The sequence below is a fragment of the Eutrigla gurnardus genome (assembly GCF_963514095.1).
Source record: "Eutrigla gurnardus genome assembly, chromosome: 14".
Taxonomy (NCBI): domain Eukaryota; kingdom Metazoa; phylum Chordata; class Actinopteri; order Perciformes; family Triglidae; genus Eutrigla; species Eutrigla gurnardus.
The window spans coordinates 25,268,356-25,339,250 of NC_139937.1; the positions used below are offsets into that span (position 1 = coordinate 25,268,356).

Below are 70,895 nucleotides of genomic sequence, written 5' to 3' on the forward strand. Positions count from 1 at the left end.
AAGAACAGTAAACAGAAATCATTAGAGTGATTGCATCAGTAAATGGGGGGGGGGGGGGGGGTAATTACAGTATAACAGACTCTGTGGTGACAACGACCGACTACAGAAGAATATAAACCTGCTGATGAGAGTTTATCTGTGAGAAGATAGTATTCTCTTTTCCTTCACTGAACTCCTTTGAGGATCCGAGGAAGAACAGAAGTTTAAGAGCGTTAACGATCCTAACTAATCGTTTTATTGTAAAGTTCTAACGATTCATCAGGAGGATGAATGTGACAAATGTTTTCCACAGATATTTTAGGCAAGGTACGGAAGTGGATTCACAGGGGAAAAAAAATCTGTAATTCCTTTGCATTATATTAGACTTCCTCCCTTTCTATAGAAAAAATGTGGCTGAACAATACTTTCTTGGCTCTGCTTATCGGAGCAGTAAAGAGCCGTCACGGCACATATCCATCGCCATAGTTCTGATAAAGGATTCGACTAAATTGCACTCAAAGAGTAATACCTGTTGTAGCACCTACCAACCATCACTCCTGCAGAAGCTGGAGCTCCTCTCGTTCTGGGTCTCAAGGTCGGCCACAGTGAAAGGAAGGCTCACCCTCAGCCTGGTAATGAAACAACAATAGCAGGAATGTTCAGAATGTCCCCAGAGAACACCGACCCGGCCTACGTTATACTCAGTACCCCATCCCTGCCTTGGGTGGGGTGGCGTTAGGGGAAGGGTGGATACTGATGATTTACTGCTGAAATGTGTGTGTTAAAAAGATAGCCTCACTTTTAATCCTTATTATGGTCAATTCCCCAAAAAACCCAGGATCCTATGTTTTCCATAATGCAGCTGTAATGATGTCATCAGGAGGGGGGAGGGGAAAAGGAGTCATGAAGTGTTTTCATTGGCTATAAAGTACTCAGAGTGATGAGTTCCCCTCATCCAGTCTCCTCAGCGTTACATATGTGTGATTTTTACTGTGTTGTTTTATTTTATTTATTTGTATGTAGTGTCTTTGACTACCTTTAAAAGCGCTGAAATGTATTGTGATTATTATTATGATTAAAAAGATTCATAAGAGAAAAAGGGACGCATTCTAAATCCCCAGGAAGTAAATCAGGCATCAGGTCGGCCTCCTGGATCTACGCTTCACCATCAAAGGGACGGGACAAATCCAAAATGGCCGAGTGAACAGCAGCAACGGTTGCTTTGTCCGAGGTCAACCAGTAAACACCAACTCATGTCTTTGTGGTTGGAGTTGTCAAGTCTATTTTTAAAAGTCTTTAAACTGTTCTCCATCTGGCGGGCGATGCAGACGGCCATTAACACATCCTAAACGCCGATTCTCCTCTAACAGCATCTCCGACAACAGGTGGCGTTGCCATGGGGATGACTCCGCCGTCGTCCACGAGGAATGTGACTCGGCAGCGTCTCAAACATGGCAGACCATGACGTAACGGCCTAAAAACGTGCCATCCGGTTAGAAGCAGGGCCAAAACACGTGGAGTTGCCCCCCCCCCCCCCCTCTCACCCCCAGGGCCCCTCTCTATTCTCCTTCTCCTCCCTCCCCCTCCCTCACCCCTCCACCTCCCTTATGCTCCACCGCACTCTCTGTTTATGAGTGCATGAATCGCTCCATTTCACCATTCCCAACTCCCAGCCCACGACCAACCCACAACTGCTTCAATAATAGAAGCACCCCCCCCCTGTGCTTTCATTTCCATGACAACCCACAAAGAGGAGAGGGGGGGTGGGGGGCAGTGGGAGGGGCTTGCCTTGACCTCTGCTCCCGTTTGTATGGAGGGAAACCTTAAATCCAACAGCCGGAGTTTCAGTGGGGTTAAACTGGACACCGGTCATCGTGCATCTGGAGCAGACGAGTCATTCAATGTTGGAGTGCTTTAAAAAACAAATGATCCTAATGTGTTTTAAGAGCAAGAAAGGAAATCGGAAACAGAAAAAACAAACAAACAGAAGTGTAAAAAACTGCAGCTTCTCCAAAAGTGAGTCAATCCCAATAATTCAACCTCAGGGGGACATGAATGATTGTATGTCTCAAAGCCATACATGGTGGCACTTAGGAAAAAAATCAAGGAATCACTGAAGTAATAACGGTACATCATCTGAGAACCATGCATGTCTGCATCATTCCTTTAGTGGATGTTGATGATCTCATGAAAAGTTAAATGTAGATTAAACAAGAACAAAAGTTAGGGGATCAAAGTCATCAAAGTGTAGTCATTTCTACTATGAGCTCAAAAGTATTTCCTGCTGCGTTACATTTGTGAAAAGTCTTAAAACTAAAAGGTCCCAAAGGTTGATCCTCTGCATGGATCGCCTTCAGAGTGACACAAACACAACAGAGATGAATAAAGGGTGAAAGGTCTAGAGGTCAAGCACACACACACACACACACACACACACACACACACACACACACACACACACACACACACACACACACACACACACACACAGAAATAGATTATACATACGATTAGTAGTTTTAATTCAACTCCCTGGATTACAGCAGGATTATTCTACACTTCTCAGCACTGATAAGGGAATATTCAACAAACAAGCATCGTAACTTACTTATTATCTTTCTAAAAAAACAATGAAACGTAAGTGAGAGTGCATTTTTCGTTGTGCATGCCGTGTGTCAATGCTGTGTCTGGCCTACTTTCTAAAATGAGCCCGAGCGGAGCGTTACAGATAACCTGACACATTGACTTCCAGCTGATGAGAGTATTCCTTCCTCCTCCTGAGGGTCATTAAGATACCGAAACCATGTCAAAGGCTCCTGAGGGACACACATACCACAGCAGCGTGTTAGAAACATTTCCTAAAAACAAATCTGTGAACCACAATTACTGCATGGAAACAAATCCTGAGACTAAATAATACTATTTATATCCGAGTCCAAACTCCAAAGCAGTGAAGCGTCACCGACGCTCAGGGCAGCAATGCAGAGGATGTGCTCGTTATTCTGAGAGAACCTGACCGGATCTGTGTGTGCATTAACGTATGTGATCACCTGCAGGCATGTGTGCACACTTCACACACACCTCAGTGATGGAATCACAGCAGGCAGCTCGTCGTTAATGATGCGTTAAAACAAAGAAGGTGCACTCGAGAGCAAAGACACGATGTGCTCTTCGGAGCAGAAGTAAGAAGTCTGCTCCTCTGCTGCATTTTTAATCGAGTCGTGCAAGAAACGGTCAAATTTAGCTTCCTTCCCCCCTGTGTGTGTGTATGTGTGTGTGTGTGTGTGTGTGTGTGTGTGTGTGTGTGTGTGTGTGTGTGTGTGTGTGTTGGCACAAGTTGAGTCCAGGACAGTGGGGCGACCTGTCCTCTGGGAGCAGGAAGAGGGTGAGCTCAGTAATCCCTTTGGGTTCTGGGCCTCCCAGTGTGGCGTCCTCAATCCCCCCAAGGTCCTCCCCCCCAAACCCCCCCAAACAGAACAGGGACGGATTTACTGTCGAACAGAGAGGCTCTAAAAGAAAACACAAACACGATGTCCTGACATCATCAGCCCATTTCCTCTCTCTGGCACGTAGAAATCTACAGAATGTGGCTGCAAATGAAGAATCTATCATGATCCCAAGAGGATGAACGCAAGCTTCAGGGCAAAGCTCACATCGTCGGCTGTGAACCCAACACATCCATGTTAGTACATGAGCCCAGTAGACACCAGGGTGTCTGATCAAAGCCAACAGTTTGCATCCTATTAGCCAGACAATCCTAATGCTATTGTGTTAGAAAGCTTATTAGAACGGAGACTCGGGGGGGCATTCAATTATCTGTGATAGGAAATGAGTTTTAAGTTGACAGCTGCTGGAAGTATGCAAGTTCATAGAGAATAAATATGCTTCATCGAGGAAAGATTCTCTTTATTAAGTGGTGAAGACATTTTTCCAGATTATAATATAGATATATTCGGTGGGAATTCATTTGAGTAGCACGATATTAATTTATAACACAAATAGGAGGCGGGAGAGTGGAAACAGGGGGAGGGGAGAGGAGACGGATGCCTGGCTTGATTCACCTTTGACCCCATCCCTTCTGATTGGTTCAGGTAAATCAGAAGTTTGTCATTGGTTGTTGAGGTTTTCTTTTGACCTCATGATGCTGAATTAATAAATAATAGGTGCATAAGGTGACATCAGGCCATGTAAAGGGAAACCAACACGCCCTTTAAATAACTGTTCCAGCCCGTTGTTCACAAGAACATTCTGAATACGACATTGGTAATATCTTTAGTGAGTGGCGTGGTTATTAAGAGCCGAGCCCAGCCTCTCAATGAACTCACATCCCGAAATGACAGAGCAGTAGATCTGACATGTCTTTAACAAGAGTAATGAACGTCCTCCTCATCCTGATCTCACACAGAACCCGAGACAACGATGACACACAGGGGGGGGGGGGGGGGGAATGGGCACATATGTATTTTCATACATGTGAAATGTGTTTGCCTCATCCTCTATCTTTTTATTTCCATTACTAAGAGTCTAGCTGAAATTAAAATGTCTTTTTAACCCTTTGAGGTCACATCCTCGGTCATATGGTGCACTTACTCAACAATATATACAATGGGGAAAGAATTACAAAAATATATAAATATCCAAATTCAATATCTTTTACTTCCTGTTCTTACCATTTCAAACTAATAAATCAGAATCAAATTAAATTCCTCCCACCAGCCTGTTTCCCTCGGAAATACATCAAGCTGGATGTTCTTCCTTTAACTCGGACCTTCAGGAAAGAAGAACAGCAGACAATAAACACTAAAACACACACACACACACACACACACACACCCAAACACACACACTGTTTCTAAGGAGATGTCAACACTGTGGAAACAGATGAGGGAACACGTGTGGAATTTAAAGCCTGCTCACCACTTCATCACTCCTCCCGCCGACGGCCCTCGCTCTGTTATGAACAAACGTCTGCAGATCACAAGTCAGTCTGAGAGTCTTTATTATCTGGATGATTTTAACAGTATATACACAAGAAAATATAGGCCTGAGAAGAGATATTAATCTTCAACACAGCATGCAACTTAGGTCCTGCTAAGTTCCCTGGAAAACACAGTCAAAGTGTCATCAGAAGGCACCATTATATATTTATGTCTCCCATATATATATGGTTTTTATGAAGGCATAGTTGCAGTCCCACTTGCCAAAAGCCCTGAGAAAATGTAAAAAAACATCCAACTTTTCTGTAAAAATCCTTACATTCTATGTTACACTCAAACTGGAAGACGAAGTCAGTATCTTTGAAGAAAAATACATTCACAGTTCAACAAATCTATCATGCTTCTGTGCTCCGCCGTGACGACGCGGGACCAGCCCGTCCATAAATCTGTCCTCTGACGACGTCAGCAGCCATCAAAGCAGCGTGTCCTCGCTGTCCTCGCTGTGGACGCTGAGCTGGGTCTTCCTGCGAGCTGTGATGGCGGCCCAGATCCGACACAGCATGCCTCCTCTGAAAGATAAAACCAGCCGCGTCAGACACCTCTGGGTGTGTCTTTCCTGCCCCGCCATCCCACTCTAACGTTTCTGCACGGACGGACGGCGTGACGGTGATGCGCGGCGGCGGCTCACCTTATCCCACAGTACATCAAGTCATCCCTGGAAGCCATGTGCACGAGACAGTCCAAGGTGAACTCATGAGAGAGCAGCTAGGAAAACAGGATCACGCAGGTTTGGATGAGCAGTGGACAGATGAGGCATAACGAGCAGCAACAGAATGAGCTGAGTTTACCTTATTAGTGGTATCTTGATCTACGGGGACAGACTTGAGCCAGCGCACCAAAGCCTTCACTTCTGGATTCGAGCGTTTCCGTGTCAACAATCCACCATCTAGAACGCACAAGAGATGAACAACCATTAAAACGAGCAGCAGACATACTTTATCTCATGGTAATAAAGAGACACACTTGTCACGTTCCTGCAGGGCAGACTCGATAATCGTTACACAAACTGAAAAGTCAAGTTTGAGCATTTTATCTGAAGCTCGGGAACCAGTCGGGCAGAAATCCCAGGCCTGGAGCTGAAGGCGTGGGACGGGTGTGTTGGGAAACCGAGTGTGTTGATAATCCAAAAGAGGGTTTGGTGGCTCGATGCAACAGCAGTCGTGCTGCAGCGTGTCTGTTAATCATCGTCTGGAGACTCTCACGAGGGACGATACAGGACTTCAACACTGATCGCCATAAAAAAATCACTAAAAAGGATGTTGGACGTGTCTTTTGTTTCTCACACAAAATGGAAAGTAAGTCCAGGATGTTTTATTCTCATTTTAAAAGAAAGTTCTCTTAAACCACATCTCACTGAAATAATATTATCCTTCAACTTGGACTGGATGAACTTCATTTTAATTTGGTGTATTTTCTTAACCAAATATTCTAACGGAGCAATCGTGGCAAACAGCCTTTAAATGGATTTAAATATCAATTATAACATGCAAATGTTTGTGTGTTAAGCTGCGTGGCGTCCTGGACCGGCAGGTTTCCACACACCGATGTGTTTGTGCAGAATGACAACCATTCAAAGGCATATATCAACTCCTACAAATGATAAATGTTACAGTTTAACAAGCATGCTGTATATACTAAGTAGAAACATCTATACATACTGTCTGTCATTGCATTTTCAATATAATTATATACACATAACCTTTTTCATTTACTTGTATATTCAGAATAGTTTCAAGCTGGATGTCTATATTCTGTTTATCATCAGAAAGAGTAACTTAATGCCATTTAATCCTCATGTGTGTACATATACTTTGCCAATAAAACAGATTTTGATATGAGATATTGAGTGCGTATATCCCAAAAAAATGCAGTCTTTTTCGTATTTAGTCATTCAAACTGCTATTATTAAAATGAATAATGAATATTTTTTGCACATGAGACTGTGTTGGTTTCCTACAGTGTAGTTTCTCTACCTCCTCACCTTCAGTGGCTGCAGATGTCCTCAGAGCATCTATTTGTTCCTGTTTCTTCTGGACTGAGTTCCTCAGCAGCTCCTGGTACTCCCTCTCCTTGTCGTTCAGCTGAGTCAGCAGTCTGGAGTGCAAACATCCATCATGACTCAGCAGAAAGCAGCGCAACTCTCAAATCTCATAAAACACGGTTTACTGATGGATAACATCATTGTTTGCACTTTTCCAAGAAATGCTGCTGTTCATCACGAAAACCTCTCGACTCCTTCGAGAGCATGAACACGATAAAAGGATTGAACGCTACCTGCTGGTCTCCCGTCGCAGGTCTCTCAGCCTCTCACTGAGGGGACAGTCCCGGTTCAGGACCGGGTCTGGAGGGGAGTCGGGGTCTGCTGTAGTTAGGCTCTCATATATGTACGCCGTCTGCTGCATGTCGACCGGCACCAGCAGCTGGTCGGGGACGACGGCCACAGGAGTGTCCGGGTCGGCAGGCTGCTCCTCGGGGACGCCGTCCTCGGTCTCGAATGAAGACTGCAGCTGGAGCTTCAGCTCTGAGGGGGGGGGGACATATAGATGATATATATACACTTCAATAACAGGAATCCTAAAGTATACACAGTATGAGATGGAGCTCCACCTGGCAGGAGCACGGTGATGGCGTCCTGGACGGCCTGACGCAGCAGATTGTCCAGAGCAAACATCCAGTGAGGTTTCACCTGCTGCTGCCTCAACACCCTCTTCACCTGCACACAGAACAGAGACCGCCTTAAGACCACAGGAAGACGACACCTGGGCTGCCTGTTTCTCTTAGGAAGGTTCCTAACGGAAGAAGTGACCCGGAAGTAAACAGGCAACCGCCATGATGAGAACCGTTCAGATTCTCTACATGCAAAGGAAAGGAGCTCCAATACTGCCTTTCAGAACTCCTTTAGCATAGGATGCGAGGAACCTTCCTATAGGAAAGGAAAGGAGATCACGCCGCCGACCCACAATTCTTTAATTTAAAGAGTCTCCTCTCGCCTTTCCTTAACCCCGTGACGTTTTCTCCAAAGGTCAAGGAATACGACCTTATTTTTTGACTATTCGACTGCAACCCTGGCCAGGAAAAAACATCTGACCCTGAAGTAACTTACTGCATCTTGGAAGCTAAACAGCACCGCCTGCAGGGTGTTGGGTGAAACTGCGGCAGCGAGCAGCGCGGCTCGGAGTTCCAGCAGGCCGCTGGTCAGCTGCTTCCTGTCCGGGGAGCGGATGTTGTCTCGCAGGCAGCTGATGAGCTCAGTGATGTGGTCTGCAGACAGCGATGAGCCCCTGTCATGCTTTAGAGAGGGAAGGGAAAAAGAGATGAGGAAACAGGACTTCTACATTCCCTTAATAACTTTGTCCTGCTGGGTTTCTGTAAAACTACTGGATATGCAGAACAGTTGTTATTCTGGAAGAACTTACACATCTCACATCGTAGAAAAGTCCAAAATGAGCACAATATTATCAGAGAATATTCATTTGTTGCTCTATATTAAGCCTCTAAAGTCACAGCTGTGGTTCTGTATAGAAAACAGCTTCATTTCAGGATTCATAGATTATTAAGTAATACGTGCAAATAACTATTTAAGATTCTAAACCTTTAAATCATTATATTTAAATACCCAGAAATACAGAATATTATATTCCTGCAACACACAAAGAATGTGAATTTTAGGTTACGGTTTGACAAAAAAATGAATTCAAATGTTTCATGCATTTTGGGGGAAATATGCTTCCACACATAACAAAACAGCTTTTAAGTGGAAAAGAAAAGTGTATAATGACATGGCAAAATATGTCCTCATGCTCAAAGTAATGAACTTCAATGTTCTCTTTTTATGTGCTGCCAGAGTCGTGCCACGTGGCTGCTGGGTCATGCAGAGGTTCATAATTTGGGGTTTTGGAAATGCCAAAAAACTAAGAGGGGGTTCAGACATTCAGTCTATATATTTATTTGCCCGTCAGCTAGGATTTACTGATCATCTGTGGAACATAACTTCTGTTATTTGAATTCTGCAAATTGCTTATTTAATTGTTTAAACCAACATTTGAACTTTCCCCACACTTGACAGAAGAGTCAGTGCTGCCGGTGTGTGTGTTATGTAGGACGGCGTGCGGTTAGCAGCTTTCACATCGTTTGACCTTCACCCACCGGAGGCACAGAGTCCTGGATGTTGGCGACGACGTGGCCGATGTCGTCAGAGAGGACGCGGTGCAGCGTGGCTCGCCGCTCGCTGTCCTTTCTCAGCATGAAGAGTCCGATGTTCTCCTCCGACAAGGCTGGACTGCTCATCTCTGAAGGAGAGTCCTCAGGGATTCTGGACATCAATGAGGACATCAAGAAACACCAGGTTTAAAAATGCATCTCCTGGAACAGGAACATGAATATGATGTATTAATAATTGAGTTTGAGACAGTGGCATTGTAGCCTTTCAGGTCTACACAGGATGTAGCCTCAGAAAGACGATCTGAACCCACAGTGCGGTTTGCCACTGATGCAAGATCCTGTAGAACCGCGATTATAAAGCTTTTTTTTATCTTCTGTTGAGCAACAATTTAACTCACGACAGGAAGCTGCTGGCGCTGGGCGGACTCTCGGAGATCTCATCTATGGTGGGGGGGTACTGGTGCCTCCTGAGGTCCAGGGAACAGGACAGGTCGATGATGTCGGAGTAGGAGTCCGTGTCCTCCACAAAGATGGACATGGGCACGGAGAGGCTGCGTTGGTAGTCGGCTGCATGAAAACACTTCATGAGCCGGGTTTCATCACAGCACTCACCACACCGGTGTCATCACACAAAAACAGTTTGCAACAAAGGTGATGAGAAATAGAAATGAGAGAGAAACTACAGAAGGTTTTAGTAAAACAGGAACATGTATGTGTGCTGACGGAGTCTCACCGGCAGAGAGGGAGTCTCTGGGTGCGGGTCCCTGAGGGCCTCTGGGCTTCTTCCTGGAGGACGACCTGAGGAAGGCGTCCTTCAGCAGCTCGGTGGCGGTGGCTCTGTCGTCGGGGTCCGGCACGAAGCAGTTCATGATGAAGCCCTTGGCCTCGTCCGACATGCACTCTGGAACCTTGGGGTGGATCTTAAACATGCCCACCTGGATGGACATTGGTTCATTTCAACTCTTTGACTTTGGGGATTACGTCATTACGATTACGTTCATGTTATGGTAACTTACGACATGTAAATTAGGGCTCACGTCAAAATCCAAGTTCTAATTCTGACGAAAAAGTGCAGAAAAATCCGATCAGACCCCCATTGCTGCATTAGAAGTCAAAGGTCAAATTCTGTCATCCTCTGTGTCATACAAACATGACCGGTAGAAGGATTTTAGTCTCCGTTCTGTAAGTTATCCTCTTTTATTACTGGCTTTATGTGTAAAAAAACACTGTAATGATGGAAGGATGATAAAAGAAGTGATAGCACATAGAAAGCTACTGTTGCTGCAACGCCATCATGGTGGGGGTCTGACTGATGGACTAATAAAGTGGCGCATGTCATTAACATGTCTTTAAAAGCTGACATCACCATGGTAACATGCTCATATCACATCGGTCATCATAATGTTATGAGATTCACCTTGAACATGGCCGCCTGAGGACTTCCCAGCTCGTGGAAGGGTGTTTTGCCCGTTGCCATTTCTATAATGGTGCACCCGAGGGACCAGATATCAGCCGGCTTCCCATAACCCCGAGGCCCTTGGTCTATAATCTCTGGGGCCATGTACTGGAGAGTTCCTATCAAAAAAAATCATAAAAAATCATAAAAAAGGGATTCAAATGCAACTAGGGTTGATGAAAAGGAATGTTATAAATCTCACCGGCGAAGGTCTCGGTGCAGGGGTTGATCCCAGCTAACCGCTTCGAGGTCCCAAAGTCAGAGATCTTCAACACGCCACTGTAGGTGTTGATCAGCACGTTGTCGCCCTGCAGCAGAGACACAACGCCCAGATGTTCAACACAAAGACAGGATTTCATAGAGGGCCAAGCCCCGCCTTTCTATTCCCGGTACATGGATCATGAATTTCTGATGCATGTATTCCTACGACGAGATCGGAATTATCTTCTGGTCCCGTTTGAATTGTGCCATGAATTTCACATATGTTGTTTGTGGTTTTTAAAGATCATATTTCATGCAAAAAAACTGAAGAAGTTAGATAAGGTAGGGAAGCAGTTTGATAATGGTAGGTTTTGTGTGAACTATAGCTCTTCGCTGCTCTTGGCGTAAATCACATCCGTCAGTTTGAGCCAGCGATTCCTCGCCTTCTCATCGGACGGGAACCGAGAGCATGACCAGCCGTACCTGCTGGAACATTCAGGAACATCTTGGTTTGATCGGCACTGAATGGCTGTGAGAAAGGGTGATGACGTGATGTCACATACGCGACATGTAGTCTCTCTCATTGTGTTTCCTCTACAGCCTCAAACTCAACAATTACACAATAAACGGTCAAACTCTTGACGTGAAAACTATCATTTAAAACCACAAACAACATATTACTAATATATAACGACATATAACGACTGCATATTATCTGCATTGAGACCCAAACATTTGTTACGATCTCAGAGGTCCCATGGGAGTCCAGCAGAGGGAAGGGGCGGGACTTCCCCACTCTATTACCCCCCCCCCCCCCCCCAGGCCGTCTCGCTCACCTTGATGTCCCGGTGGACGATCTGATTGTCGTGCAGGTATTTGAGCCCCTCGAGGATCTGCTTGGTGTAGAAGATGACGGTGGCCTCGTTGTCTTTCAGAGGACCCCATTTGGAGCGCAGGAGAGACGACAAACTGCCTAAAACACAGACGTGGATTCACTTTTTAGGAACAGAGTCCCAGCTGTGAGATGAGAGATAAGAACTAATAAAAAACAACACCACTTCTGCTGAAATATAAGTTATTTCTAGTATTCTATGTGTGGCAATCTAAACCCTGTTCTGGCCTGGATGTGTTCCCGTGTCACCAGATGTTTTTCAGACTATCACACCAGGGCATGGAGAGATTTTTCTTTAATGAGCAGGATGTTGAAACCGGCCAGTTTCTTGAAACTGACTTCTCAGTATGTGTTACACAATCACACATCCAGGACAGACGCTCACTTCCTCCACGCTTCACGAAGACGTCGTCCTGGAAGAAACTCACACGCACATTCAACAGAACTGGCTATATTTTCCTTTTCAGGAGACATGGGTCTAGTTCTTATGGGTTAACAATAAATTAGAACACAGTAAAACGTGTTTTTGACACCCTCAGGCAATATGAGTTCCTGTTTTATAATGTCATACCATGAGGTGTGTTGTTTTCCGTTAAAGATTTTCGGGAAGTTAAACATTTTACTTTTGATTGCCTTCATTTACATATTTTATATCTATATACAGTCTGTCTGTGTGGCTGAGGATGACCCGTAGTCCGTACCTCCTGGTACCTCCTCCATGAAGATCTTGATGAAGCCGTCCTGACTGACGGAGCCCAGGTACTGGACGATGTTCCTGTGTTTCAGCCTCTTGTGCAGAGCGATCTCCTCGTGGAGAGGCTGGGAGTACCTGGGACAGACAGACAGGGTAGATATATATATATATATATACATACATATACATACATATACACACAAACAACATCTATGGTGAGTCCAACAATGACACGGTTTGCATTTTAAGTAAATAAATGAAACGGTAAAGGGAAAGTTAATTGCACATATTATTATAATATTGTGTATTTATAATCGTGTATTGTGTCTTTTTCTCATTAGGGCCACACAGAGTGTTTCTTTTTCTCCCTCCGTCTCCCTTCAGCCGACATTCTGGTTGTTTTCAGTGGATCATCACTGCTACACCTTCTAATGTGCCACATTACTTCTTCAGCTACAGCTGTTGCTGTTTCTCTGATGCTTATCAAAGTGATTTAAATATCACATTTCCTTTGATGGAGCTGTTTTACTTCTCTAGTACCAGCTCGGCGAGGTCCGACGCTCATTATAGAGGAACAGAGACAGAAGGACAAGTCTAAACACTCATCGGACTCATCCGAGATTCCACAGAAAGCCAGTGAGTCTCTGCCAAATCATTTCCCATTTAGGGTTTTAAAAAAAGCATTCTCGTGAGAAACATTGAGCTTCGTGTCTGCCAGTAAACTAAAAATAAAGTGTGTGTGTCGGGTTCTCATACGTGCTGTCCTTCTCTGGGATTTCCTTGATGGCGATGCGTACTTGGTTGCTCAGGTCCCTCCCGGCGTACACCACGCCGTACGTCCCTTTACCCAGAACCACCTTGTCATTGTTCTCGTTGGTCTCGTAGATGTACTGTGGATGAGAGAGGATGACATGAACACAATGTTGGAAAGCGTGACACTGTGTTACAGGAATGTTTTTGGATTTCCACCCAACAAGTACGGCTGTTTTTCTAGTCGATGAAGCAAGTGAGATCTAAAATAAGAGCCGCTCTGTGTCAGAGGTCAGCCAGACTGACCTCCAGTATTCCCTCGGTGACGTGGTTCAGGTCCTGGTTGGGCTGCTCGGCCTGCTGCAGCAGAGAGTTGACCAGCTCACAGAAACTACAGAGAGGAGACGTGAGTGGAAGGCAATTTTATCTCTATAGCACCTTTCAACAACAACTCAGAGAGCTTTACATAAAAAACATTAAAACAAGCCAATTATAAAATAAAGTTTAAAATTAAAATATATATAAATATAATAATAAATAAATAATGCATCAAAAATAATTAAAATAATAAAATAAATAAAACATAAAATAAATAAAATAAAATAAAATAAAATAAAATAAAAAATAAATAATTTAAATATAATTTAGATATGTAGATGACAAGATGCCTAAAAGGAAACACACAATGCATCGTGGTAAACAAGCAACACCATAAAAACCTAGTAAATCAGCTAAAATGTCAAATTTAATCTTCTAAATAAACATTGTATAAAGGTAAACACATATATAATGCCAACTATTTGTGGTCAAAGACTGATCGTTAAAAGTAATTTTTCACACAATAATGGCAGAAAATGCTTTTTCTTCAGCCTCTCAAACACAGAAATCTCCATCTTTCACTGTTTTATATCAAATTAAACTGAATACACTTACAACTGACAACGCTCCATATTTAAAGACTTGGACTTTCAGAAACTGGGACAGGCTTTTTTTAAATTGTTAGTTGCAGCCCCATTGTACAAAGATACTCAGGTTTCAGTACAGACCATTAAATAATAATCATAATAATTCTAATAACAAATAAATACAAATAAAGATCAGACAAGGGGCGGGCCTCCAGCCCCTCATCAAAGCCTTATTGTGCACCTATTTAACAACATTATTTCTCAAAATCCAATACTTTTTTCTTCCTGAAAAACTAAATATGACGCTTGCTTACATCAGCTAGTACCGACCAATTTCAACCAATAACACGATGCCATCCATCCATCCATCAATGAAACCTGACTCTGCACCGAGCTCCAGAAAGGCGTGATCTAATCTTTTATCAAATCAAATTACAAACAACGTTACGATCCCGTTTCCCCCGTTTCATCAGCTCGTGTGCTTTGAGTTCAGTCCATTATATTAAAGGTGGCAGCAGACGTTTTAACAGTGGCACTCTCAAAACTGCAAATCTAGAAACCACAAGAGGTTAAAAGGAAATGTCTGTTTTTTGGGGGCGTGATTTGGGTCGAATGAGTCTTTAAGTCAGAGTGGAGAAAAAAAGCCTGTCCTCGAGGACGAGTAGTTCAATGTGACTCATACAATGTGATTGCAACATGTTTATTTCTTCAGTCCACCTTCGAGACTTCGACTTCATAATCTAGTTCGCCTCATTGCGGGAACTCTTTTATCTATTAATCTTCCTGCAGCCTGTCATGGCGGTCTTTTTATCTCCAAAAGAAAAGGTGGGTCCCCACAATGTCTTATATGTCCCCACATGACTGTTAAAACACGCCCACACACACACACACACGCTGTATCTCTGCCAGTCTATGAGTCACTCACCCTTTACAGTGCAGCTCGGAGGGGAAGCAGAGCTGGAAGTCATCTGAGTTGTAGTGGACGTACAGGAAGCAGCTCCGCTCATCGATCTTTGAAGCACTTTAGAGGAAAACAAAGATTTTAACTAATCAAATAGTCTTAATATTTGTTGAGAAAATGCATGGTTTAAGGTATCAGCTTAGTAAAGTAAGGAAAGTTTCTCATCTTCCCCCCAAACATTCCAATCTGATAAAATCCTGTTTACTGGTGTTCAGTGAGCAGCTGACTGTTCTGGTCTTTGCTGGCTAAAGTACACAGTAACACTGATCAATAGCCGGTGGAGTGAATCAACACGAAGCCTCCAAATAACAAGGAAGCCAAAGCTTGAAGCCGTATCGACAGAACAAAAATCTGCAGAACAGCCGAGGTTTCCAGACAGCCTGGTGTGTTTTTGGGTCCTCTGGCTTTGCTGCAGGCTGGAAACACACCCAGCTGAACTCAGCTATGTGAGCCGTTAGCACACGCTTACTCCACGTTACCTCACTCCCCGGATCGCAGAGGCCGGGAAAGTCCACTGGTGTAAGCCTTTCTGTAGAATCAGGGAGGAATAAAGGAAAAAACCACAGGATTAAGACGATGAGAGGTGCTTTTGATGATGAGACATGCAAGAGAAAGTAAACAGAAACGTTCCTGTTTATTCTGCATGTATGGAAGGTAGTCAGAGATCCAAATTCAGGGTGGGGGAGGGGGCTGAGGGTCTACATACCTTTAACGGGGTGACGTGTTTCAACTGGACGGTGCGACTGTCGTCCTCCTCGCTCACACACACGATGGCCGGCTGGAGGAGTTTACTGGGCTCCAGGATGAGCACCTCGAATAAAGGCAGAAAACGCATTTTAAAACGTTCTCTATCTCCATCACTTCCTGACAACAGAGTGAAGGACATCGGGGTGGTCTTACTGGGCAGCGGCCGGTGGACTCGGTGGGTTTACAGGTCTGCAGGAGCAGCTCCATCCAGAAGTCCATGGTGTCCTGTTTGGGAGACTTCACCTCGGGCAGCTTGGCGAACTGCCGGTACAGGATGTACGTCTCCATGATGGACGCCACATACCTGAGGGACACGCAAAACTCATTAATCCACATTAAACCAGACCAAAACGACTCTAAACCACAAAAGGTTCCTGGTGTTTGAAACCAATGATTGAAAGGGCCTGATGACGGTTTAATAAGTCGGTGTGATTCCTCCTCATGAAGAGCTCACCAGATGGGGGCCTTGAGTCTGTAGAGTTTATCGGACGCCGTGATGACTTTCCGAGGTTCGTTGGCGAGGATGTTTGCCCCGAGGAAGAAGCCGACGTCCCAGTAGTCCTTCATCTTCTCCAAACTCCCCTTTCTACCCAGCAGGGTGCTGAGAGTCACGCCTGAACGCCGGCGTCACACGACACAGAGGGAGACAAATTCATCGACAACATCAGCTACGGATCTAAAATTAGCTGTGAAACGATGGGTTTTCTGCAGAAAGCATCGCATCTGGAAAACATTTAGTCATATATATATATATATATACAGTATATATATATATATATATATATATATATATATATATTAATTTTGTTTCTCATATTCTGACTTGGATAATTGGACTATTTCACACCCATATATGAGCTTTATGTAACTTAAAAGTGATAATGTAAAGAAGGGGGCAGGGGTCCTGTCCCTCCTCAAACTTGAATGATTTTATTTATTTATTTTTATTTGTAGGACATATTTCATGTCATGTAAAGATTGTACTTTGTTTTCAAGGAAAATAAACATCAAATCAACATAAAGTGAAGTAAATAGCAGGAAATAGTCACTGAAGCCTCTGATAGAGGAAGCATTTAAGCACCTATCTTTCGCAGCTCGATGGAAGTGTCAAACTCATGTCCGGCCGCCATCAGGAGGACCACGTTGTTGATGCCCGAGTGAAGCGTCGGCTCCGTCTCGAAGGCCTTCCCATACCTGACAAACGATATGCAAAGAGCACTGATGGATCATACCAAAACACTGACGGATAGGGGACATCAGAAAACAAATACCATACGGCAGGATCTGGAGTGACAAACTGTAGTCGAAACACAAAAGACAGACAATTCCCACTTTCTCCTTAGGTGTGGACCAGTAAGGAAGACCAGACCCCCCCTAATACACACAAAGTGGTTGTACCAGTAGCAGGCCTGGTCTCTGCTGCGCTGGTCGGTGAACCCAGAGCTCATGAACATGTCCTTGTAGATGCGTCCACACAGGCAGTAGACGTCCGACGCCACCTTCACCCCCGACTCCACGATGGGAAGGATGGCCTCCAACGCCTTGGGCCGGTCTCCGGGGTGGTTCCTCCTGGCAATGATGAGCATTAAAAAAAACTTTATACACAATACTTTACATACATACAAGGCAAACAGAGGCTTCAGGCTGAGAATGACCCAAAAACCACTGAGCTGAAACCAGCTTCATTGATTAACTTGTGAAAGAGAATATGGATGCAGGAGGAGCCGCCTGTTTACCTGTTCAGAGCAAATATGTAGTTAAACTTGATATTCTGATGCTTGGCCACCAGACACATGGGCAGCTCGTTCAGAGTCTCCACCAGTTTGATTATGGCATCGTAGTCCTGCAGGGAGCAGACGGTATTATTACCATGCATTATTTACCCGCTGGCATCTGATTACATTTCAGAATTTCCGGTGGTGACGGCGTTGGGGTTGGTATTGTTTTCACAGTGTGTGTGTGTGTGTGTGTGTGTGTGTGTGGGTGTGTCATCGTGGCAAAATGCTTCCTGACAATCCGTCCCTCCTTGTGTATTTTACTTTCATGTTGCAGGGTTACACACACCTTAGGCTTCTGCTATGATGCAACCCATAATTCCACTTTGAAAGGTTGCTTAGATTGGAAATGTTTTTATGATGCAATGCGATATTCCAAGAAATCCAATCGTTGTCCGGCTAATTCCATGGTGTACTTCTACCCTACAGTACTTGAGATGCCTTTATCAAATACACATCATATGTTCTGTGGAGTGATACAAGTACGTAATAGTCTTGAGTGTGTATTTACTGATTAGAATCAAAGTGTTACATCCCTATTGGTTTATTCTCAGTAATGTAGAAGTCTGTATGCACATCATATTGTTGCCTCATATTGCTACATTGTTGCTGCTGTGTCTGGAAGATGAATGAGTTCATAGTTGAGCCACACTTGAGCCTATTAATTTGAAAACATGTAAGTCATTTTATATGAAGTTGAGTTTGAAGATGTTGTAACGCCTTATTTGGGACTGCGACTTGTGTGAGCCCATCGCACGTCTCAGGTTTATCCTGTAACAACGTTTACTACTAATAATCACTTAAACACTGATGGTCTCCACATGTATGGGATCTGATCCGGGGTTTTTGGTTCATCGTGACTCCTGCAGGCTCCCACATCTTAATGACGTCAACAGTAACACTCCCATAACGAAACACCGGCTTTTCATGTTTGATCGCAGGGAAGGGAAGATTTTTTCCCATTAAAATGCCATGTTGATTATTATTAGTTGTATTTATTATATTTTTTTAAATAAAAAGAAAATGATCTATAATTGTTGTGCTGTATCATGTACTCCAATTTGATTTAAAAATCCATGTTGGGCTCTGCAAACAATCACTTCATTCATGTGAAAATCTAACTGGCAGGTTAATGATTCACCACCTGAATGTCCCTGTAGGACAGCAGCAGGTTCATGACTATGTCCGGGGTGAGCAGCTCCACGCTGTCCAGGCGTTTCTGGATGCGGCTCAGCTCCTCGCTCAGGGCTTGGCCGCTGAACCGCTCCCTCGCCATGCGGATCTCGTGCCTGATCGACTCCCGGAAGTACTCGCTGTCGGCACAAAGGGAGCAGAGAGGAGTCAGAACATTCCCCAGTTTCACAATCGTAAACAGAGCAGCCGTGGGAGGAAAGCAGTTAACAGCGTAATGTTGGCGTGTCTGACCTGGACTGAACGTGCACGTTGTTCAGCAGATGCACCAGTCGCTCCACCAGCGGGGTCAGCAGGGGCTCCAGCTGGAAACTGGGCTGCATCAGCTCTTTGATGCCCGTCATAATCGTAGCGTCGCAGGCGAACACTTTGCCCTGAGGCGACACTACGTAAGGGATGAACAGGTAGCTGCCACACTGCTCCTGGAGGAAGATAATTAGCAGGTTATACAGGGACACGTACACGCCGGGGAAACCCGACATGACCGCATGGATCACCTTCCAGTTATCAGAATACGTGTTCCATCCCACAGGAAATATGAATGATCCATACATGTTGAGCAACTGCCAGTGTAAGATAGAAAGAGAAAGTATGTGGTCATCAATAAAGAGCTTATAAACATAGTAAATAAAGAGCTTATAAACATAGTAAATAAAGAGCTTATAAACATAGTAAATAAAGAGCTTATAAAAATAGTAAATAAAGAGCTAATAAACATAGTAAATAAAGAGCTTATAAACATAGTAAATAAAGAGCTTATAAACATAGTAAATAAAGAGCCTATAAACAGTAAATAAAGAGCTTATAAACATAGTAAATAAAGAGCCTATAAAGATAGTAAATGAAGAGCTTATAAACAGTAAATAAAGAGCTAATAAACATAGTAAATAAAGAGCCTATAAAGATAGTAAATGAAGAGCTTATAAACAGTAAATAAAGAGCTAATAAACATAGTAAATAAAGAGCCTATAAACATAGTAAATAAAGAGCTTATAAACAGTAAATAAAGAGCCTATAAACAGTAAATAAAGAGCTTATAAACATAGTAAATAAAGAGCTTATAAACAGTAAATAAAGAGCCTATAAACAGTAAATAAAGAGCTTATAAACATAGTAAATAAAGAGCTTATAAACATAGTAAATAAAGAGCCTATAAACAGTAAATAAAGAGCTTATCAACATAGTAAATAATGAGCTTATAACGGTAAATAAAAAGCCTATAAAGATAGTAAATAAAGAGCTTATAAACAGTAAATGGGTGACAAGGGTGCAAAAGAACTTTTTAATATTCTAGACACATTTGACCTTTCTCAACATGTGAAAGAGGCTACTCATTGTAAGGGACACACCCTGGACCTGATTATCACAAAAGGTCTCCATGTTTCTGATGTTTTTGTGACTGATCCTTCATTGTCTGATCACTTCTGTGTTTTCTTTAATATTTCTTTCATTCCTGACACACAAACAGAATCAAATAAGGTCAAAAAGCGGTACATCAATGAACATGCCAATGTACTCTTTAAAAATGCCATTTCCTCGTTACCACCTCTAAACCCATGTCATGCTGATGATCTTGTAAACATCTTTAATTCCAAAATTCTGAATGTCATAGATGTCATTGCACCTGCTACGGTTAAAACAATTTCTGGTAAGCAAAAGACACCCTGGAGAAAAGCTGCTGTTGTGACAGCCCAGAGAAGAGAGTGCAGGAAGGCTGAACGAATCTGGCGGAGTACTAAACTTCATATTCACCATGACATCTATAAAGAGAGCCTCCGGGCCTACAATTTAGTCTTAAAAAGTGCGAGAGAAACATACTTCTCCAATATCATAAACAACAACACTAATAAGGCGAAAACCCTATTTGCAACTGTTGACAGACTGACCAACCCCCCAACACAAATACCAGCTAAACTCCATTCCACGCAGAAATGTAATGAGTTTGCATTCTTTTATACTAATAAAATTGAAGGCATCAGACGCGCCATCAATATCTCAAACAAAAAAGTTGGATCACCACCCTGTTCAGGCAAAAGTAACACAGCAATGATGGCAAGCTTTAATGCCATAGACTCTAAAACTCTAGTGGAAACGGTGACAAATCTAAAATCATCCACCTGCTGCCTTGATGCTTTACCTACCAACTTTTTAAAGAATGTTTTTGACTGCCTATCAATAGACGTATTGCAAATAGTTAATAACTCCATTAAATCAGGCAATTTCCCAAAGGCCTTCAAAACTGCAGTCATTAAACCTCTTCTAAAAAAGCGGAGCCTAGATGCCTCTATTATCAACAACTACAGACCAATTTCAAATCTACCCTTCATAAGTAAAATAATTGAGAAAGTTGTCCTCCAACAACTAAATCACTTCCTGGCTTCAACTGGCTGCCACAACAACTTCCAGTCAGGATTTCGACCTTTTCATAGCACCGAGACGGCCCTTATTAAAGTTGTAAATGACATCCGTCTTAACACAGACTCTGGCAAAACTTCAATATTAATGCTATTAGACCTCAGTGCTGCATTTGACACTGTCGACCACTCAATACTCCTGGACAGGTTGGAAAACTGGGTGGGGCTCTCAGGCACAGTCTTAAGCTGGTTCAAGTCATATCTACAAGATAGGAACTATTTTGTTTCCATTGGCGACTTTGTATCAGAACCTACCAATGTAACGTGTGGAGTCCCCCAAGGTTCAATCTTGGGGCCAACTTTATTCAACATCTACATGCTCCCACTAGGACAAATCATGCAAAATAATAACATTGACCACCATTGCTATGCCGATGACACCCAAATCTATGTAGCACTATCACCAAACGACTATCGCCCCATAGATCTTCTGTGCCAGTGCATTGAGCAAGTCAAAGACTGGATGTGCCAAAACTTCCTACAACTAAATGAGGACAAAACTGAGATAATTGTTTTTGGTGCTAAAAAAGAAAGGTTTAAAGTAATTCAACACCTTCACTCTCTGTCCCTGAAAACCTCAAACAAAGCCAGAAATCTTGGGGTTATTATGGATTCTGATTTACATTTCGACAGTCACGTTAAATCAGTAACAAAATCAGCCTACTATCACCTAAAAAATGTAGCAAGACTTAGAGGGCTCATGTCAGCTCAAGACTTAGAAAAACTTGTACATGCCTTTATTACTAGTAGGCTAGACTACTGTAATGGTCTCCTTGCAGGTCTTCCGAAAAAAAACTGTCAGGCAGCTACAGCTTGTTCAGAACGCTGCTGCTAGAGTTCTTACAAAGACCAAAAAATGTGAGCACATTACACCAATTCTTAAATCCTTACATTGGCTCCCTGTATGTCAGAGGATTGATTTCAAAATCCTCCTGCTCACATATAAATCACTACATGGTCTAGGACCGAAGTATATCACTGATATGCTCCCACTACATAAGCCTTCTAGACCACTAAGATCTTCTGAGACCAATCTGTTAGTGATTCCCAGAGTAAACAACAATCACAGGAGAGCATCATTTAGTCACTATGCAACAAATGGCTGGAATAAACTTCCTGAAGATGTAAGACTTGCCCCAACTCTGACCACTTTTAAAACTAGACTGAAAACTTTTATGTTCACCATAGCTTTCTGCTAAATCTTTTAATGTCTGCACTGTTTTTAATTATTGCAAATATGTTTTTATTCTATTTTCTTTCTGTAATGCATTTTTAAAATTTTTATTATTTTCTTTTAATTCTTCTATTTTTTTTCTTTTTTCTTCTCACTTTGTTTTATGATGTGAAGCACTTTGAGTCTGCCTTGTGTATGAAATGTGCTATACAAATAAAGTTGCCTTGCCTTGCCTTGCCTAAATAAAGAGCTTATAAACATAGAAAATAAAGAGCTTATCAAAATAGTAAATAAAGAGCCTATAAACAGTAAATAAAGAGCTTATAAACATAGTTAATAAAGAGCTTATAAACATAGTAAATAAAGAGCTTATAAACATAGTAAATAAAGAGCCTATAAACAGTAAATAAAGAGCTTATAAACATAGTTAATAAAGAGCTTATAACCGGTAAATAAAGAGCTTATAAACAAAGTAAATAAAGAGCTTATAAACATAGTAAATAAAGAGCTTAGAAACTAAATAAAGAGCCTATAAACAGTAAATAAAGAGCTTATAAACAGTAAATAAAGAGCTTAGAAACAATAAATAAAGAGCTTATAAACATAGTAAATAAAGTGCTTATAAACAGTAAATAAAGAGCTTATAAACATAGTAAATAAAGAGCTTATAAACGGTAAATAAAGTGCTTATAAACAGTAAATAAACAGCTTATAAACATAGTAAATAAAGAGCTTAGAAACAATAAATAAAGAGCTTATAAACATAGTAAATAAAGTGCTTATAAACAGTAAATAAAGAGCTTATAAACATAGTAATGTGACAAGACCTATACACACGTGTAGTCAAAGTATAAAAGTATAAATATAAATTATGACACCAATGAGTTATGTATAACAAACAACACTATATGGTCTGTTTGTGTGTTTGGTGTCACCTTCATCAAATATCTCTTATCCCTTTCATGGATTATATTATGTATTTGAGAGCTTTTCTCTGTCAGCATTTTTCTCACGTTACAGATCAAACCATTAATGGAATAAATGAATAAAATAACCATCAGATTCATCTATGATGTACATTTTCATTAGTTGCAGTCATGGTCGAAATCATTGTGCCTCTCTTGGCTCCAACATCTCATTACATTACACACAGTCTGTGTTTTGCACGGAGCCCAGAGATCAACCAGCACCCGCCATGCTGGCAAAACCTGGTCTGAGGTCTGCTGTGACATAATGAAGTAAAATGTGACTCCTCTTCAGGATACGGGCCTGGATTACTTAATAGTGCAGGGCCTCAAGGTCATCTTTTAAACCACTTCTTATTGAACATGAATGATGCATACTTTTTGTTCCGTTATCCCAAATATCTCAAACTTTTTCACACAGCGAAGCAGACTCAAGCTTTTGCTTCATCCGAACTCAAAGTATTAGTTTGAAGTGTGTAAATGATATTTTATTGAAGTGAATTGAACTTCTGGGGCCTTGGATGAGTTTGCTGCACTAGTTTATTTATTCATACCAATAGAGTTACCTTGAGAGCCTGGAGATCACTATCCTGCTTGTAACAGTACAGGATGATGTTATTGGTCATGCTGAAACTCTCTCTCACTCCCAGGTGATAGAAGAGTGAAGGCTGGCAGAAAGAGTCGCTCATCTCGACCACTGCTACATCTGTTGGGGGGGGTATAAACAGGGCGGGTTAGTTTTCCGTAGTTGGCACAGTCTACTGCCTGGACGTGCATCTGAATCGCTCCACTCCTGCGTGCCTGAACTTGCCTGCGTTGTAGAAACTATCCAGGATGTCGGTGCTTCCCAGGGAGATCCTCTCGAACGAGATGGTCTTGAAGACGGCGTGCGCGTCCGCGCAGGCTTCCTTCATGCACTTCAGCGTCAAGTTCTCCTCGGTCTGCGGCACCGACGCGTCCTCCTCGTTCACGATGTACGCCACGGACACGGCTCTGGTGCGGCTGCGCGGGGACACGATCTGTTTGCCCGAGCCGCTGGCGCTCGCGCTCAGCTCTATGGCCAGAGAGTCCTGCCACAAACTTCCAGCGGACACGCGCACCGGATCTTTCCGCCTGCTGTCGCGCAGGCTCATCCGCCTGCGCTCCGTCGTGTACATGGTTGTTGTCGCGCCTCGTTCCGCGGGCCGAAGCTCAGTGCATGTCGTCCTCCGCCGGGGGAAGTTTCATTAACAACAAAGGAAAGGAAGACGCGTCACAAGCGGCGGTGCTCGTTGCTGCAGTTCCCCCAGGTGTGTCGCCGGCCGCCGCCCCCGCTTACAGCACATATCCCCGACCATTCCCGGTCCTCCTCTCCACTCGACCCGCCCTCCTCCTCCTCCTCCTCCTGCTGCTCCGCCCGCTGACATTTCGAGACTGAAACTGAACGCCACGCAGCCTCGACTCTCTAATGACCTCTGCTGTGAAGAACTATTATTCAGCTTGATCGCAAGATTACACCTCTGATGACCCAACCTCAATGCCACCTGATGAAAACACTCCGTTTCCAAGTCTGTCTTCTTGCATATAATATAATAAAATAATAAAATAATAAGGCACATAATCGTACACGTTTCACAAAAACAGTTGACGGAAAAACAGGTGGAGCCTCAGAGGGAGAACAGCCTGAGGGATTGTTTTGCTTCACCTGTTGCCATGCCTTTATCATATAATAATAATAATATTATATATATATATATATATATATAAACCCATTTAAAAGTCAGAGCATGCATAGTAGGTTAACTGATTACTCTAAATTGCCCGTAGGCGTTAAAGTCTATCTCAAGTCTACCTCAAGCGACACTTAATAATCTGAAAATTGTAAAAATAACAAATAAAAGTGTCCGGCTTTGATGAGGCGTACCATAAAATATGCCTGAGTCCAATCCAAATGTCCACTGTCTTTATTTACAGTACATGAATGGAAACTGATGCCGATTGCTGTCGGCTTTAGAACAGACAAATTAAAAAAAAAGGGGGGGGGGGGGGGGGTCTGTACGAACACAGCATTGGTGCAAGGAAACACAAAACAGCATCCACTATTTTCCCCTGCACGACAAAGCAAAAGTAAAATAGAATATGATCACGAGTTGTATGTCTAATGTTTGACTGTCAGCGATTCACATTCCACGTATCGTACATTGACATATACAGCCTGGACGTAGACGATGAGGAGTCTTCTGCGGTGATCCAAAAATATATAAGTAAGTATTGTATTTTAGCGAGACATCTTTATCTGGCACTGAGCACTTTGTAATGTGAGCATTGTCAGATCTGAGATCAGTCATGCTTCACACAGACATTACACAATCAACCTGAGAAAAGAGTGTCTTCTTTGAGACGGTGGTGGCAGGTTTAAGCAAGAGTTCGGTAATTACAGAATATACAAACCAGCCTTGTTCCATAAGTGTAATAAAGTCCACATTTACCAGTTCCATGAAGTGTCCCGTTGAACACTGATGGAGACGTTATCTAACCCGAATCGGTTTACTCATCGAGGCCCTCGTCGTCCTCTTCCTCCTCCCCCTTCACGTCCACCTCGCTCGTGTCCGAGAACTCGTGCAGGAGGACGTACTCGCGGCTGCTGAAGCCGAACTTGATGACGTCTTTCTCCTTGAGCTCGTAATAGCGCTGGGCTTCGATGCGCTGGTTGTTCAGGTAGGTGCCGTTGCCGGAAGCCAGGTCGATGATGTACGGCCTCACCCTGCGGCCGCTGGTGCCATCTGAACGCGTGAATGGCATCAGTCTGGAGAAACACAGAAAAGGGGTGAGTGTTACTCACACAGCAAAGGAAACGTCCAACCGTAAAGGAGTTTTGATTGTGTTATTCTTACCTATACTGAAATACTGCATGTTGCTTGGAGCAGGAGGGGTGGTCGATGGGGATATCAGCGATCTTTCTCTGCCGCCCCAACAAATAGGCACTCTGTCTGTGAATGTACATGACTGGGAGGGGTTCATCGTTCTTGAACGGGTACAGTCGCCATCTGCGCTTGGGAATGCGAGCCTCGGGTGGCTCGTTGTACTTGATCACCTCCCCCCGGAATGTGTTGGTATCTTCCGTTAGAGCCCCCGACAGTCCAAAGTTGGGCTTCTCTTTGTCGACAGGTGGCTCGCTGCCTCCTTCAGGCTCTCCGAAATCCTGTTCTTGGTTTTCTTCACGCCGCTGGCGGTTTTCTCTGCGCCGCTCATCGTTCTGCCGTCTCTCGGCTTGTTGAGCGCCGAGAGCGCCGCCGCCACTCCCGCCGCCACGCTCTCTCGGCCTGTCTCTGCCGCTCTCTCTCTCCCGCGGTCTGTCCGATTCCCACCTGCTCCGCCTCTCCTCCGGCTGATCGTTTCGTCTCCTCCGCTCGTCGCCACCAGCCCGATGCTCCTCCCGCTCCTTTGAGATTTTTGGGAAGAAGACAGTTAAATAAAGTACAGGCATTTATACAGACATTACAATATGTTGTATTACATTCAGTTGGACTAACAAGATGGAAAAGAATGTTATGTCACCGCTCTACCCTTCTACCTGGCATATGGCACTGATGACTGTTGTTTAACTGACACATGCCCCTTATAAATGGTAAGTTACTTGTGTTACAATAATAGCGACACCATGCCATGGAAATACACAGTTTACAACTGGAATCAGACTCTTATTCTTCAGCATTTTATATGGTTATCTGTAATTTTAAGACGATTTACGGATGAAATCATTTCATTTTAGGCTATTTTGGCTCCGATGCAGCCGCAATCACGACACGTTGGTCTATATTTAGTAAATCTCCAGAGTCGGTGTGCTGGTGGGAGGAGGTGCTGCTACTGTTTAAGGTGGCACGTTAAAACTGATTGAACATACGCCACTCAAACACAGAAACACACCAACAGACCCTGTCCTATATCTGCCCGTGCTGTGTGGATTCTTCTAATTAAAGTAATCACCCGCTTTATCTTGACATCAGCACCACGGCTGGGCGGACTGCGGCTTCTTCTGTTTCGGGGCGACCCGCTGCCTCGTCTGACGGGAGACGGCTCTCTTCTCCCCGCGGAGCGGTCCCTCGTCCGGGCGGGCGACCTACGGAACACAGAACCAGGCTCTTCATTTACTTCCTGAACAACCTGCCAGCAACATCCCAGCTAGCCTGTTAGCCTATTAGCTAAGTTAGCGGACAGAACAAAAACACAATTATTCATATTTAAAGATAAAACAACGCTTACGAACATAAAAGTGAAGACTATTTAGGTGAAATACCTGCTGGTTCTTCTCCTCGGCGGACTCGCGTTGCCGCTGGATCTCGACGGCGAGCGGCGTGATGTCTGTGGCCTAACAGGGCTGTCTTGCTCCTGCTTTATCGTAACTTTGGGCTCCCGCTCCGGTGATTCCCGTCTCCGGTGTCGCTTTTCTTTGGTCATTTTAATATTTAGATATATTTAAATCGATCCCCGACTAAACACACGACGCCATCCGGCCGAGAGCGCGTTCAGAAAAACAAAAGAAAAGTGAAAAATGTAGCCGTTACAAACTTCGACTGTTGTGCTCGAATTACCCACTTCCGCTTCCGGTGGTGCGCCTCGGGATTTATTCCGATGTGGCGGCTAGAAGCGTTTCACTTTAGTTCCGTAGGGCAGCGTCAGCAACTGTACGTTTCTTTGTTAAAATAAAGCGGTTAAAATAAAACAAAAAATATTTTACATTAAATCGTTTACAATAAAACACCATATTGTAAGTAAGAACGGGGCGTAACAATGAACTCACACCAATCGGAAAACCCAGCAGCGTTTTAGCTTTCTCCATTTGCTGTGTTGATTATTATATATTGATTATAATATATTATAAGAGTCACCCAAGATAATCAGCGCAAAGCGGTAGAATCAATACATTTGTAAGAAACAAACCGCCGATTCCACTCGGACAAACTAAAATGCGACGCCGGGACGCTGTTCCCATGACAACGCAAACAGCGAGCACGGACTTTCAGCAATAACAGATATTTCTGTGACGGACGTTCGTGGTTTTAGAGTTTTGCCTCGTTGTTTTCACCGCGAACACAATGATCACACCGGCCGAATCTCTGCTGAAATACGACACTCCGGTTCTGATCAGCAAGAGCACAGACAGGAAATCCCCGAAGGTCAGGAAAGTAACATTGACTAGTGTCAAAAACATAAAAGGTCAAACGAAATAACGTAGGCTACTGGAACAAGCTTGATGTCATTCATGTCTATTTAATTAGATTACACCTTAAAATGTGTTCAGTACAGGAACGAGCTCAAATGTTTTACTTTATTATTATTTTTATCTAAAGGTGATATAAGTCTGTATTTAATACAATCTAAGCTGTTGCACTCACTGCCTGCAGATGGAGCAAGCAGTGAAATTGCAGTACTTTCTTTGTCAACATCTGCTGTAATTTTTATTTTTTTATACACGGCACAGCTTGGGTGTGGGACAGGTCTGTTAAATGAACGTGTATATGTGAATAACTCCCCATCACTACAGGGACGGCCTTTAAAGGTGAGCCCTCAGCAGCCGGCCATCTCCAGCCCTGTCCCGCCGCCTCCCAAACCCAAACCAGCCACGACCGATGACCCCAGGCAGGACAACGAGGAGACCCTGAACCTCGTCCTCCCACCACGGTATAGTTATTCCCATCAACAAATAAAGCAAGCTCAGCCACTTTAAACCACCATCAACTCCTGCTTTTGCAGGGAATGGATGGATGGAGGCCAACTGTGGGTGCAGCAGGTGTCCAGTGCACCTTGTACAAGAGTGGATGTGATCCGCCTCGAGGAACTGCTGGACATCAAGCTGCAGCAGAGGCAGGCTAGAGAAACGGGAATCTGTCCTGTCCGCAGGGAGCTCTACACCCAGTGCTTTGGTGAGGAGGAGGCTGAGATACAGCCGATCAGTGGCTACAAATTCATCTGTTCTAATTGGCTTTATAATCACTGTTTGGATTTGTATGTTTATTAGGGTTTTTCCTCTCCCAATGGAACCTGTAGGCCAACAAAGGCAGTTTGACCCACATCAACATGTCTGATCCTCCCATATGTTCTATTTCTCTAAAGATGAGCTGATCAGACACGTGACCATCAACTGTGCTGAGAGGGGTCTGCTGCTGTTGAGGGTCAGAGACGAGATTCAGATGACCATCGCCGCCTACCAGACGCTGTATGAAAGCAGCGTGGCGTTTGGAATAAGGAAAGCACTGCAGGCGGAACAGGGCAAGGCCGACATGGAGAAAAGAGTAAGAACATCATGTTGTTTGTTATGACTTTAGAACAACCGTTGGCATCCAGGCCTCGAGGAAATCATCGGAATGGTTTTGCTCTCCATCCAAAGCCACGGGAATCCAGCAGAGAGCACCATTTCGCTTTGAGTTATTGTAAAATTGTTGCTTATCTTGCGGCCGGATCAGACTTACAGGCCTGTCTTCGCTGCATATCTAGATTTCTGATCTGGAGGAGGAGAAACAAGAGCTTAAGCACCAGCTGAACGAACAGCAGGCCAAATGCGATGCGGTTGAAAAGAGAGAAAATGAAAGGCGACAAGTGGAGGAGAAGAAGCACGCTGAAGAGACGGAGTTCCTGAAGAGAACCAACCAGCAACTCAAGGTGACTTCGCTTAAATACCAAAGAAACATACGTTTTTATTCCTCTGTGTTGCCTTTTTCTGAGGATTTTAACATTTGTCTTCCTATTCAGACCCAACTGGAGGGGATCATCACTCCAAAGTCGTAACTTCACCAACGAGAACTCAGTTCCCAGCGCGGGATGTTGCTAAATGTTGTCTTCTGTTTCCAAATGATAGGAATGAATGTAAAATGTAACAGAGTGTAATTATCAAAGATGTTTTATTACAGTAGAGTTCAAACAGTGACTGTACGTTTCTCTTGAACATCAAGAGAGCATTCCATCTGTAAATGAATGAAAATGTCAAAAACAAGAAAGCTGAAGAGGGGAGATACGTGTTTCCCAGAGTCGAGGTGAAGATATCCATCGACCACTCGATGAAGACCATCCAACACTTATAATCGGCGTTCCACCTTCTATAAACTCTACACTTTTAATAAAAGCGTTGCCTTTTTCTGGCTGGTTTAAATAAAGATTTATTGTAAAATGTTGTGTATTTACGACTCCAATCTAGTGCTTTGTTCGTTTGGCCCTTTGACCTTCTGGGGCCGGGGCCTTTCTGTTCTTGTTCTTGTTCTTCACATTGTGCGTTTCATAATAACGCACACCAACTTTCTTCGCCTTCTGAGCGCGGTCGATGGCTCTTCTCTGTACGGAGGGAGAAACAACGGAGGGGAAACAAGTCATTTTATTTTTACATTACAGAAGTTATCCGAGGACACTTAAACTCTTAGAAAGCGAACGCTGCATACCTGTTTAGACGTCAGTCTTTGGGTTTGCTTGGACTCCCCGTCCTCCTCAGCTTTCCTCTTATTGCTCCTCAGGTTTGCATCTAAATTCAAACAAAGAAAAACGACCGTGACTCAGCCTGACCTACCAAATGGACAACAATCTGTATTTACTGCATTTCTGTGTCAAACTTAGGGATAATTCATCATCATCATCATCATAGCAGTAACAAGACATGCGTTTGTGGATTTGATTTTGTTCTGAGGAACGGTGAACGTGTTTTTGGACCTGAATAAAACCTGATACATCTTCCCCTAAAGAGTGTTATGAAAACAGTCATGAATAAGCATGCAGACGGCTACCTTTCTTCTGTGTTGTTGTTGCTGCTGCTGCTGCTGCCTCCGCTTGTTTTGTCTTCAAGTTCGTGAACGCTTTGTCAGAAAGTGCCTTCGGTATCCTGTCCAAAAAAAAAAAACAGAAAAGTAAATCATTTCCCAACAAAGCAAAACAGCTGGGATCTGTTGAAACGCTCACTGATTAAATTAGGCTTAAGAGTATCAATACATCTGTCAGTCGACTTTAGTTCTTCAGAGAGTGGGATGAAATTCACAGAGATTTAAGAAAAACAACGACATGGCATGTAAAAGTGATGACTGCTCGTCCTCAGGGGGCACGAAGGCCGGTTAGCACAGAATGCACGGCATCTCTGGCTGACAACTTCATGTAACCGGATAAAAGAGGAGTAGGGAAACACAAAACAAAGACAACACGAGAGCAGACGGACCGGATTGCCGAGAAGCGCTTGGATTTGGCCCGATCCAGGAAATGCTTGTACTTGGAGATCTTCTCATCCAGCGCACGAATCACCTCGCGTGAACTCCCTTTGCCAGTGGGAGCGCTCGCCGGACCGGCGTCTTCACCCCTCTCCCCGTCGGCTGCTTCCACATTGGTCTGTGCGTCTTCCTCTCCGTGCTCCTCCTCTTTCCCTTCGCTGCCTTCCTCGCCGTCAGAGGCAGAGAAGTCGGACAGCCCCAGGTCAGGCATCTCCACGGCGACCAGGTCCTCCTCGGTGAACTCGGGCGCCACGTTGATCTTGCCAAAGTTCTGTCGCACGTTGGACAGAATCTTCTGGACCTGCTCCTTCTGCTTCTGCTTCTCCGGGGCGTCCGGATTCTCTGGCTGTTCCTCCGGCACATCCTCAGCTACCTCCGAGGGTCCTTCAAACGGCAACCGCCGTTTGTCCTGGAAACATGACCGAGATGAAACACACGTTGACCACATGGGCGCAGGTCGGTGTAGAGAAAAACACATTTAAAGTAAACTCTTACCTCTGGATCGCCCTCGGCCCCGGGGGGTTTCACAAAGAACGGGATACGTCCTCTCTGCCAATCATTCAGCACCATTTTGGAGACTGTGGAGAGATCTGGCTCACCGCCCTGCACGATCCCAACAAAACATGCTGAAGTTTAGAATATAAAACGTGCGGTTCACATGCACGTTAACTGGAGGCCAAAAACACACCATGTGTTTGGCTGTAGCACTTGATTAAAATGGACAATTAAAATACTTCAAATGAGGATGATGAAGTTACATATGTATATAGAAAGCTTATTATATTGTTGCATTTTTATGGAATTAATAAAACTTAAGGCAAAGCAGCCTTAAATAGCCTGTTAATGACCTGCAAAGCAAGTAAAATGTGAATGAGGAACATTCTGACCTTCATAAGTTTCCCCGTGCGAAACGCCAGCTTCTCCAGGAAGTCTTCAGCGGAGCTCCACGTAGGGATGCGGTAGGTCTTCTGGATGTATTCGGGCTTGGCCCGCTCCAGTACTGCCCCGATGTGCTCCTCCGGGTTCTTGATCTTCTCCACTTGAACCTTCGTTGAGGAAGGAGAAGAAGAAGAAGAAGCCAAGCCATTAACGCATGTACATGCAGCCTTTCAGTTACAGGGCTGAGATGTTAGACCTACCATGTGGAGGATCTGAGTGTTTTTAACAGTTTATAGTTACTGGGACATTCGCAAAAGAAGCAAAGAAGAGGAAAAGAAAAGACGTACCACTCCTTTCAGGACAATATCAGACTCGCTGTCTTCAGAAGGGTAGACGACACCGGGACAGTCGATGAGGAAGATGCGCCTCATCAAAGTGATGTACTGCCACACCTAAAGGAGGAAGGAGATTCACGTCATCTGTGTGATCAAATCATTTCAGCTTCACGTGTGTGAGATTAGACCTTGTTGGTACGTCATGGTATAAAATGATCCCAGTGGGAGAGCAACATATCTGTAGAGCAAAAACAAAGATTGATTGAGGCCTAGAACTTTGATAAGAGCTTCTTTTCTCTCCTCATTATGTCACAAAACAATGTCTGCCTTCCTCGACTGCTCCATCAGAGGGATGTAATGCAACTTTATATATAATAAAACCGGAAAGCAAAGAATCTCTCCGTCCGTCTGCGTTCTCCACACACATCTCGAGCAGCGCTCAGCAGATCTACTTCACACTTGGCGGGTGTTTTTGCTGGGGACCCTGTGGAGTGCCGTGTCTAATTAGGACACACGTTCAGTGGCGCTCTGTGCAGCAGCGGGGGGCGGAGCTTCAGGGGTCATCCCGTGCACGGCGGGGTCACAGGCTGCAGCTCATTGACTGTGGTTCAGGCTCACGCTAAATGTAAAGTCCTTCCAGTAAGTTTCAGCACCATTTTAAGAGTTTAAGCACATTTCGAGGATTAATGGGGTCATATCGTGCATCGCAATTATTTTTGGCCTGACGTGATATTTTCATATCGTCCCACAGCAATGCTGCGGATCATGAGCTTGTTATAAAATAGGGTTGAGTAGGTTATGAGGATCAAAGGCAAGGTGAGAAATAAGGGAGCTGGCCACAGGCCCATCAGATTCATTGGCTGGGCTCCTCCTCCCTCGTGACCCTGCTGTGGACATCGGGGGGATTCAGACCCGTGTTCCTTCCAAACAGGATAAGCGGCCCCAGAGAGAGGAAATTAAGGATATAAATGCTTGTTGCTTTTTCTCTTGACCCCGTCTCCCCTCAGACTTTCAGTTATATAGTTAAGAGCTCACAGCCAACGACTTCTGTTGTTGCAGCCATCAACAATTACCAAGTTAAGAAGAAGAAGAACATGCGTACGTTCACCTCACGTCACCTTCCCAGCGAATCAAAGCTCCGCTCTTCTTTTCACTCGACACACAGAAATGCCATTCCCGGTGCAATATTTTCTTTTCATATTCTTTATTCTAGGGCTTAAAAGTATCCTCGGTGTTAACATGAGGCTGAGTGTGGCTTTTTATTCTGGCAGGAAATGTTAGTGTTTGAGTCTGGAGGCGGCGGCGTGCGCTCCACTGCAGCGCTTATAACACAGACATTCCATTGTTGCTCCGCTGCATATAACAGGTTTAAATGAAGGTTGCATGGCTGAGATGACACTTGATCCTTACCTTTGTTTCTCCGGCGAGCGGTGCCACGTTGCAGACCTTCTTGGACCGCAGTGTGTTGATGACAGAGCTCTTTCCCACGTTGGGGTAGCCAATGAAACCCACACTTATCTGTTTCTTGTCTGTGTGGAGCTGTGGGAGGCAAAGTCAAAGTCACAATGTTGTGTTGCTTAAACAACAACCTGAGGCTGTCCTCAGTTCATAGGAGGTGAAGTGAACTTGTTCAAAAACACAGCCCAGAAGAGGAAAATTGATTTCTTATGTCTACGACACAATCGGGAAACTTCAAACAGCAGAAATCGTACTATGGTTTTGGAAAAAGGGTCTTCACCTTGTTGTCTCCCTAATTTTTGGTGAATGTGGTCCAATAGAGAAAAAATCATAGAACTTTTTTCTGTCTTTCTCACCACATCCTAACATCCCCATATTAAATCTAACAAGGACATTCCATTTAAATATCATTTCAGATCTTTTAATTCCCACAAACACGTTCCATCCCAGAGCTGCTTCATCGCTTCGCATGTTCAGACAAAAATATTATAATAATATTATAATATATATATAATTATAAAGTAGTAAAGGTTTGGGACATTTGATTGAAGAACTAGTTTTTAATAAAACGTCTTTTGATTTCTTCTTTGAGTTAAATATGTGACAAATCAAGGCACCACTTTCTAACATTTCTCCTGTCCTTGTTGTTGCTACGGTTATTATTTATTAGTTATTCCCCACTGCACTACTGCTCTCGTGTCTTGTATGTATGTATGTAGGTTTGTCTGTGGTACTCTTTGTTTTGTAAGTGACTTTGGGTTCTTGAAAAGCGCTATATCAAATAAATGAATTATTATTATTATTATTATAATAACACACTGATGCATACAGTGTATTCTAACCATGTTTGGGGATCGAATGGAACCATAAAGCAATCCCGCTAACTGAATCCCAGCATTGCTCACAGCGGTCCTAATACAGCAAGAGATATTAATGACTTATTATGATGCCCATGTCTACATAGAGAAAAAAAGAAGCTAAATAAATATACAAGTCATTTAACGAGGAGCTACAATTGCCTTCATTTTGCAATATGAGGAACTAATGAATAGTGATTATTAAAAATACTGCATGAGTGAACACTGTATATCCCATCGTTATGTATACCATATGGTGTACTTTTGGGCAAAAATACTGAGGATGACGAGGAACTGAACCCCAGCTTATATCCTAAATTATAGCACTTAGCTTTTGTTTTATAAGTAAAGCTATAAATAAATGATACACTCATAAATCAAAGGGAACAGGTTATATTAAAATGGCACATAGTTCTGTAGATTACATAATTCCACTGACTGGACAATAAGCCCAGGGACATAAAAGGCAATGTTACTGGTATCTGAGATTTGGTGCTGAAGCAGTAAATTAATCAATGATCTTTTGAATTTGAATCATGCTTTACCTTCCCAAACTGCCTGAGCAGCTGGATGAGGGAGCCTTTCCCGAAGGAGTTGGTGAGGCTGGCGTGGAAGGCCAGAGTCGGGTACTCCTGAGACAAAAGCGCTACCCATCGTTTCTGGTTCCAAAATAAAATGCAGGAAGACAGACGGACAATTTAATACGATGAAAAAGCAAGACGCCACACATTTCAACGGGAACCAAAGCAAAGTGTTCATCTCTTACCGTGACCCAGGTGGGGATGAGGTCACACTTGTTAAGAACAAAGATCAGATGCTTCCAGGATTTCTCTTTCTTCAGATACGCCTCTATGCTCTTGGATCGCGTCCCCATGGGATCTCGGGCATCGAGCACTTGGATGACGACATCAGAGGAGTCGATCACCTGAGAACAATCAGAGATGAAGAATCAGCCCACAAACATTACAGCGTACCTGAATCAACACAATGCAAGGTGCAGAGGAGAAGATGGAAATACCTTGTAAAGTTCTCCCCAGATCCTCTTGGACTGACCCTTTTTGAAGATTTCCTCACGTACTTCCATCCTGTTGTAAAAAGAAGTAGAATAATTTCATTAAAAGCCTTTTATACCATTAAATATGAAAATGCAGCAACCATGCTTCTGGTCAGTGAAAGCAGCCAGGTAGAATCATGATGATATCTTCTAAGGGTCTTACCGGACCCCCGTGTCCTCAGTCACCAGGTCTTTGTCCTTGTCTGCATTGTAGGTCAGGCCCGAGGCCTCAGCCTGGTCTATGAGGTCCTTCACATCCCCCACCATGAGACTGGGCCTCTTCCTCTGCGCCTTGGGCCCAAACGTGGTCTCAAAACCCTCCGTGTCCAGAATGTGCACCTTGGAGTTCTGCAGGTGTAGAAGCCAAGAGAACGATTACACCTGCAGCTTTATTTGAATCATGAGAGGTTCACGCCAAGTTGGCCTGAATGCTATGTATGCTTGAACAAGTGATTGGCTCTGCCATGACAAATATATAGACGGCATCAAAGGTTTCCTTCTATATTATCGTGTTCTTTATCTGTTATCTGTGGAGAGAAAAGTGTCAGTTTGGATCTTTTCTAACTGGAGTGTTCTTCTCTTCACCTACAGCATGAAGAAAAAGAAATGAGGCAACGCATGCATTCAAAAGTGATAACTGATGATAAACTATACAGTATTGAAATATAAGGGCAACAGGAGGAGAGGCTTTTGTCAGTGTTGCACCCGATTTTTGACCCAGAGGTGTTTCACACAGAATCACAGAAGAAACATACAGAATACAGAAACAACCAAATATGCAACAGCTACGCCAATGAAACAGCCATGCCTGTGCCAGTGATTTTAATCACAAGTCACACCTATGTTGCAACACTGAGAGGTGAAGGAAGTTAACAAGGTCTGTCAGAAACGATGATGTTGAATGCATCGTCTGCCAACATCCTCTACAAGCCTCCACGGTTCTTTGAAAAATCCTTTCCCCCGACCGAACCACAAACTCTGCTTCAACTCATCTGCTTTCTTAGAATAAGATCTTCCAGCTGGTCAATCAACAGTCTGACATCCAAACTGAAGAGCATTGTTTCTCTCTTGTTTTTATCAAAATCATCAAGGTCACGAAGATGTTGTTTTAGTAGAACAGGATGTTTTCACTTAAGAGGGAAAAACAAAGCTTAAACATGAAGCTGACTGACCTGAACTCTGCTGGTCACATATCGTCAGAATGTTAAGGGAATGAACACAACTAGATGTAAATGAAATACATCAGTATCTTTAAGTGCTCAGAGAGAGGTCTTTATTCAATTCAAACTCCATGATTGTTTTCTTTTCAGACAGAAACAATCCCATATGTTGGGGAAAGTACAAGAAGAGCTGGATGTTTTTCAGAATCGCGTTCGTTATGGGATGGAAAACATAAAGTCTGGCTGCGTGCAACATTTCCCAGCCAAGTACAGTGCCAGTCCACGAGGAGTCGCGGTGGGGCAGAGTGGGAACTGAAGCAGGATTCAAGTGAGGCCTCATCATCTCACCTCATAAAAGCCAGAGAAACAAGCCACTGAGGAAAATATGATTCTCCTCTGCACCAAATAACATACGGCAGTTTAAAAACATCAATAGCTTTATATGCCAGTATACGCATAATAAAATATATACAAGGTGTTAATTCACACAAGCAACACACATCCCCTCTGGAGAGCCGTCCCGGGACACAAGGACCATTATTTAGACAGCACAAGATAAAAAATAAAAAAAACACTGAAATAATTCTTCCATTACAGTAAAAGAAAGTGTTTCTGCACTCACATGAGCTTTAACTCTATCGTGTAAGAGAGACATGGGGAGTTTGCTTCGTCTCATCACCACCCGATACGGATCCTTCTGCACCTTGCCCATCTCTTCCTGGAACTTCTGGAGGGACGACTGCTTGATCACACGGGTATTTGCTGAAATGCAGAATATGGAAATGTAAAGATGGGCTTTCCTATTTTTTCAATGTCACATTTTAAGCCAATGTCGTATAAGTTTCCCCTCACATTCACTGATAGTTCAGGGTTTCTCAAACAAATAAAACAACTCAAAGATTCAGGTGGAATGTCCCCAGTGTCCAGTATTCAAGGATAATTTATTAACAATCGTTACCTAGGATTTTATTCTAGATTTGAACCGTCCTTCATACGTGGGCAAAAAATAAATACTTCATTTGTAATGACGTGTTAAAATTCACAGTGTATGTATTTCCATCGCCTGAACACTGAATGGAGAGTCTATGCCGTACACACAGGCTATGGTGGCTGCTAACCCAAAATGGAGAGGACTAGCGATTTATGCTAAATTGATAACCGTGACATCAAGTAACACGAGTACACACTGTTAGATTTCATTCAGTTATGAGTTAATAAACTGACACCACCAATGGCGGAAACAATGTAAATTTGCAACATATTTTATTTTTAATATTTAATTAAAACAAATTAAGTGTTAGTTCTTAGTATTTTTGTGACAGGTCCATCATTAGAGCCCTCTATCGTCATTATTGTTCTACATTAAAATAGTTTTTATTTTTTTGTGGATCCCAGGGAGACAAGCTACTACAATGTGGAAGCTAATGGAGAGCCAAAATAATAAAAATAATAATAAAATCAAAGTTACCAACGTGACCAGCCTTTAAAAAAGGTGGCATGGAACATTAAAAACTCAGAAACTCACATTTAAATGATTTTGTGCATGAAATAAAGTAATTCTGTTGCCTTCTTTAACACCAATCATGTATCACATCAACCATATCATACCAATAGATGGTTTGAAAGGTTTGAAGGAAAATTTCTTATTATAATTAAATCCAAAATAGAGAAGCATCATGAATCGTTCAAAAATGTAATCATGACCCTCTGAATCGTAATAGATCTGATGATTCCCACCATCTCAGAAGGTGTTGCTGTTCCTGTTCTAGTAAGTAAAGCACATGCAGAAAGGTGACGGAGGTAACGCACTGAACCACTTGATGTTGGGCTCCACCCTGGCCACGGTACCCGGAGCCACCGTAGACTGGAACTGCAGAGGTCTGATGACTTTCCCACGGTCATTACTGGGAAACAAGAAGATCGGTGTCAAGTGTCAAAAAAAAAAATCACAAGAACAATGCTAATCTTTATCGTCACTTACCATCTCTGCTTTTGTCTGTACATATTCAGACGCTTGATCGTGGCCCGGTCCCTCATGTTGGTGCCTCCAGCACCCTTCGGTCGATCTGTGACACACAGGCAACAGTTTCATTCATCCGTTTCCTCAAAACACATCAGGGCTGCTTCAGCAGCTACGACATAATTATAATAATAATAATAACAGCAGACATCCTACGACATCATCATCATCATAATAATAATAATAATAGCTGACGTCCTACGACATAATAATAATAACAACAACAACAGACATCCTACGACAAAATAATAATAATAACAACAATAACAACAGCAGACATCCTATGGCATCATAATAATAATAACAGCAGACATCCTACGCCATAATAATAATAACAATAATAATAATAATGATAGCTGACATCCTACCACATAACAATAATAATAATAACAACAGCAGACATCCTACGACATAATAATAATAATAATAATAATAATAATAATAATAATAATAATCACAGCAGACATCCTACGACATAATAATAATAATAATAATAATAATAATAACAATAATAATTATAGTAACAATAATAGCAGACATCCTATGACATAATAATAATAATAATAATAATAATAATAATAATAATAATAATAATAAAAACAGCAGCTGACACTTCCCTCTAAAGTTGGGCACTGAAGTGTCAACATTTAAAGGCCATGGTTTCCGTGTTAAAACAGGAACTGACGTAATTTTTAAAAGTAAAATCAACAAGTTGTGCGTTTCATTATGACATATTGCACACGTTGTGTTAACTTAACCAGGGAGACCCATAAACGTCGTTAGTAGAGCATACGCTAGCAACAGTTAGCATTAGCTGTAAACAAACAGCGCTGCTAACGGGGGGTTAGCGGTTAGCTCACCGGGGTTGCTGCTGGACGAGGACTTGTTTATGGAGCTCTTCCCCTTGAACAGAGGCTTCACCATCTTGTCGGCTTTAGTGGGCGACGCCTTCGAAGAGAAACGAACCAAGAGGACACACGACGGCGCCCGAAAGCAGAGATTTAGCTGCTACTCCCGTCAGCTCGGCGTTGGACACCGTACACGTGTTGAGACGGTGAAGCCGGAAGGACGTCATCAAGGGAGCGACAGCGACACGAACCAATCAGAGAGAGAAGCAAAAGTTTTCAGCCTCCAAGCCAACCTTTCTTCATATTTTGAATGAATTTAACTTACTGTATAAATCCCTAGGCCTGGTTAAAAATAAAAATAATAAACAATTTTTAGACAACTATGAAAATGTATTTGATGTACCCTCTGGTAATTAATTAAATTTAGGATCTCAAAGAGTATTACATATATTTATTATTAGGATTATACTACCTTATCTGAGATCTCAGGAATATCCATCCATCCATCCATTTTCTACCGCTTATCCTGTATTCAGGGTCGCGGGGGGGCTGGAGCCGATCCCAGCTGTCATTGGGCGAAGGCAGGGTACACCCTGGACGGGTAACCAGTCTATCACAGGGAGACATGTAGAGACAAACAACCATTCACGCTCACATTCACACCTACGGGACATTTAGAGTCACCAATGAACCTATCCCCATCCTGCATGTCTTTGGACTGTGGGAGGAAGCCGGAGAACCCGGAGAGAACCCACGCTTACACGGGGAGAACATGCAAACTCCACACAGAAGGAACCCAGCCGACCCGGGAATCAAACCCAGGACCCTCTTGCTGTGAGGCGAGAGTGCTACCCACTACACCACCGTGCAGCCCATCTCAGGAATATATTCAGGAATATATATATAATTGTATTATTCTATTTATTGACGTTTTGTTTTTTGTATCTTATGAATATGTGTTAATGTTTGACATAATTTGTAAACTGAATACTTACACACTGTTTGTTGCTTAACTAAAAGTACAGCAATTTATGTGACATAAACATGAAGCAATATTAGGATTTATTCTGAAATTAACTATCTATAATTCTGTAAATCTATAAAATACTTGTAAATGTAGCTACTTTCAATAACATTGTATTGATTAGACCCGTTAGTCTATGATGGGGGCCAATAAAACCAGAAGTGAGAGCTAAATGACTGCTCTTGTCTAAAAACTACACTGCTATACTCACTTTATTCCAGAAGAGGGCGCAATACAGTTTCCATTATGGTATAGCCTTATGCCAACATGCCCTGCTGCATATTTATGGTCTGCCATGCTGACCTTTGCCCCTTCGTGGCTGCTGGGTCACAAGAGAAACAAAGACTTTTACAGCAAAATGTGTTTTGAACGACAAAAGAAGCAAGTTGCTGTAATAAATGTGTTTTGGCTATAATAGGAGTAGAAAAATAATTCATGGTCAGAGCTGTGGCAGGGATTTTAGAAATACTGAGGTCATGAGTCTGTTTTCCCCAGTTCATCAGAAACGGATTCATCATATTTTATTTGTTCCGTTAGTTAGCATTAGCTCAGAAATACTGGAACCTATTCATTTCAGTTTTAACAGGATGTGACCGCGGTGTCCTCGATGTGGACTATGACATGCTAAAAATAGCCAAATAAAACATGCAAACACATATTTCCAATACGTAATGGGTAGTTTAATTTTGTTGCTCTATATTTCATAGGATTTTGAAAAAGTAACCTTCAAAAGAACAAAAAAAAGACTTCCAGGACAATCTGATTTTCATTAAGCAGCACGGATGCGGGCCTTCAGTCGGCCTGTTTGACACCAGAATGTAGGAAAGGGCCAAACTTGTCTGGTTGTGATGACGATGCCTTCAAAGTGTGTACGATATGTTACACAAGTGTGGCCGAGAGCCAAGGTAGGCAAGTTCCTAGAGACTCCGGTCTGGAGAGGCGCCATCCAGAATTCAGTTTATACAGCAGAGACCAAAGAATGTTCTCTGTTCATTTTCATACAGATGAAATTGGAACTGACTCCGTCAGCAATCCACGGCTTTAATTTTGTTTTTAAATCAGAACATCGTTTTTTCATCTCAAAGCAGGAAATCTAAGCAGGAAAAGCTGTTTGGATTCAATTGAAACATTTCCTCCATTTTAAAATCTACATGTAAAATGGAAACATATCTATACAGATGCAAATTAAAAACTTCATTTTAGCTAAAGGTTCTAGTTAACGATGTGGAAACCATGATATTATTGGTTGGTCGCTTCAAATGTCATATTTTGTTTTCCAGGAAGAAAATATATTAGATTTTGATAGAATAATATGCACAAATTGTTATAAAGGTGCACAATCTGACTAGGAGATGTGATCGAAAGGGTTAAAAAGACATAAAATGCACAAGTTAAACAGAAGTTGTGTTCCTGTGCCTTCTTGTATTTGATTCACTCTTGAATGCCTTTAACACACATATATATGATCGTCCTCCATAACGTGCCTTCGAATCCAACTCGTTGTCACGAGAGCTTGTTTGAAACTCTCTGAACTGTTCCAATCATTTGTTGCAAAGGCCTTTTTTCTGTTGCCTTAAGGAAATTCAGTTCCCCCTCATAAAAAAGTACTAAACACAATTTACAGTAGCCTCAGTCATTCTGTCATCAGAATGACTGAAGGGTATATTTTGTCTGTCCTCGCGTCGTGTCTGCAGTCGGCGGCGGTTGTGCATTTTTACAACCGGTTGGCTGAACTTCACGTGACCTTGATTTGCATGAAAGTGCGTATTAGCCACAAAGAAAACAACGAGCGTCATTTGCATGCAGGAATGCAACAGGACAACGACGGACCGTCAATACCGGCTATGACAGCGTGACCACAGCTCATGATTGATGCCCTCCGCTGTAGGAAAAACAGCAGACTTAAACGAGGCTTTTTAAACCAGTACAACTCATGACAGGGTGACGTGTGCTGCTTGAACAAGAAAGAAAGGCTCTGCAGGAAACCACATCCAACAAAATGATAAAAATACAACTTCTGTTCCACTCAAGCAGCTTTAATCTTTGTGCAAACAGGCTTAAAAATGCATGAAAAGCAGCTCTACATTAAAGCATTACAATAAAGAGCATAATGAGACTCAATTCTTTTAGATTTTATAGACCAATAGAACAAAGCAGCGAGAGCTCCGTGTTCTTTGGCCTCCCATCGAGGTGCTGGAGCGAGAACACTTGACGGATGAAAGCCTCTGATCTCTGTCTTCTCGCCGTGGATCATGGCACGTACAGCTTGTTTGTTTCTGTCAGTGGACGGCCAACTTCTGAAGTCACCGCATTCGTCTTTCAGGCAGCCGATCGCTCTCCTGCGTTTGTGACCGACAGGCCAGGAGTCGAAGGGAGCCGTCAGCAGCTTAGCACCGTGTTTGATAAGGTTACCATACCATGGTGTACGGGTTCATTCCCAGCACCTGCCTTACGGGTTATTCAGCTAAAGCGGCTCATTCCAAAATGAAAAATGTGAAAAATGATGACTCTTTTGGAAAAACACTGACACATTCTTTCAACGTTATTAATGATATAAGAATCATCAAAAGGAAAGGAGATGTTTTAACTTCAAAATAGGGAAGAAATCCACAATAACACCTGTTTGAACAGGGAGTGCATGTATTTATCTCAGCTCAACTTTGAATGGAGGTAAAATAAAAATACCTTCCATTGTCTAAATGATTGTTTAACCTACAGAATACAGAAAAAAACCTATAAACTGTTATTAAAGTGATTTCTCAAATGGAAAACAGTGAGAATCTAACATATTTACTCTGTGCTTTGAAACCCCAGCAGCCAACAAATATCCCGTTTCATCATAATCAATACAATTAGGCTAATTATCCCCTGTTAATATGCTGTCATAGGAATTCTAAACACTTCTGCTCACCGCCACGTCCCCTGTTGGCTCGGTGAGAAACACCAGATGCGGAGGATTCGGGGGGAAAGGTAATGCAGGTTTCTCTTCCTAATCCACGCTACGCAGCGAGATGATTCGTTAAAACGGGGTCAGTGTGACGGATGCTGCTTCGCGAGTCCGTGGCAGCGTGTTGAAGCTCTCCACAACGGCTCATGTGAATGTGTGCGTGATATTCCAGCCTGGCTCGCTCGCCGAGTCTCTGCTTTGAATCAGAGCTGGAACACCAGAAGGATGATGAAACGCAGCCTGCAGCCGCCGGCCTGACGGCACAAACCTGGGAGAAGGATTGCAGAAGGCCTGAAGGTGGACCCTCCTCGTGGCCTCGCCGCTGAGAGGGTTCACTAGAAAGCTTACGTTTCTGCTGGGAGGGCTCCACGGATTAACTGGTGGGCTACTGGAGCACTGAAAGCTGACGGTCACTGATGTGTCATCAGCCATTGAAGCAAGTTCTTCTGCACTTAGACGGGGGTCACCATGGCAACAAGGGCCTGATGATGCAGGAACGTGTTAGAGCTCTGGCCTGGCTGTAGACCCGTTCTCTAATCTGTAGACCCTTTTAGACTCTGTAGACCTGTTTAGCCCCTGTAGACCCTTTTCAAATCTGTAGACCCTTTCAGACCCTTTTTCAAATCTGTAGACCCTCAGACCCTTTTAGACCCTGTAGACCCCTGTAGACCCCTTTAGACCCTTTTAGACCCTGGAGACGCTTTTAGACCCTGTAGACCCTGTAGACCCTTTTAGACCCTGTAGACCTGTTTAGACCCTGTAGGGAGTGTCTGCCCCTCTTTTAGTCACAGGAAAGCCTTGAGCTGAATGCTAACATCAGCGAGCTAACTTGCCCAATAAGACAGTGCTTTCTGCAGGAATTAAGCAAGTAACTGCGTAGCATGTGTCTTGTTAGCATGCTAACATTTGCTAATTAATTCGTTTTGTTAAATGATCATAAACCAAAGCATGAGACAAGCTAAAGATGATGCTAGCTGTAAGGTATGAGGGTCCATGCATCCGTTGATCGTCAAGACACCTGGCTAACACATTTAATACCAACGCTATGGTTGTTTAGATATTTCTATGGACTGACATGAAATAAATGAGTTGACATACAGCCATTAAAAGCTGCTTAAGTCTTTAAATGAGATACTAAAGGTCTTTATTATACACACTGGACCGCTCCATCACAAGGCACTGAGGAGCCAGGAGCTCCTGTCTTCACATAGCACCCACACCTCATTTATTTATATACTATTGGCAGTTTCAAAGAGGAGATTACAAAGATTTTGAAATTACACAGAGGCAAGAAGACGGAATGAGGAGACGTAAAAACCACGACTCATGAAACAAATGAAAACCAGTCGTGGAAAAAGCCAGCCGGTGATTGAATATGCTGTTTTTTAACGGGGAATATGTTTATTCTCACTCATTTTTTTTATATTCCACTTATTTAGTTCACGGCTTGTCGCGGCCACAAGTTTCACACCACATTAATCACAGCATAATCTGTTGGCAAGGTTCAATGTTCCCCAGCAGCTTAATGAATGGTGTTTATGAGTCCTAATCTGTGGCATGTAAACCACCTTTTTGGGGTTTGAGATAAGCCACAATAAGGTGAATATCAATTTCAAAGTGTGTTTCAGTGCAGATAACGCACTCACTGAACTCCACTCACGGATCCGTTTCCTCTGTTTGAGTTGTAAAAATCAATGCGAGGCCAAAATGTTTACGATCATCGCATTAAACTTTCATTTCTCACTTGGTGGAAATGATCCATAATCCTGTCTTTATCGTTGAGCCGTGATGTTAGTGAAAATAAATAATAAATTGCCCTGCCGATCCATCACTGCCATGGCTCCAGGTGCAGGTAATAACTTAATGTGGTTTATGGAAATATGGGGTTTTTACAAGAAGTTGTTTGGTTACCTTTTTCCACTTTTAGTTAGTATTTTGCCTGATAAGATTGATATCTCTTTGAGGAACATGTGGCAACTATTAAAGGGAAATAGGTCTAAATAACCACAATTTGAATGGATTTTAAAGGACCTGAATAACGGTAAACCACAGTGCATGACCTAAGAGAGAGAGAGAGGGGCTTGTGTCTTACCGTTTCCATGGCAGCAGAACATTAACCACGAGTTCTCCCACACACTTGAAGACGGAGTTCTTCTTCTCCGATACCTCAAACAATCTTGAGACTGTCAAAATAAAATGCACAAAGTGACGGAACAATAAAATAAATACCTTCCGATAAGAAAATGACGTTTTCTCAGAAACTGAACACCAACCTTGAAGTGAAATGCAACAATGCTTCACTTCCCCGCAATCTTGATGCATCAAACCTGCTCGTTGGTTGCCGCTCGAGCACTTGCTCAAAAGAAGCTGGCAGCGAGTTTGCCCTCGTTGGTCCAACACAAACACACTCCAGAGGCCAAAGATGAGCTGCCACGGCCTTCAGGGCCCCCGTCTGTGCATCTGGTCCGAGTGTCGGTAACCACGGTTAGGGCCGTGATGTAAACCTGAAGGGTCAGCTAAGAAAAATCAGCGTTGCCTGTCAAGTTCCAGGGTGGGCTGCGTGCCACGCCGCTCCTCGCCAAACAATCTGCCTACCACTTGAATTGGAATAGTGTTTCCCCGGAGGTGTTTTTCTGAGCCTCACTAAGGGACGGCTTGTCTCCAACTGTTTATCTGCTGCCCTTTCAATTAGATAGGGACAACAGAGGAGCCTATTCGGACGGAGGCCTGTGTCACCTCAAGGCTGCGGTTGCCAGTGCTGAGGTCATGCCATGAAAAGGAAACGGAGCGGTACTGTTTCCTCCGAGCACCCCCGAAACACAAGTGATTACACTGACTGATCTGTCCAAGAGACCCTTGGTGGGTGAGGATCAAAGGCGGCCTGGAGAGACCACCTGGAACGTCTCTTGGCAGTGGACTTGGCCTGGAGAGGGGTGAGAGGCTCTGAGCCTCTGGTTCCCATCCTGATCTTCGTGAGAACACAGGCTCTTTGAGTGAGGAACCTCCTGTTGCTTCCAATGTGATTTTTTTCTTCTTCTTCAAGGCATTCAGTGTCACATTCAAATATAATATTGGCTTTACTTTGGTGCAATCTAAGTAGACCAGGGCTGAATGAGGTGGGTCGCCATAGTTAAACGATTGTGGTCTTAACATTGTGGTGGGTCTTGACTCAATGAGTTTGGACCAGGGCACCAGAACCTGCACCCACAGATCCAGCCAATGCCTCAAAGCTCACAGATGTCCAATGTGGTAATTAAAATATTCATATTTAATCGCTTTTATTTTCCCGCATGTTAGGCAACACTTTGGTCCATGCAAACAACATTATTACATTTACATATATATGTTTTTACATATTCGTATTTCAGAATTTCTCTGCACGCAGTAATAAAATCAATTTCATCAAAGTGTGTTAAGCGCTGTGTAAGTGAAGACATATGGAAAAAAAATACTGCAAATCACAGAGGGATGAAACAAGAGTAAGTACAATTTTGGACCATTCAGCTCCTAAATTCCTAGCTAGGGGCCAGTAACGTGGTTTGGCGGACACATCACCCCTCTTTTCTACTCTATGACAAACATGTACTCGATGCAGGAGAAAACGCAGGACACATTCGATGCCGAATCGCAGTTTGAATGACCGAGAACTAGTTGAACATCGGAGGGGAAAAAAGAAATGGGATATAAAACGTGTTCCTTCATGGTCTGAAAATGTCAAAGTGGTGTTAAATGTTAAAAAGTCTGGTACAAAAAAACAGTTTTGGTCTCTATAGCTAATATCACTCATGACAACTGCATGGAGGGTGAATCTTTATGCAAACCAGACAAACCGAGCAGCAGTCTACGAAAAGAAACTGTCCTGTCTACGGTGGATTTCCTGTTTGTCACGCTGGTTGCCTAGCAACCAGCTGTGGTAGACGAGACAGAGCACAGAAGAAGTAATTCACAGGATTAAAACTGAGCCAGAGGTCATATTATATTTCTAACTTATATTGACAGAAGATGCTTCGCCACCATGACGCCATGTTGATTCAAATCCAATCGTCACCGCCACATAATGTCGGGCTGTGAAGGATCCGTCAGCTGGATCCTCTGAACCCGGGAAAAGACGGCCACTGTGATGCATTCAGATGCAGCCTCTGAATGATGCAGCTACATAAATAGGTTTTTTAATCATTTCAAATTCAGCATAATTAAGGGTGTGGCCACTTTGAGTGACAGCTGCCATCTCAGGACCTCAGCTCCGTGAGCTTTTTGCACATTTTTGGAGGTAAAATTTCATATATGTACCTGCATTTGCAATAAAGTTTAAGTCATGATGCTTTCTTGGTCTGTTGCTATGAATGCAAAGACAATAAAAGAGTATCGGCAAGATCAATAATCTATGTTTCACACTTCTATCCCGGAAAAAAGTCAGTCCAAACAAACTTTATGGCACTCAATGGTTCCGTTTGTTTGTGTTTCCATCTGGTCCGCTCATGCCTCCGCGGTAGATAGCGAACTGAGTCTGTGTTACTGAACACCGGTCGGAAGTAGAGGCTTAATATCCTCATCATCACGTTGCCAACGGAAACAGACATGGGATGTTGTGTTTCCACCACCTCGCTATAAATGATCTGTGTCCCATGTTATTACCAGATGTGATTGTTTCCCAACCGTTGTGTTCTTGGCGGACGAATCCGTGTCACCGTGGTTCAACTGTTACCTTTAAAGGAGACGGGAGTCTGCTTAGATTGAGCGTCGGGCTAATCGACCCTGCAGCAACCAGACACAACAGGAAAAAGCAGCAGGGCTTCGTTGGCGCCCTTTTCACATAGCTGTCAGACATGTTTACCAAAGAGCTGTCGTGGTCCCTTTCTAACCACCGCGCTGTTGTTCCGGCTTCAAAAGGTGACCATAAAAAAAAAAACAAGCTCATCCACTTCACAGTGCTTCCCCTTTTATCTGCAACAAAGTGAGCTTCTCTCTAGCGGCTCTTCTTCTCAGCTGATCCAATAATAAGATTGATCGAGAAGACGGATTTATTTCTCTTTTTTGCAAAACACTCGGTACTCTTTGACCTCCTCCTTGACTGCTTGGCCGCATGGCTGACCACAAACCACTTCATGCAAGGCTGGATTTCAAAATAGAAGACCACATTTGGACAGGAATAAAAAGTCAAAAAGTTAGGATGCAAAGACCCCGAAGCCTTCGTAACTTCTCACACAATGAAGTGAGTTTGCCTTTTCGGTCCGATTCACGTTCGCTGGGTGAGGAAACTGCTGACGAGGCTTTTTAAGTCGGGGTGATATCTGAGCGGACTGTTTTCGGAATCTACCAGGGACGAATGCCGTGAAACAAATCACTGTTCTAAATTAAATTTGCAAATTTGCCGCAGTGGAATTTGAACAAGTGTTAAGCGGCACTAGAAGCTGCAGGGCCCTGCTTGAGTTTATTTTTCGGTCCGGTCTTCAAAGGCCACAATTTCATGGAATAAGTCAGGAATGCCATGCAAATTACAATATCATAAATATGTTCCTGGCATTCTTGGTTGGAACAAAGAGAATTGTCTACAAAATATGCAAAAAACAATGACTTATAAAGCCAAGGCCTCCATACCAATGGTTAGAAGGAATATTTGGCACCCAGGCAGATTAGCAAAGTCTTGAAGACGGTCTTTTAAGAGATGGTCCCTCAGGGAAACTTAATTCTTGCCTTAAATATGCTCAGAAAACGGCTTATTTCTTTATAATAGTGGTCCAAATGAAGCCCCCCTCCGCCGTGAGCTATATGAGATCTGAAATATTGGTTTCAACAGGGAAGTTGGGATAAAGAGCCAACCTGCCTCTGTCTCCAGGAGGAACTAAACCTGAGTCTGAAGGAATGCTGCAGACCACAGAGAGTTTCTGTGGTGCAGACCAGAACCCCGACTCGCAGACCATTGTGAGGGGATTATTAGTTCCCATGTAGTCCTTATGCCCTCTAACCCCCCCACTTCTCCTCCTCCACACTCGTCTTTGTGCCTGACTCGACATCCCGGGGCCATTGAGCGAAGAAAATTAGGCTCACGGTCTTAAAAGAATTATGTCCGTTGATTACATGACTCAGCATTTTGTAGTGTCGGTTTGATGTGTCGGTAAGATAATTTTTTTTTTTTTTCCATGACGTTGGCCTGCTTCTCTCAAACACTTTTGACCTCGGTTCTTTTACTGCCTTGCCCTTCCTCTCCAATGGTTTCAGTTTGACCTGAAGAGAAAGGAACAATTTGCCATTGGCTGCAGTTTTGGCGCTGAGGCATCCCCAGCCAACCGCAACAATCTCTCCGTGGTGGGCCAGAGGACCTGTAAATTAGACGAGCCCCCCCCAAATCCCCTGTTTTTTTGTGATGAATTGACTAAAGCAATCTAATGGTGTTTTCTATCTGGGCAGGCAAGGACGGCAGGTTTGGCATCGCCCCGGCCGTCTCGCTGTGCAGGGTCCCATAAATTTTGCGCGGCATTTCGGTGTTACTGAGGTCGATCCTGCCTCTCCCCTCGCTCCGCCTGTCTGGAGGATGAGGGGAGATGAAGACACTCAGGTCACTCCTCGTGTTGTTTTGCACTAACGTTGCATTGAACCTCTCCCAAACCCTGGGCCTGGTAGCCTATTTATGGGCTCTTTCATGCCTCGCCTACTTTCAAAAACATTCCATCATTTGTGCACCATTAAGTTTGGTGTAGATGGATGTGAGATTTCTTAGATCACTCTTTCCAGTCTCCCAATCTTGGATGCAATTTTGACACGTTTTTGACGGCATTTCTTCTTTGTGGTTGTTCACAGGCAAACACAAGATCAACAAAAAAAAAACATTTAAATATGTTTAGAGACAGTATCTTACTGATATAGCTGTCTATCGTTTATAGTCCACGTTGAAGGAAAACCAGGAAAGAGGTGAATACTGGGGAAATAATGGAGCCGCTATATTAACAAGTCAAACTTTCTTTTGCAATCTGGGTTTTTTGGTTGTTTTGAGGGTTTTTAGAATTTTGATTACTGCACTAAAGCTGATTTAAATGACCATATTGTTGGTTTATTTATGCCCAGTCTAACATATGACGAAACTTTAACTCTCATAAGCCCCAAAAATGTTTCTATTAATGATATGTCATTTGATTGATGTCTTGCCCTGCAGGCAGCCTCTGGTTTTAATTCAGTTCAGTCAGTTCATTGTGGAAATGGGCTTACAAAGACTTGATATTAATAAATCATAATCAACATTGTCACCTTATTTTTTGCAGAGAATTTTTGAGGGTTGCATTTGCAAGAAGATATATTAAAAGTCCTCGTCTTGTTTGTGTTCAGGGAGTCCATGACAGCCGAGACCGCAAGACGCCAACTGGAAAAGCAAAAAGGCAAGGAAGTTAGATTTAAAAATCTTATATTAATATTTATTCTTTTTAACATGTTTTTTTTTTTTTAAAGATTATTTTTTATGGCTGGAGTGCCATGCAAGCCTTTTTATTTTTTATTGTTTTATGCAGAGAGAGACAGTGTGGAAAGGGGAGATAGAGGGGGAAGACATGCGCAAAGGAGATTGCCGGGCCGGGAGTCGAGCCACTGATCTCCGCGCCGAGGCTGAGCCTCCGTACATGGGGCGGCTGCCTTATCCACTGCGCCACCGACCACCCCTCTTTTTAACATGTTGACCATTTTTAAAGCAGACCCTCTAAGTACATTACAAAGAGACAACCAATTAAAACTGAGGGTCTTTGTGGACTTTAGGTCATTTACATGCAGCCAAGAATATGCTACTTGATTTAGCCAGAGTTAGCTGCCCAAAGGCATTTAGTGGAAATGGTAATAGCAGTAGTAGTAGTAGTAGTAGTAGTAGTAGTAGTAGTAGTAGTAGTAGTAGTAGTAGTGTATAAAGAGGGACTGATAGGGAGATGGTTGTTGTGGATCAACTGTTTTTTTTAGTTTGTAGATTTATTATGTTTTACCCTTTTATTAAATATTATTTTTCAGTTTTCACTCATAGTTTGGTTAGCTTTAGACAACAACACTACTTTATTAGTTTGAGGAGAAATATATGTACACGGTACACATGGTACACACACACACACACACACACACACACACACACACACACACACACACACACACACACACACACACACACACAGGGTGCAGATAGCATAGGAATTACATTTCCGACACAAACACAAGCTGTCTAAATGCATCTAAATTTACTATATTAGATGATATATGTGATTGTCATAAAGTCCTCACATCGATCAGAGATCGGATCGACCACAACAACTAAACGACATCCATCCTACTAATAAGATTCCTACGGCGAGGGCCGTTCCCTCGTGTTCGTGATGATGTGGCTCACCATGTTTTAATTCTGTGTACCAAATAAGCCCGGAGGTTTTCTGTAATCCCCTGTAATGTCTCGGGATATGGCATGTTTGTATTCATCGTGACAGTGATTGGCCCACGGGGCACAGTTTGTGGTTAGTTAATCGCTGCAGGGAACATAAACAAAAAAATAAACAAAAAAATAAAATAAAATGTTTATCTGTAATTCCCCCAAATTGAGGAAATCATTAGACATGAACCCTATCCTGTAGTGTGTTGAATACATCTTTATGAACTAAAATTGAAAGAAGAAGAAATGCATGTAGCTGTTTGCATTGAAAAGGATGCGATTCAGTGTGTGTGTGTGTGTGTGTGTGTGTGTGTGTGTGTGTGTGTGTGTGTGTGTGTCTCACCTCACACTCGAGCCACATCTGGAAGGGATCAGCTGGAAGGGCCGTGAAAAATTAAGAAGCACTTAAAACAAGAGCAAAAATATTTAAATTGAGCGAGCAGATAGGATGTGTGAACTCCACCTCCGTGCACTGCAGGAATGTAGAACCGGAGAATGTGAGGAACATGCATCCCTCGTTCCCCTCTCTCTCGGCTCCTTGAGCTCCTTTATGGTTTGTTCTAATGGGCAGTCACGGTTTGACAACTTGCCTTTCATCCCAGCGCACCTACTTGTTTCTTTTCCTGGGAAGTGCCAAGTTGATGTCTAAATCCAATCCAATAAAATATGAACACAGATGTTGGGATGGATAAGCCAATGCCTCTAGTTTAAAACCTTCTCTCATGCTAATTAACTCAACATAAAACATTCAGGACTTTCCTTTAAACTGATTTAATAGTACGTTAAAGATGGAAAACCTAAATATGGCAATATCGACATCTCGCGTATTTGGAGGCATATAAACCCAACATGTGGACCACCTCCTTCCTTAACGGTAATTTCAAAGTGAACATCTGTCCAAAACGTCTTTTTGTTCCCCCAAAGAGAAGGACAGATTAGTGAGCAGAGTAAAAAGTACCGCTGCCCACCCAGCAGATAACATCAGTCCACACCTATGCTAAATGAAGCTCGGGGGTCAAAGGTCAGCATATTTGACGTGGAAGAATGCTTTCGCAGGCTATCAAATCCATGTCCTAGGATATCGAATGTTATCTTAAGCAACAAAATCGTGGTCTTGTTAGACACAGCTGGGACGGATCTCGTCTCATTTGTTGTTCTTTTGTGTGCGAGACTGAGGTTTCACATCCCGGTCTCCTCGTATCGCGCTGACTCTCTGTATTGATTGCATCTGTTGAGTCATAAAACAAGAGACTTGTGACCTCGCCAAAACAAACCCACGCTCGTCTAATTTTTATGTTGTTTGGTTGTTTGTCAACAGGATTAAGGTCAAAAACAACCAGCCCAACTTGGTGGAAGGGTGTTGCATGACGGGCCGAGGAAGAACCCATTAAAATGTTGGAGCAGGTCCAAATCATATGGAAATGGCCTCGTCTGACATCTGAGCTCTCTGGTTTGATATAAAATCTTCACCACTCCTTTGATCCTCCACGTCGACGTTGCACGGCTCGATCTGGGATTAGTATCCTGAGCTGAACCCTCATCCAGATCGTCTCTGCCGGTTTGCCGTGCCTTAAATTCCCAGTAAAGAAGCTTGTAAAGGAGTTTGAGTGAAAGCTGACAAACTAGAAAGAAGAACCATTCTGTGCTTTAAAGGCATCCTTTAAAGGTACAGTACCTGTGTACTTCTCCAGAACTATTTTATCTCTGAAAAACACACAGATTTGATTTAGAGGCATTTCCAGCCTGCGCCGTATCTTTTGTTACACAAACTTATCTGTTGCTTTCTGAACAAATCCTCACTGGCACCCTGACTTTTTTTCTTTTCCTAAGTAATCAGTTATTTGATCCTCCATAGGGTCCGTCTCCTACTGCAGCACTTGAGCTCAATTATTGGGCTGTGAGCAATTTGTAGACAGTTTAACTGACTCCGAAGCCCTTTGGGAGAAACCGAATCTTGTCAGAGATTTTCCTCCTCTCTTTTTTCTTTTTCTTCCTCGTGCGTACGAATCAAAGCAAAGTCATTCTTTGAGGGTCAATTAGGACAAATGTGGCGTGTTTATTTAAGGGCCATTGGAGTGGGATATGTCGGCAGCAGATGTGTGATCAGTTGTGATTTCTGAGCAGCGAGGAGGTACCGGTGTTTACTGCAGACTGAAATACTAAATCACTAGCACATTCAGATTTACAACATGCAGCTCCTCCTCGTCTTTTAAATTCTACAGATGGGAGGAAAAACAAGTCCCATTAACAACTTCTGTTAGCAAACATGTTTTGAGTGGGAGGCTTTCACATGTACAGTCAGTTATAGCTGCTTTCAAAATAAAATAAAGGCGCTGCCACCTGTAGCACTGCTTCATTCATCTCCTGCTAATACAGAAATGGCCGTACTATAATCTATGTGATCATTCTTTGAATCGACAGAGAAGCTGCAGATTTCAAGTGTCTGGTCTGATTGTGTTGCCTCTCAAAACATCATATTTAAAAACCTCAGAAGCAGAATATACATTATGAACAAAACAAATGTCTGTTTGACGCGTCTGACACCTGTTAAGCAGAGAGAAGTCCCGAGTCAACATCTCCGGAGAGGCAGAGCCATGTCAAAGAAAGAAACTGAGCTTATTTCTCCGGCCGTCACTCTGCAAATTCTGTTTTTGCTTAACAGTTGGCAGGAAAACGCAGTAATCCTGTAAACAGAGTATTACAGGCATGTTTTCTATATCGGTGTCATCGGAGAACTTGTTTTTCATCATTACCAACAGAATCTGTTTCCATGGAGCTGGCTCAAATTTGAAATAGGTAATATACACCATTATTAATGGGTATCATATGCCTCATATGCTGCATGATAACAGGTTACAGGTATACAGGCCACCACAACTCAGATGTTTTCCCCCCATGAGTGCGTTGAAAGGTATATTTATTTAACTACGGCTAAAAGAGTTGTTTCAGAAGGTCTGGATTCATCAGCCAGATTGGACATCTGTTCCTGGCTCAACCAAGAAGGGAAAAAAAAGACTTAACTTTCAAAAATGTGTTTATTTTGGAGTGCATTTACAATGGCCTTTCCAATCCTAACAAGTTGTCAAGTATATGCAACAGGCAGTCAATTGCACGGGGCTTCCTTCAGACCTGCTCAGAAAACGTGATCGCCATCTCAAGCATGGAATAAGAAACAGGTTTTTGGATCGCAAACTGAGATATAAGTGCTTTGAAAAAAAAATGCATTTTTTCGCAAAAATTACAGATCCTGAAAAGCATAGCATCGACACTGAGTGACAGTGCACTTACTGCTTTATGTTAATACGAGAAAGAACAAGATCGGGCGGTTGGATATAATTACATGTGTGTGCAGGAATTTGGACTATTTGGTCTAAATAATTTGAACTGTGAAATTGTGGAGTCTCGGTTAGCAAACAGCAGGGGAAAGACCCAAGCGAAGACAAAAGCAGTTAAATGATTTATTCATAAAAGACTTACCAGCCGGGTGTCTGAGACGCACGCAGGTAGCAGCACGCAGTAGTAGCAAGCAGGTAGCAGCACGCAGGTAGCAGCACGCAGTAGCAGCACGCAGTAGTAGCAAGCAGGTAGCAGCACGCAGGTAGCAGCACGCAGGTAGCAGCACGCAGTAGCAGCACGCAGTAGTAGCAAGCAGGTAGCAGCACGCAGGTAGCAGCACGCAGGTAGCAGCACGCAGTAGCAGCACGCAGTAGTAGCAAGCAGGTAGCAGCACGCAGGTAGCAGCACGCAGGTAGCAGCACGCAGTAGCAGCACGCAGTAGTAGCAAGCAGGTAGCAGCACGCAGGTAGCAGCACGCAGGTAGCAGCACGCAGTAGCAGCACGCAGTAGTAGCAAGCAGGTAGCAGCACGCAGGTAGCAGCACGCAGGTAGCAGCACGCAGGTAGCAGCACGTAGTAGCAGCACGTAGTAGCAGCACGCAGGTAGCAGCACGCAGTAGGAGCAAGCAGGTAGCAGCACGCAGGTAGCAGCACGCAGTAGCAGCACGCAGGTAGCAGCACGCAGTAGCAGCACGCAGTAGCAGCACGCAGGTAGCAGCACGCAGGTAGCAGCACGCAGTAGCAGCACGCAGGTAGCAGCACGCAGGCGCGGGTAACGAAGCCTCAAGGTTAACGGGGAAGTGGAAACGTGAGCAGGAGGTCAGGCTGCAGGGATAACGAGGGACAGGTGAGACCAATCAGGGTGGGGCAGACCATCACAAGTGGCGGGAAAACACCCTACGACAGGAAGTGATCAGAAACAGATTAAAACAGGAAACACTCCTGTTTTAATCTGACATAACTGTCACTTACAGAATTTTTTTTTTTTTAATTCGGCTCCTGATCTTCCAACCCGCGGCAACAACAACAAAAAACAATCAGAAAGAGAAATGCTGGAACGCCACATGCTATTCATTGTGTTTGAATAAGGGACTCAACATGTTACCAGTGATGATCACAGAAGAAAGAAAGAAGGGATAGACGAGAAGGGGGAAATTACCCCACAATTGAGCAGCGATTAAAGCGAGATTTCGGTTTACATCCCCGTATCTGAGAAAAGAATTAGTGTGAGTCACAGCTTCCCCTCAAGTGCAGAGCTCGTTGCTGGCCATGAGCATGCAGGGGCCGTTTCCACATCACTATTATTCATTCCTTATCACCACATTATCAACAAAGCGTGAATACGGGGAAGTGTTTCCTATGATTAACAGCTGAGCAAAATATTCTACTTCCTTCTGCCCAAAACTGATTTCAGGGGATCTAGAGGTCGGACACACGATACGAAGAAATAAGAACATTTCTCAGTAAAACTTCAAATGACAGTCAATCAGATGGACGTTTACGAAATTGGTGTTTTATGTGGAGACCAAGTGTTTAATTGGGGAACATACCTGCAAGTCTTTTCAAAATAAAGTTCTGTCTTCACAGGAAGTAAGGTTCAGGCAACAAAACCTATTCATTTAGGTAGTCTAGTCTGCATCCATGCTCCAATCATGAGCTAGAAGACAAGAAGGCAGCATCACAACAACAAGGCCAAGAGCTCGCTGTTATTTTTGTATTTGGCTGAACAAGAAAAAAAAAGTCATATTTGGCAAAAACAATGCTAATCATCCCATGTCAGCTTCAATGAAGAAAATCCAGAATGATATTACCCATTTTTAAATGTTATGGTTCAATCTATGAGTCATGTCATGCTTTTTTTTTCTTTCTTTAAATCCGGCCTTTGAGATTGCATTGGGCAGGCGTCGTTACAGTTTCCCTTCTCCGATTCCAAGGAAACATATGAAAATCAAAAATTGTCGTGATCTTGGAATAGGCTACTCATATCATGACACTGTTGTAAATTGTGGAAGTCAGATCTGGCAAGAGCATCCCAATTTAGTCAAAGATGACTATAAGCTAAGCGGGGATCACCGGAGTTTTCCCTGCCAAAGCTTAAATGAGCTCAAGGTCTCTGTCACAACTAATTTTCTATTATTATGATGCCGCTCCCTCTCCAGTTCCTTATTTTGTGGGTGATCAAAACACAATGTGGGAGGATTTGTTTCTAAAGAGGGTCATTCTGGACGTGGGGGCATGTGAGGATACAGAGTTCGCTTCACCATTCCACTGAGGAAGTCAGTAGTATCCCAACAGGAACATTAGAAACCTATCTTGAATAAACACATTTAAAACCACCACGTGTGTTCTTTCTCTGTCTGTTGGAAGGATTTGATCACAATAAACATATTGACAACATTTGACAAGTTGAACGTTTTAAATAGCTGCAGATGCATTGGGTCCATCTGGATGCTCCCTCCATAAAAGAGTTATTGAGTGTCAACGGATTTTAACAATTTTATGACAGCTGGAAATGTGCGTGCACCGTCACTTCAAACGGATGCATATCGCTATGATTTATCTTATAGGCAATAAACAGAAGTAATGGCTGTAACAATAACACAGTTAATTTCTACTTCCAACAAAACCGTCCTATAAAACACGAGCGTGTACAGACAATGATTGCTTGAACCCGGGGGAGGCAACTAGCAAGCTGGATTTTGACGACCTTTGAACTCCCTCCAAAGCCCCTCCCCCTCCAAAAAAATTAACGTGATTGAGACTATAAACTCATGTTTACAAGATTTATTGAAATAGTAAATCAAGGGAGAAGAAGGGTCATTTTCTCATAGGCTTCCATGCAATCAGACTTCTTTTCTGCAACCAGAGGCGTTGCCCCCTGATGGCCAGCAGTGAGAATGCAAGTTAGAGGCACTTCAGATTTGGCTTCACTTTTCAACCTGTAGGAATCCAATTATTGGACAGACTTATTAAAGGCCTGCGACAGCCACAAACACTGGATTTTGCAAAAATAAAATAAAGTAATAATAATACATTGAGATCCCTTCGCTTCAGCTGGTACATCTTGCTACATTTTGTCTTGCATCAAATATAATCAGAGCTGTTATATAGACGTATTCCTTCCAAATGTTTCCCTTTCTTTTGCACTAACTGTCAGAGAAGCGTCCCCATAAACGGGAGTTACTTGCAAACTGCATGTCTCTGCAGATCCCTTTATCCTTCTGTTGCCCACACAGTGCAATGTGGGGATTTCACCACATTTCCGACAGCAGCCACGTCGTCTGCCCTCAATGCTCTCTGAATCGCAAGTCAACCCAAATGAGAGCAGCTATCGTGGCTCAGGACCCATGGAGAGCACCAGACCTGCGGCTTCTGGTTGACATTCAAGCTAACAGAGGGGCTGGGGCTTCCATTACTGGTGGGAATTATGTAAAGTCAGTGTCTTTGAAATATTGAACTCTGAGCTGAGATGATGTATTTTATCGTTTCTCCTTAAATGTGAGAACCACAGGCTGAGTGTGTTTTTTGATGAGGTGATACGGTTCAGCTTGGCCAAGACTTGATGAGTCGACAACATCTGTTTGTTTAGGGATTGATAGAGAGGATTATAGGATTGTTGCCAGTCATGTTACAGACAATCTGATAATCAACATATATGAAAAATATTCCTACTGCTTTGAGGAAAAACAAATCTTGTTGTATATTTAAAATAAAAAATGTAGCTCACTTGGAGTTTGTTGCTGATTCTGATTAAGGTGCACACATTTGCACTAGAAATGGAAATTAATTGAATTTGGTTTGAACAGAACTCTTCTGCATCTGGAAGAGGTTAACCAATGCTAATTTCATTGTTTCTTATACACAGGGTGGGAGTGCAATGTAAAAGTTCAGCTAAGTACAAACGTGCATGAATTGTATTATTATTTTATTATATTTTTTTATGCAAAATTAGAAATCCTGCAGCTATTAACAATGTTGGGAACATTTGAATGGAGAGTGTAGAAATTCCAGGCATGCGTACTGGCAAGTCGCCCTTTTATTTTACACCTAAAACAGCAGGAAAATCCTGTATACTGTATGTTATACAGTAGTGAGTCATGCCTGCACTTGAAGCCTTTTGTCTCGTACGTTTAGACACTTGAAGAGGCCTCTTTCAGTTTCAAGTGTTAATGAACTCATTAGCCTCTGGATGAGAAAAACACTCCGGCCTCATCGAGGCGTTTGGGGGGGAAGCTTGAAATGACGCCAGACTCCTTTACACCATGGAGGACTTTACTTGTGATTAACACCCTGGACAGTTCCAGAACATCTGTGGGAGGCGAATCATGGTCGAGTGAAACATAAACAATATTGGTCAGAGAGAAGAAGCATGACTGGAGCTGTGTAATCCATGCACCATGCAGGGAGAGGGGATGAGAGCGAACAGCAGAGGGAGAGTGAAGGAGCAGAAGCAGAAATTGTGAACAGAAATGTTGCAAAATGTGAAGTGAAATCTGCCAATTCATTAATTTTGATCTCCGGGAATAATATCAGGGAATATCCAACAGAGGAAAAATGTTGTTTTGTGTGTTGTATTAAGAAACAACGTCGCTTGGCACAACCTGTATCCAACAATTGTTATTGCCAATGTGTCTGAGCAGGAATTTTGTGGCATTTTTTGATGAAAACCAGTTCTTCCTCGGTGAGTTACATAAAGCAGTTATTAATACAACTCACATTGTTATTGTAATTACCATTATTTGAGATATGAATTACTTTCTAATGTTCTCTAATGTGTTTTAGTTTTGATACAATTATTTGCTATATTCTTATTTATAGTCTGATAATTGTTTTCGGGTATTTTCTTGTTTTTATACCAGAATTAATCATTCACAGTGCTGCTGATGTGACACCATTCCAAGGAATTATTATCCAATACAAAACAACACAGTATTTTGTAGTAGTCAAGGCACTTTGCACGACAATGGAGAACCACAAATTATGGTTTGAGAGATCATATTTATTATGCATATTTTCAGCTCTTCAAGCTGAAAAATATTCACTGTGATGTGACAACCATTAAACTTATGAACTGAGTGATCTAGAAGCTTTGGGAAACACGATGAAATTTAAATACAGAAAGAATGAAACTTGCAAACTGCTCCAAGTCCCTAAAACACCAAATGTACCATCCAATCCAGAGTATCTCATTTCCTTGGATCTCCGTTATCCAGTCCCAGAGCACTATTGCAGATTTACGGCATTGACCATCATGACCACACTCACCTTAAAATACCTATGCTCTGCTTTGGATGCATCAAATAAAAGCCTAAACTCCTTCACCCTGTACTCATCTTGTTATAAATGCAAGTAGATGAATGGTTGATTCATTTATCGGAATATGCAAAACATGTTAAATACTACAAATTTGACAAAAGGTTAAAAACATTTTTAAAGCCAAAATCTATACAAGCCGTTGCCATTTCAAAGGAAGTGTCCCAAAAAATGCATGTAATGCAGTGCAGCTGTAACCACATCATTAACACATCTAATGACTTAAAATGAATGTGAAAGCAAACAGTTGTCCATGAAAGGACAAAGTTTTAACTTCCAAAGAGTTGCGTTTCTCTCCACCTGACAAATCTTCAGTTTTAGCTCTATTTTGGTCTCCACACCAACAAGGCGCACAAGGTTTTTTTTGTAACGGATTGTTAAAAAAATTCAGAGGACCACCTTCAAAAATCTGTGAGAAAAAAAAAAGAAATATACAGTGGAGCTTGTCCGTCATAAAAACCAAGACAATGAGCTGAAATGTGCGTTTGTCACTGCGAGCAGCCCTTTTACCCGTGTTCCTTCCTCCTTTAAATGGATGTTAATACAGATTTAAAGTTCTATTTATAGTTAAAGTTATTTGTGTCTTGGTTGTTTTGGTGATACCAGTGGATACTGGAGGCAATGCCAATTGTGTATTATGCCAATAATACACTTATTGAGCTCTAGAGTCCTAAAAGAGCTACTTTAAAAGGCCTGAACGTTTTGTTTATGCTGATGATTAAACTTCCTACCCTGCTAAAATGATAAAAAGTGCATCCAGGGTCAGGACATTATGACATCACTGCTGGGCGTGTTTGTGGACTCTTCTGACCACATTAGAAGAATATCTGCTCACTGTGTGTCCACACACAGCGTGGGCTGAGAGGATTCATCGCATCACATTGTTTTAAAGAGGAAGACTTAAGACGGAAAAACTTTACCAGTAACAATAAAAAAAATATATAAAATCCGTCAGAGAATACAAGTACATTGTTTGGCTGCTGCTGAAAATAGGGCCAGATATCATGAAAATCTTTGAGAGATTAAGGCCAATTTTCTGTGGTTTGAAATTGAGTACAATGTCTAAGTATGACATCTGGATTGTTCAAACATCTGTTTCAGTCGAGCTATTTGCCTCCTCCTATTCGCAGGCCTCTTTCGCTGTCTGGTTCGATGCTGTTATGTCTCAAATCTTGGTGAATATGAGACCCTTTTCACCTGGTCTGAGCTAACATTGGCCGATACACTGAACATAAAACGTCTTTTTTGCCAGAATTTGAATCGCACAGGCCGAGATCAGATTGCAGATGAGTATTTAGGATCCTTTGTAGTCGGGAAATTAAATTTGTTTACATTTGGGACTTGTTATTTCAGAGCATGAACGCTCACCTGGTTCAAATTGTCTGAGAAAAACACAAAATGTTTATGTGTCATCCAGAAAAGATGTTCTAAAGGGGAATGTAGGATAAATTAACATTTCTCTTTTAAAATATGAGGATGTTGTAATGCTTTATTCCTAAATAATAAAGCATTGATTGAAAATCAGAACACTATTTTCTTCACTGAGCTAATGGTACAGATGGAATTTGTTGTAGATTTAATCATTCAATCTGTTTTTTTGTGATTTTTTCCGTTGTACTGTGCAATCACAATAAAGGAATTCTATGTGCAAAAAGTAATTGGCATCGCACATCCTTTCATCGGAACCACATGCCCTGCGTGTATAAAAACAAGGTGATATTCTAGTTGCACATTTGAGCACCAATATGGCAAACACATGTTGGCAGCAAACGACTTTTTGGGCACGTTGTTTCAAAATGTGATCAATCTTTATTTTCAAGTTGCGGGAAGAGTTTCAAAGAAAAGTCTTTCTCATAACATATGAGCTACAAATACACATCTTTTTATATATTCACGTTACAGGATGGCTTATATTTAATCGTTGTAAATCATATTGTTGATGTGTAATACGTTGGTGTGATGAATTGCGGTGCGTGAGTTGTTTACAGCTGTTCAGACGGCCATCAGCGGATACGCAGGTCCAAGAATGGAAGAGTTCCCCTTCTTTAGTAAACATGCCGGGATAGAGTTTCAGACACAAGCTCTGTTACAGTTAAGGTTGAGGTTAACTGGGGAATTCCTTTTTGAAACCCAAACCACACACAACATACATACACTTATGTACTCACGTACTTCTTTACACACACAAAAAAGAATACATCGCTTTCTATAGGTTGTTATGCAATGGTTTTGTGGTTCGGCCCACATGAGATCAGATTGAGATGTATGTGGCTTGGAACTAAAATTTGTTTGACACCCCTGAATTGAATACTTTGTGTCAAATACAAATACGTGGATTTTCGAAGGATTGTCACCTGATGTTGTGACATTGTAAGAGTTCATGCCGCCCCATAGATTCATGCAGGTGCCGGGTCATTCCATATCCACAGGATGATATTTTGCCCAAAAGCAGAGATTATAGTTTCAAGACTTCATAGTCCACGCAACAAATTCAGATTTTTTCCCAAGCGGCAGCAACATCAAGTAGAAGGAATGTGAGAAGCTCGAAAAATACAAATAGATGTGGAGAGTAAAGGCATCAGTGGTGTACCGGTGGTAACCGGAGTACTCGGGGCTGGAGACCCCAAACTGGGACGGTGACTCCAGCATGATTCAAAATGCCACTGGAGCCACAATCCCAGTTTCCCAGAGTGCTCCGATTACGACCAGTACCACCGATGCCTTCACCCAGTAGTATGTAGATATTCTCAACTTTAAGTTAAGAAAACCAGAGACATGACACCTCGACATATGCTAACTGAATGCAATCTTTAAAGTCTTGTGAGCCGTCTCCAGCTGTTTCATAGATCTGGGTTACGACATGTAAGCCATTAATCTCTCATCACCACGGCAGACATGGTGTGTCTTCTCAGGGTTATTGTGTCTGCACTTCACCGGGACACAGAAGACAAGAAGACTGGTGAAACAACAAACAACAAGCAAAAGTTCAGGATATCTTTGTTTACTTATAGTTACAATGAGGTTGTGCGGTAGTAATTATGCCTTATTTTGAAATTCCATAGTTGTTTGTTTGTTGTTTTGAAGAATCCTGAACCCTGTCATTATTATAGTAATTCTCACAGTCAAATAGAGTAGTCATACTGGCCTGGAGACATAAACAGAGAGACAGATTACAGCTCCTTTTTCTTTCATCAAACTGTATGATTTTGTTATGAATCACAGTGTTGCATTCACAAGCTCTTTACAGCCCCTCAGTTATCCATCAAACTCTATGATCTTTATGGATTTGTGCTTTTTTGTATTACAGGAAATAACCAACAAAGACAAAAAAATATATATATATCAAAGATTCCCAAATTGATCATAGACGTGTGAATGTTTGCAGATGATCATTTGGATTTTGTTTTGTACAAACCATGTGTGGTTTAAAGTATAGCAAGGCAAAGTAAGTTTATTTATATTGCACATATCAGCAACAAGGCAAAATAAACACACGTTTAAAAGGACGTTTGAATGAAGAAAATGTACTTAAAAATAATAATAGAATAAGACAGGTATAAAATACAAGAACCTGCAGTTTTGTGGGAGTTTGTTCCAGATATATGTTGCATATAAAGTGAGTGCCGTCTTTCGATTTTTATTTTTGATTCTAACAGAAAGCCCACCTGAACCGGGCAGCCTTGATGGTTCATAATATATTAGAACAACAGTGTATTTCAAATAGTATAAATCAAATCTGACAGACAGTAAGCCATTGTAAAGACTTCAATACTGCAGTGATGAGATCCATACGAGTAATAAGAGAAAGAAATACTCAACAGGGGCAACAAATGGATTGATGAATACGAATATTAGTTTATGTCAGTTCACACAACTTCACATCAGAAAGACAATGTGTATTCTTTCCTGAGAATAAAAAGGAAAATAAAGTATTTAATGTAAAAAAAAATTTGTCGCAGTTCAGTTATTATTTTGTTATTCAGATGCAGGAAACAAACTCGATTGTTTCTGGGGGAAAGACCATTTTAACCCTTCTTTGGTTTCAAAATACTCCCTATTTTGAGGTCTTATGGTTATGTAAATTTGTGTTCCATCTACATAATTATGGTAATTTATTTTGTTGTTTTCCATCATTTGAGCCAGTGGACTGGTAGTTGTTAAACAGAAGAGGCCCCACTATGGAGCCTTGGAGAACTCCGCATGTCAAATTTGTCAACTCAGATGTGCAATTACGACACAAAAGCAGTCCCCGTCCTTTGAGTAGGATTCAAACAGTTTAGTACTGCGCCAAAAAGTCACACTCAGTTGTGCAGTCATGTTAGGAATATGTTGTGGTTGACCATGTCCAATGCAGCACCGACAATGACATTCTGCCACTGCTTGGGTTTAAATGGATGTAACTGAAGACCTTAACAAGAGCAATTCTGAATGCTGTGGTGAGGTTGAAAACCTGACTGGAAGACATCAAAACATTTCTTTAGTGCCAATAAGTTGTTAAGCTGCAGAAAAACAGCTTTTTCAAGGATATATTTAAAATGTGTGGTTTGATATGGGCCTGTAATTGTTTGTTTGAATTAGATTTTTAGATGGAAGAAACAAAGCATTTACAGAAAAATGGTCCTTTGTATGTATTATGGGCAAAAAAAAAGAAGCCATAAGTAGTGTAATTACTCCTACAGTAATGTTAATTTAATATACACAGATGAGGCTCAAACATCAATCAAGAAAGAGAATACAAAATTACATGAAAGGATTCGTGAATCCAGCAATTGGCCTCTCTTAATAAACGAGGGACTGCAATAGTCCAAAGCAACTATATATATATATATATATATATATATATATATATATATATATAGGAAGTAGGGAAGAAAGAAGAGAGTCTAAAAGTCTATAGATCCTTAACGACAAACGAATCCAGAATCCAAATATAGAGTGTTTCTCACTATTATGGCCATTCCTTCTTGGTTAGTACTGTTTTGCTGGCAGCACATTTACAGATGGATGCTATCATGTAATTATGTATTCTCTTTCCTGTTAGTGTTTGTGCCTCACCTCTGTATAAAATTGCCATAACTGCCAGAGTGATTACGTTGATGACGGCTTTTAGCTGAAACACCTTTCCAATAAACAAACAACAACAAAAAAAGACTTCATCATGTTTGTTTCTTACCGTTGAAGACCGCCACCTTCCAATCGATTTCAGGATGGACACAAGGACAACCTTTTCCCGATATGGAGGCACTGACTGCTGATTTCTCCTTTCTGAATTTTGGCAGTGAAGAAGAAGGCAAATTCATTACAGGCCCTGGTGGATAAAAGAAAAGTAAAAGTTTATGGCGAAAGGCTGGGTGCCCGGGCCTGTCCTTCCTCCATTCGTTTTATTCCATCTATAACAATTCTGTTAATTTGCCAACAGACTGCTGTAAAATTTCCAGTGAAAATTGTGGCTGTTTAGTTTTATTCTTTTTTTTTTTTTTAAAGAAAAGAAAACATTACTCCGTGTGAGATTTGAATTTCATCCAGACCATCATTTAGATGGATTAAGGTTGGTGGACAGTGAGTACTGGTTGTGATGAAATGAAATCACATTTCATTAAGATTTGACACATTATGGATGAAACGGGTACGAAGGGCAAGCTTTGATAATGAATAATACATTGGAAAGTACAAACAGTACTGCCCTCAGATGTTCCCTTCCAAAAAAATGTTCCCCTCGCTTTGTCTTGGTGTGTTCCTTCTGCAGTTATATTGTGATGGTTAACTTCGTCATCAACAATACTTCCTCTTTCAACAGATTCATCACTCGCAGAATGTCTCGGCAACGGGACCCGATCTTAGCATCGGACCTACTCCGGTTCCTGTTTGTTGTCTCGAGTTGTACAGACCTAGTCCTGGTTTGAATGCAGGTAAACGGTATACCCGTGGAGAGCGAATCTAGGAACCCCCTGGATAACGTCTGACTATGATTCCGCTTTTATGAGCTTAAAATGAGCTTGTTAACCAGCTATTTGTTGTTCACGTCATCTCTCAGCTGCAGCTCTACAAACAGAGCTCCTCGCCCCCCAGAACCTCCATTTAAGCCCCGTGCATACTGTAAGTGCAGTTGTTGTGTCCACCCTGGACATAATAGCCTGTCCATTATAACGGGGGGGGGGGGGGGTTCTGCACGGTTGACTGGTGAGGTAATTGACTTTGGTGCGAGCCTCTGCTGTGGTTTTGTCAGGAACTGAATGTGATAAAGAGCTGCTGGATGAGGAGTTTGTGACACATTACAGCAAAAAAACAATCCCGTTTAACTTCGACCATTTATTGTCTGAAATTATTTTTATGGGGTATGAAAATGAAAAAAACAAATTGATGCTTTGAGAATAAATCCAGACGTACCACAACGTGAAAAACAAAAAGTTTTAAAAAACAAAGAACATTTTGGTTGAGAATGGCTTGTTGGTGTTTTTGGTGTTTCATGAGCACTTAATTCCTACGACCAATAGGAGAAGAATACGTTCATTTTCAATTTTACCCCAAATTATCTATAACCCATAAAATAAATGGCTTTATACACGCTTTGACTTTAGCCTCTCTTTGCAGAAACGGAGCTGAAGAGACTTTCATGGAAAGCAGGAGTGATCGAGATTCAAAAAGAATAAGTCCCCTCATTGTGAGTATTTCAGAAGCAAATCAACATGTCTTATGTATGAAATATAACATCTTTCATCTTCATCCTATATCTAAGAACTACAGATGATCTTTTCTGCTCCAATCTGAGATTTATTATGTCGGCAGTGAAGGGAAACCCATCATCCTCAAAGCTTTAGTTAAATAACGGTATGATGCTCCGTGTGATGACAGACTGCAACATATTTTATGCTTTTTTTAATGGCCTCTTGTTGATTTATAATTCGTTTTTGGGACAGCGGTATTGTTTTCATTGTTGGATGATGGATTTGAAGAACATCTGTATATCTTTTTCCTGACGTTCTCAGTGTTCTGCAGTCACAATGCTGGAGTCATAAACCTATCATTAATCCCCAGGTCTCTCTTGAAACTGGCTGTTCTGCAGTCTACCCTGGAGGTATTACATTGCCCATAACTACCATTGGCTTTTAGGCTGTCAGAAATTATGACCTTAATAAAGTGGACTTTGCAATATTTGCACGCATAAGCATCTTACAGCTGATAGAAAAAGAAAGAAGACTGTCTGGCTCTGTTTTAGGGCTCCTCGGGGCCCCGTCTTTGGCAGGCAGCGGCGTCCTCATGACTGAATGGGCTGTCAAAGAGGATCAAAAATACCTGGAAGAAAAGAGTCCAACTGGCCGGTTCAGAAGCGCCACTTATCATTTACCCTCTTCATGTAAATCCGATGGAGTTCCTGAAAGCTGTAGATAAATATTCAGGTCAGAATGAGCCGATATGAATGTGAAAATCAAACATACCTCATGCATGCATGCTCAGTGAGTGTCATCGCATGTCTCTTCACTGATGGCATCAAACTGCATCACAGGCTGTCATGAAGTTGAAGTGATGATGTGTAACTCCCTGGCTCTGTTTATTTCTTGGCGACTCTGCAAAAAAAGCCAAACATCCTGCACTGTAATTTAATTCTCAGGATAAATCCTTCAGCGGCATCAGGGCAGCTGAATGTGGCTGGTGTTTATCCAGTAGTCCGTCTCATCGTAACACTGTGGAGAAATGTCACAGTCTCCAAACAAAGAATGCCGTCTGCACCATCTCCAACAGTTGTTGTTTATGGCCCCTGGTTGGAAAACAAGGAAATGGACTTCCTGATATCTGATTATTCAAATGGTTTTTATTTTTATTTATGTTTTATTCTGGGAGAGACCAAATTAGCAGCGATGACACTGGATTCACCTCAAGATTTCCATATTATCTTATCAAATTGGGGTTTTTTTTCAGCTTAAATTTATACGTTGAGAAACCTACAGTTATCTAATATTCATAACATGTTTTTGAATAACGTAATAACTTGAAGTAGATTTAAAAAACTCATTTATGAACCACTGATCCACTAATCCACTGTCTCTTTCTGTTCTCTGCTTATCATACTTTGTTTTATTCTCATTTCTAACATGATTTCTGAGAGTATGTGTATATCTGCTGCATGGATGGTTATGTGGTTAAATAAAGGTTGCACGAATGAAATAAAGAGCCTCTGCTTTCTGCTGAATTCAGGTTAAATCAGAAGCGGCTGCAGAATCAACATGAACCTGGAGGTATAAAATATATAAAAGTCACTTCCAGACGCTGAAGGTCATTAATAAGTGGGATGAAATAATAAGATATGAAGGCATCCATTACTTTATGTGGGATCTGTATTATATTTAATGTTCTCTCCGTGAAGGCCCAGTCCATAAAGAACACTCTTCATCAAACTGAATGAACCGAGGGGGAATGAGTGTGAATTGGCGTCCACCATCAGCTCAGCAGCAACACTCACACAAGTCCACCGCAGGTTTTTCATCTCGCAGTGAGAATTGGAGGGGTGGGGCCTGTAATGCCCGTTGGCAGTGGCTGGGCTTTTTTGGATGCAAATGTCACGGCTTCCAAGTGCTGGTGTGAGTTGGATGCAGCGCGACGCTCCAAAGTGGATTTAAACAGCGCAGCTCGCAGGGAGATCCAGTGCAAACACGCGCCCTGACCGCCGGAGCCGAGACACTCAGAATGAGCATAATAAAAGAGTGACTGAGTTCATCGGAGCAGACTTCATATATGTAGATTTTTTTCATGCATATGGTCTTTTACTGGAGGGATTTCTTCTTAATGCAGTGTTTCTTCTCCTCGTGCGTCGGGATGGTGACAGACGTGGAGAGAAACGAACTCTTACGTCTTTTTAAATGATGAGAGAAGTTGCATGGGGGTATCCTGTAGGAGGAGTTCTTTGTGACCAAACAAGTAACGGATTTTGCCTCATAAAAAAGGAAATTGAGTCCCGACCGCTTCATGAGGAGCAGCTTTACCCGGAGACCCCGCTGTGCAGGTGGGTTCATCTTCTTCTTCTGGGTTCACCATGTGGCTTTGCCTGGCTCATTATGAATTCATCTTAATGTGGGCTTGAACTTATCTAGAACTGTGTTTTCTTTAAATGTGTTTATTGAGCATCATTATCGTTATTTTTATTATTATAGCCTAACTATAACTATTTTACGCGTGTCTAATGCGCGCTCAGTAACAAGTCTCCATCTGGTTATATTGTTATATTTCAGACTCTAAGTGCCTCATTTTGACATCATTAGTGCTGATGTCACTTTTTCTCCTCAAATAGATTTCCACACAAACTCAATCTTTAAACGCATTCCTTCATTTCAGCACGTCGTGTTTTTGACCAATGGTGAACGTCGTTTACATACTGTGTGTTGAGGATTCTATAGCATCTACACACACACACACACACGCACACACACACACACACACACACACACACACTTGTCATCTAGAGTCAGCCCCAGTTTTAAAGTGCCAGGCAGAGTGTTTTTCTTTTTGAAATAAAGGGCAGAGATGCTGGACCGGGGGCAGGTGAGGATCTGCTTTTGATTTCCCTTCTCCCCGAGGAGGAGCGGTGCAACACAAACAGCTGTAATCCAGCATGGTGTGAGAGTCTCCAAAGTAAAGCCGAGCTCAACTGCAGCTCTGCAAGATCAACACTCTTGACTGCTGGAGCCGTCGGCTTTAGTCCTCCACGAAAAAAAACCCCAGAAAGAAAGAGTCTGGTGGGGTTTGATTGGAGGAAGAGGCCGGCGATGTTCTTCTGAGTGTTTTTCAACTGCTGCACGTTTG

The 70,895-nt window shown here is 42.5% G+C and overlaps 5 protein-coding genes across 6 annotated transcripts in view; 2 read left to right on the forward strand and 3 right to left on the reverse strand.

The window, feature by feature from the left end:
- Positions 1 to 4,961: 4,961 nt before the first annotated feature.
- On the reverse strand, positions 4,962 to 24,648 carry LOC311024980 (mitogen-activated protein kinase kinase kinase 5). The gene is made up of 28 exons (XM_084027617.1): positions 24,074 to 24,648; positions 23,829 to 23,968; positions 18,944 to 19,131; positions 18,663 to 18,831; positions 17,480 to 17,586; positions 17,142 to 17,312; positions 16,825 to 16,937; positions 16,198 to 16,357; positions 15,897 to 16,047; positions 15,703 to 15,807; positions 15,476 to 15,525; positions 14,961 to 15,056; positions 13,437 to 13,521; positions 13,137 to 13,270; positions 12,388 to 12,515; positions 11,631 to 11,767; positions 10,796 to 10,901; positions 10,555 to 10,712; positions 9,871 to 10,072; positions 9,536 to 9,704; positions 9,123 to 9,288; positions 8,080 to 8,265; positions 7,584 to 7,689; positions 7,251 to 7,497; positions 6,958 to 7,070; positions 5,765 to 5,862; positions 5,605 to 5,681; positions 4,962 to 5,485 (listed from the first exon to the last, which is right to left on the reverse strand). The coding sequence occupies exons 1-28, from the start codon at positions 24,417 to 24,419 to the stop codon at positions 5,389 to 5,391; spliced, it is 4,005 nt and encodes a 1,334-aa protein (XP_083883743.1). The 5' UTR covers positions 24,420 to 24,648; the 3' UTR covers positions 4,962 to 5,388.
- Positions 24,649 to 25,187: 539 nt separating this feature from the next.
- Positions 25,188 to 27,853, reverse strand: snip1 (Smad nuclear interacting protein). Its single transcript, XM_084027762.1, has 4 exons — positions 27,539 to 27,853; positions 27,229 to 27,361; positions 26,136 to 26,683; positions 25,188 to 26,047 (listed from the first exon to the last, which is right to left on the reverse strand). The coding sequence occupies exons 1-4, from the start codon at positions 27,697 to 27,699 to the stop codon at positions 25,789 to 25,791; spliced, it is 1,101 nt and encodes a 366-aa protein (XP_083883888.1). The 5' UTR covers positions 27,700 to 27,853; the 3' UTR covers positions 25,188 to 25,788.
- Positions 27,854 to 27,963: 110 nt separating this feature from the next.
- On the forward strand, positions 27,964 to 30,126 carry dnali1 (dynein, axonemal, light intermediate chain 1). The gene is made up of 6 exons (XM_084027763.1): positions 27,964 to 28,418; positions 28,787 to 28,923; positions 28,996 to 29,165; positions 29,356 to 29,534; positions 29,737 to 29,901; positions 29,992 to 30,126. Exons 1-6 carry the CDS (start codon positions 28,338 to 28,340, stop codon positions 30,025 to 30,027), a joined length of 768 nt encoding a protein of 255 aa, XP_083883889.1. The 5' UTR covers positions 27,964 to 28,337; the 3' UTR covers positions 30,028 to 30,126.
- gnl2 (G protein nucleolar 2) lies at positions 30,122 to 40,298 on the reverse strand. The gene is made up of 16 exons (XM_084027761.1): positions 40,105 to 40,298; positions 39,206 to 39,290; positions 39,034 to 39,128; positions 37,847 to 37,986; positions 36,228 to 36,412; positions 36,029 to 36,095; positions 35,777 to 35,935; positions 35,556 to 35,669; positions 34,106 to 34,234; positions 32,708 to 32,812; positions 32,369 to 32,527; positions 31,977 to 32,084; positions 31,433 to 31,890; positions 31,011 to 31,105; positions 30,672 to 30,751; positions 30,122 to 30,567 (listed from the first exon to the last, which is right to left on the reverse strand). The coding sequence occupies exons 1-16, from the start codon at positions 40,166 to 40,168 to the stop codon at positions 30,430 to 30,432; spliced, it is 2,181 nt and encodes a 726-aa protein (XP_083883887.1). The 5' UTR covers positions 40,169 to 40,298; the 3' UTR covers positions 30,122 to 30,429.
- A 29,399-nt stretch (positions 40,299 to 69,697) lies between these two features.
- Positions 69,698 to 70,895, forward strand: part of rspo1 (R-spondin 1) — a 16,279-nt gene continuing 15,081 nt past the window's right edge. For both annotated transcript variants that reach the window (XM_084026855.1, XM_084026854.1), the window contains exon 1: positions 69,698 to 70,098. The gene's annotated coding sequence lies outside the window, so the exon portion shown is untranslated. The remainder of the gene's footprint in view (positions 70,099 to 70,895) is intronic.

What these genes read in the sequence shown, in the direction of transcription:
- dnali1 (XM_084027763.1), top strand. Translation starts at nt 28,338, where the DNA reads ATGATCACACCGGCCGAATCTCTGCTGAAATACGACACTCCGGTTCTG. An exon ending in GCTCTACACCCAGTGCTTTG is followed by an intron (nt 29,166 to 29,355) that starts GTGAGGAGGAGG and finishes ATTTCTCTAAAG; the next exon opens with ATGAGCTGATCAGACACGTG. An exon ending in AGGCCGACATGGAGAAAAGA is followed by an intron (nt 29,535 to 29,736) that starts GTAAGAACATCA and finishes CTGCATATCTAG; the next exon opens with ATTTCTGATCTGGAGGAGGA.
- gnl2 (XM_084027761.1), bottom strand. Translation starts at nt 40,168, where the DNA reads ATGGTGAAGCCTCTGTTCAAGGGGAAGAGCTCCATAAACAAGTCCTCG. An exon ending in CGCTCGCCGGAGAAACAAAG is followed by an intron (nt 32,813 to 34,105) that starts GTAAGGATCAAG and finishes TTCCTCCTTTAG; the next exon opens with GTGTGGCAGTACATCACTTT. An exon ending in AAAGACTGACGTCTAAACAG is followed by an intron (nt 30,568 to 30,671) that starts GTATGCAGCGTT and finishes CCCTCCGTACAG; the next exon opens with AGAAGAGCCATCGACCGCGC.
- snip1 (XM_084027762.1), bottom strand. Translation starts at nt 27,699, where the DNA reads ATGACCAAAGAAAAGCGACACCGGAGACGGGAATCACCGGAGCGGGAG. An exon ending in CCGAGGAGAAGAACCAGCAG is followed by an intron (nt 27,362 to 27,538) that starts GTATTTCACCTA and finishes TGTGTTCCGTAG; the next exon opens with GTCGCCCGCCCGGACGAGGG. An exon ending in CATGCAGTATTTCAGTATAG is followed by an intron (nt 26,048 to 26,135) that starts GTAAGAATAACA and finishes GTGTTTCTCCAG; the next exon opens with ACTGATGCCATTCACGCGTT.
- LOC311024980 (XM_084027617.1), bottom strand. Translation starts at nt 24,419, where the DNA reads ATGTACACGACGGAGCGCAGGCGGATGAGCCTGCGCGACAGCAGGCGG. An exon ending in GGATAGTTTCTACAACGCAG is followed by an intron (nt 23,969 to 24,073) that starts GCAAGTTCAGGC and finishes CCCCCCCAACAG; the next exon opens with ATGTAGCAGTGGTCGAGATG. An exon ending in CATCGAGCTGCGAAAGATAG is followed by an intron (nt 16,358 to 16,824) that starts GTGCTTAAATGC and finishes GCCGGCGTTCAG; the next exon opens with GCGTGACTCTCAGCACCCTG.